Source organism: Equus quagga, chromosome 1 (genome assembly GCF_021613505.1).
Source record: "Equus quagga isolate Etosha38 chromosome 1, UCLA_HA_Equagga_1.0, whole genome shotgun sequence".
Lineage (NCBI taxonomy): Eukaryota > Metazoa > Chordata > Mammalia > Perissodactyla > Equidae > Equus > Equus quagga.
The window spans coordinates 18,984,203-19,053,077 of record NC_060267.1 but is presented as its reverse complement, the minus strand read 5'-3'; the positions used below and the strand labels follow the sequence as shown (position 1 = coordinate 19,053,077).

The 68,875-nt window shown below is 49.9% G+C and overlaps 5 protein-coding genes and 1 long non-coding RNA gene across 6 annotated transcripts; 3 read left to right on the top strand and 3 right to left on the bottom strand.

The window, feature by feature from the left end:
• Positions 1–6,450: 6,450 nt before the first annotated feature.
• Positions 6,451–16,490, top strand: CCDC65 (coiled-coil domain containing 65). Its single transcript, XM_046637757.1, has 8 exons — positions 6,451–6,752; positions 7,316–7,483; positions 12,976–13,145; positions 13,684–13,822; positions 14,846–15,043; positions 15,249–15,467; positions 15,849–16,001; positions 16,104–16,490. The coding sequence occupies exons 1-8, from the start codon at positions 6,621–6,623 to the stop codon at positions 16,419–16,421; spliced, it is 1,497 nt and encodes a 498-aa protein (XP_046493713.1). The 5' UTR covers positions 6,451–6,620; the 3' UTR covers positions 16,422–16,490.
• Positions 16,491–16,890: 400 nt separating this feature from the next.
• Positions 16,891–20,134, bottom strand: FKBP11 (FKBP prolyl isomerase 11). Its single transcript, XM_046674823.1, has 6 exons — positions 19,879–20,134; positions 19,646–19,711; positions 19,168–19,255; positions 18,839–18,872; positions 18,394–18,464; positions 16,891–17,128 (listed from the first exon to the last, which is right to left on the bottom strand). The coding sequence occupies exons 1-6, from the start codon at positions 20,005–20,007 to the stop codon at positions 16,911–16,913; spliced, it is 606 nt and encodes a 201-aa protein (XP_046530779.1). The 5' UTR covers positions 20,008–20,134; the 3' UTR covers positions 16,891–16,910.
• Positions 20,135–27,422: 7,288 nt separating this feature from the next.
• Positions 27,423–45,468, bottom strand: ARF3 (ADP ribosylation factor 3). Its single transcript, XM_046666346.1, has 5 exons — positions 45,278–45,468; positions 32,181–32,421; positions 31,272–31,382; positions 30,927–31,051; positions 27,423–30,365 (listed from the first exon to the last, which is right to left on the bottom strand). The coding sequence occupies exons 2-5, from the start codon at positions 32,326–32,328 to the stop codon at positions 30,204–30,206; spliced, it is 546 nt and encodes a 181-aa protein (XP_046522302.1). The 5' UTR covers positions 32,329–32,421; positions 45,278–45,468; the 3' UTR covers positions 27,423–30,203.
• A 120-nt stretch (positions 45,469–45,588) lies between these two features.
• On the top strand, positions 45,589–49,100 carry LOC124249803 (uncharacterized). Its single transcript, XR_006891467.1, has 3 exons — positions 45,589–45,693; positions 45,882–46,098; positions 47,111–49,100. It is a non-coding gene; the product is annotated as an uncharacterized LOC124249803 (long non-coding RNA).
• Positions 49,101–49,281: 181 nt separating this feature from the next.
• On the bottom strand, positions 49,282–55,264 carry WNT10B (Wnt family member 10B). The gene is made up of 5 exons (XM_046677618.1): positions 54,586–55,264; positions 53,579–53,698; positions 53,185–53,447; positions 51,101–51,474; positions 49,282–50,471 (listed from the first exon to the last, which is right to left on the bottom strand). Exons 2-5 carry the CDS (start codon positions 53,650–53,652, stop codon positions 50,013–50,015), a joined length of 1,170 nt encoding a protein of 389 aa, XP_046533574.1. The 5' UTR covers positions 53,653–53,698; positions 54,586–55,264; the 3' UTR covers positions 49,282–50,012.
• A 6,783-nt stretch (positions 55,265–62,047) lies between these two features.
• WNT1 (Wnt family member 1) lies at positions 62,048–65,163 on the top strand. The gene is made up of 4 exons (XM_046655424.1): positions 62,048–62,151; positions 62,907–63,160; positions 63,890–64,155; positions 64,675–65,163. The coding sequence occupies exons 1-4, from the start codon at positions 62,048–62,050 to the stop codon at positions 65,161–65,163; spliced, it is 1,113 nt and encodes a 370-aa protein (XP_046511380.1).
• Positions 65,164–68,875: the final 3,712 nt, after the last annotated feature.

Sequence of the window (68,875 nt, the reverse complement as noted above, 5' to 3'; positions counted from 1 at the left end):
CAAAGATTCTTTTCTTTTTGCATTAAGGATCCTTTTTATAGCTGTTTTGAAGTCAGTTTGACCATTTTAAAGTGAGATCTCCTTTACCATGCTTAATTAACATTGCCTGAAGGGTGGATATATGGGCCCTCAGGATATTAGGCAAAGGAAACGCTTCCCAGTGAGACACAATATTTATCCTTCCAACACAATTCAAAATACAATCAATCATGAAAGATGTAATAATTTTATACAAAGCCCGCCATTCCCAGACAGTCCCGTTGGAAGAAGATTAGCACAAAGACAAAAACAAAACAAAAACCTTAAACAGCTATTCTTACCCCCTTCCATCACCACCTCAAAACCTCCCACTGAGGCACCTTGGCCTCCGGGTTTGGGTGTCCTCAACTGTGACCTACTGTGATCGGGTGTCCCTGATCCCTCACCCAGTCCATCCCTCACAGACTGGGTACCAGTCAGGAAAGGGGCTCCCTTGAGGGACCAGCAAAACTGTTCCTGGGGAGAGGGTTCCCTCAGTTGATTTCTGGGGAAAGGCCTCTCCGTTCCCTCAGTCTGTTCCTGGGGCAAAGCCTTTCTTCTCCCTCAGTCCTGCGTGCAGGCACACACTCTGTTCTGATGCTAAACTGAAGGTAGACTTTATGTTGCCTCGTGGGAGATTCCCCTTGACTCCAACAAAGCAGCAGAAGACAAAAGTCTAAGAGCGACCTCGGGTGCTGGTTTGGTAAGAGTCAGTGGGGAGAGTCTGGGGGCCAAGCACTCGGCAGGACAGCCCTGGTTTCTCTCCCCTTCACAAGCCTCTGACAAAGTAGGTAAGTCAGCCTGGGACGTGCTTCTGCAGCCCATTGCTTCACCCGTTGGGAGCCCAGAGGCCTGGATCAAAGAGAGGAGCCAGCGACTATTCCATTCCCGCCAGAGTCAACAAATTTTGTTACCAGGCCCTAAGGGATGGGTGATCCGCAAGTGGGCCCTTTCTCTTGGAGTCCCCTGCGCCAATAGAACAAGACGGGGTTCGGAATAGCAGAGCAGAAAAGTTATTCACTGATCAATGGGTACAGGAGGTACAGCTCCTGCTCTAAACCACCTTCACCCCAAGAGAAGGTGAGCAAGGTTCTTATGGCATGTGAAGGAGGAGGAGTCTCTGTGTCCTCACTCCGGGCGGGGGCATTTGGGGCATGCGCAGATCTTCCCTTCTTGCACATGGCACCTTTTGTTCATGTTTCCTTTTGTGCACGGCATTCCATCACCATCTCGGACCTTTCTGGTTTGGACTGGTTCTGCCATTTGTCCACCTGGCATTGTTCTGCCTTGGTTCCTATAAGCAAGCACAACTTAAAAACAAAGCATTAAACATGGAAAATATTTTTAGAGACTTCTCTGGGTGACATGGTAACTTCTACCACATTCCCATTCAACTCACCTATTCGGCCTGCGCAGAAGACGGATCTTGGAGAACGACAGGGGGTTATTGCAAGCTTAACCAGGTGGTGACTTCAATTGCAGCTGCTGTACGAGATGTGTTTCATTTCTTGAGCAAATTAACATGTCCTCTAGTACCTGGTGTGCGGCTACTGATCTGGCAAATGCCTTTTTCTCCATCTCTGTGAATAAGGACCGCCAGAAGCAGTTTGCTTTTAGCCGGCAAGGCAGCAATACACCTTCACTTTCCTACCTCAGGGGTATATCAACTCTCCAGCCCCATATCAAAATTTAGTTCACAGGGATCTTGATCACCTTTTGTTGGAAAAGGCAGTCTCATGCCCACAGTGTTTTCACCCCTGCTCAGCCACATAAGAATGCACTTTGGGCCTGGAACACTTTCTTATTAAGAGATCAAGAGCCCGCAGAGCCTGTGCTGGGCTTATCACCTTGTGTGGGAATATCTTTCCCTGTTTCATGCTTAGTGTATACTCCTTTGTTCTGCTTAAGTGTGTGTATTAATAGCCCTCAGGCATGCCCTCAGCTATTTCAGATTCCACAGACAAGGGGGAAGGCCTCCTCCTGTGGCACCAGAGAGGTGCATGTAGGCCAACTGCCCTGCATTGGCTTCCAGGAGACACTCACTGGCCATGGGGGCCCAACGTCCACTATAGAAGCTGATCTTGCGCTATCTCTTCTCTATGAGAGTAAAGCATTGTTCTATCCAGTGCTTGACTGTGTTGTGTTTTCCTTGGTGACTCTGATACCAAGATGCAATGGACAGAAATGTTTGGACTTCTTTTCCTTGTGGCTGGCACTGTGATGATCTTTGCTCTCCCCCATGTAGTTGGAGTCCTCCCCTGACATTGGTAACTAGTGTGTGATGTTCTGCTTGACACCTTTTCCTTTCACAAGGTATAATACTTGTATGTTACATTGATGACATCATGCTGATTGGACCTAGTGAGCAAGAAGTAGCAACTAGTCCAGACTTGTTGGTAAAACATTTGTGTATCAGAGGATAGGAAATAAATCTTGCCAAATTTCAGGGACTTTCCAGCTCAGTGAAATTTCAAGGGTCCAGCGGTGGGGGCATGTCGAGAAATCCTTTCTAAAGTGAAGGATAACTTGTTGCATATGATCCCTCCTTCAACCAAAAGAGAGGCACAACACCTTACTGGGCCTCTTCGGATTTTGGAGGCAACATAGTCCTCATGTGGGTCTGTCACTCTGGCCTATTCACCAAGTGACCTGAAAAGCTGCTAGTTTTGAGTGGGGCACAGAATAAGAGAAGGCTCTGCAACACATCGGGCTGCTGTGCAAGCTGCTCTGCCACTTGGGCCACTCGAGCCAGCAGATCCAATGGTGTCTGAAGTGTCAGTGGTAGACAGGGATGCTGTTTGGAGCTCTGGCAGGCCCCTATAGGTGAGTTGCAGCACGGGCCCTTAGGATTTTGGAGCAAAGTCCTACCATCCTCCACAGATAACTACTCCTCTTTTGAGAAACAACTGTTGGCCTGCTACTGGGTCTTTGTAGAGACTGAATGCTTAACCATGGGCCACTAAGTTACTATGTGACCTGAGCTATCCATCATGAAATGAGTGTTATCTGACCTACCAAGCCATAAAGTTGGGCATGCAATTCAGTACTCCATCATCAAATGAAAGTGGTATATATGAGATTGAGCTTGAGTAGGCCTTGAAGGCACAAGTAAGTTACGTGAAGAAGTGGTCCAAATGTCCATGGTCCCCACTACCTTCTCTCTTCCAGCCTACACCTATGGCCTCAGGGGGAGTTTGCCACAATTACTTGGCAGAGGAAGAGAAGACTCAGGCCTGGTTTACAAATGATTCTGCATGACATGCAGGCACCACCCAAAAGAACAGCTGCAGTACTACAGCCCCTTTCTAGGGCATCTCTGAAGGCCATTGGCGAAGGCAAATCCTCCCAGTGGGCAGAACTTCAAGCAGTGCACCTCGTTGTTCACTTTGCTTGGGAGGAGAAATGGCCAGAGGTGAGATTATATATCAACTCATGGGCTGTGGCCAATTGTTTGGCTGAATGGTCATGGACTTGGAAGGAACACAATTGGAAAACTGGTGACAAGAAAATTTGAGAAAGAGGTATGTGGATAGACCTCTCTGAAAGGACAAAAAATGTAAAGATATTTGTGTCCCATGTGAATGCTCACAAAGGGGGACTTCAGCAGAGAAGGAAGACTAATAATCAAGTGGATAGTATGACCCATTCTGTGAATACCAGTCAGTCTCTTTTCCCAGCCACCTCATCATTGCCCAATGGGCTATGAACAGAGTGACCATCGTGGCAGGGATGGAGGTAATTTGTGGACTCAGCAACATGGACTTGCACTCATCAAGGCCAACCTAGCTATGCCAATCACTGAGTGCCCAATCTGCCAGCAGCAGAGACCAACACTGGGCCCCCTACATAGTACCATTCCCCGGGATGATTACGTTGGACCACTTCTGTCATGGAAGGGACAGTATTTTGTACTTATGGAATAGACATTCACTCTGGATACACATTTGCCTTCTCTGCACACAATGCTTCTGCCCCAACCACCATTGGTGGATTTACAGAATACCTTATCCACCATCATATTTCCACAGAGCATTGCTCCTGATCTTGGAAGTCACTTCACAGCAAAGGAAGAGCAGCAATGGGCTCATGCTCATGTAATTCACTGGTCTTACCATGTTCTCCACCATCCTGAAGTGACTGGTCTGATAGAATGGTAGAATGGCCTTTTGAAGACTCAGTTACGGTACCAGCAATACAGGCAATACCTTAAAAAGCTAGGGCAAAGTTCTCCAGAAGGCTGTATATGCTCTGAATCCAATATATGATGCTGTTTCTCGCCTAGCCAGGATTCATGTGTCCAGGAATCAAGGGGTGGAAATGGGAGTGGTATCACTCACTATTAGCCCTAGTGATCCACTAGCAAAATTTTTGCCTCCTGTTCTCACAGCTTTATGCTATCCTGGCCTAGAAGTCTTAGCTCCAAAGGGAGGAACGCTTCCACCAACAACACAACAATGATTCCATTGAACTGGAAGTTAAGACTGTCACCCAGTCACTTTGCACTCCTCATGCTTCTGAATCAATAGGCAAAGAAGGGAGTTATTGTGCTGGTTGGGGTGATTGTTCCTGACTACCAAGGGGAAATCAGACTACTGCTTCATGATGAGGCAAGGAAAAGAATGTCTGGGGCACAGGAGATCCCCCAGGGTGTCTCTTAGTATTACCATGCCCTGTGATCAGGTTAAAGGAAAACTGCAACAACCCAATCCAGGCAGGACTACTAACGGCCCAGACCCTTGAGGAATGAGAGTTTGGGTCACCCCACCAGGTAAAAAACCATGACCAGCTGAGGTGCTTGCTAAAGGCAGAGAGAATAAAGAATGGATGGCGGAAGAAGGTAGTTATAAATTGCAAGCTACAACCACATGACCAGTTACAGAAACATAATTTCTATAATTACAGAACTGTAATTTTCATGACAGTTCCTCCTTGTTTTGTTATGAACATGTTTGTGTGTCTGTGTGTACATATAAAAATAAAATATCATTGTTTTCTTCCCTCTCTTTTTCTCTTATAATGTAATGTAAGATGTATTGACCTTATATCAGAGAATTTAAGTATTATGACCTTGTTATTATCTTTATTTGGAGATTAAGTATGGGTTAAGAAGATATGTATTGACAAGGGGTGGATTTGTGATGGTTAATTTTATGTGTCAACTTGACTGAGCCAAAGGGTGTCCAGATATTTGGTTAAACATTATTCTGAGTATGTCTGTGAGGATGTTTCTGGTTGAGATTAACATTTGAATCTGTAGATGAATAAAGCATATTGCTCTCCCCAATGTGGGTGGGCCTCATCCAATCAATTGAGGGCCTAAATAGAGTAAAAAGGCTGAGTAAGAGGGAATTCCTTCTGCCTTAATGTTTGAGCTGGGACATTGGTCTTCATTTGTCTTTTCTGGGCTTTGGACTCAGACTGAAACATCAGATGGATATATATATCTCCATATATATGTTTCCCATTGGTTCTGGTGAAGTCTGACTAATACAAGCATTTTATCTCACATTTAAAACAATTTTATCAGGGCACATTTTACATATCATATAATTCACCCATTTCAAGTGTAAAATTCAATGATTTTTTAAACCAAACTCATAGAGTTGGCCAACATAAGTCAGTTTTAGAACATTTTCGTCAACCCAGTATGATCTCTCACGCACATTTAATATTAATCTCCCCTTCACCTCTCTCAAGCAATCGGTGGTCTACTTTCTGTCTTTGTAGCTTTGCTTTTTCAGGATATTTCACATAAATGGAATATATGGTCTTACAATATGTGGTCTCTTGTGTCCGGCTTCTTTTACTGAGCATGTTTTTGACGTTCATCCACGTTGTAGCATACATTCATAGCTCATTCTTTTTTATTGATTAATAGTATTCCATTGTATAGAAGAAGCATATTTTGTCTACCGATTCATCATGTTAATGGACATTTACATTGTTTCGGGTTGGGCTATTTTGAGTAATGCTGCTAAGAACATTCCTGTGAAAGTCTTTGTGTGGATACGTTTCAGTTCTCTTAGATTGATATCTGAGAGTGAAATTGCTGGATCACATGGTAAATTTATGTTTAACATTTTAAGAAACTGCCAAACTGTTTTCCAAAGTGGCTGCACTATTTTATATTCCCACCAGCAATGTATGAGAGTTCCTGTTTCTCCATCGTCTCCCCAAAATACGTTATTATCCGTATTGTAAAATACGGACATTCTATGAAAAACAAACAAAAAGTGGTTTTAAAAGGTTCAGTGAGGAGGCTAGGGATTTTAAGAGGTGCAACGACCCTCTCTCAAAAACTGACTGCCGTCCTCCAGCCGGCAGAGGGCGCTCCAAGCCGAGGACTCCCCTCCTAGCCTCACACAGCGCCATCTTAGCGAGATCTCCGTTGCTAGGAGACGGAGATGCGTCTTTAGGCTTGAAAGCTCTACCTCATTGCTATCTCAGGCTCTCTCTTGCCCGAGGACTGAGATCTAAGCTTCCAGTACCGTCCAGGGGCAGTTCCAGAAGGGCTCTTTCTGGGGGCGTTTTCCCCTTACCCCCTCTAGCGCTGGCCTTGGCAGGCCAAGGATCCTTGCTCAGGTCTAGTCCCCAGTCCAGCTATGCCTAAGAAAGGGAAAAAGGCCAAGGCCCCCCTGTCCGATGAGGAGCAGCTGCTTCTGTTTCAGCAGAAGTTGCTGGCAGAGGAGGAGATGGCCAAGAAGAAAGAGAGGCTCCTGAGCCAGTTCTTGAAGGTGATGGCTTTCTGCATACCTCCCTGCCCAACCTCACCCACTCCCTGCGCTGGTCCTATCGCCTTGACTCTGTCACTGTGGCAGCCTCATTTTCATGCTGGCCTTCCCTCCACCGGAAATCTCGAGACCCAGTTATACGTAGATTTGGGGAAATATTGTTTGGGGGGAGGGGCGGTTCTCTGTGAAGTATGGAGCCGGCCAGTGGTATAGAGTTTGGCAGTCACAACTGAGCCCCAGGACTGGGACAGAAGGTGCTATCAGCTGTGTGAGCTCTCTGAAATTCTGATGTTCTCCCTGGGGATGGACCCTGCTGTGATGCATCCACCCTGAAAGAAATTCACCCTTGCCCTCCCTAAAATGCTACTGGGTTGTTCCTATCTTACTTGAGACCCTCCCAAAACAAGAACAGGAGCTCCCTGAGTGTTAGTCATCAGGAGCTTTGGACCCTCAGAAAAGACAAAGAGTAAGGTGTCAGTTGACAAACTAAGTGTGATCTGGTTTGTTGCACTGTATCAGGGGTCTTGGCCCTGACCTTCTGGGGTTGTATTTATTCCTTCACACAGGACAAGCTGGCCAAGGAGGAACACAACAGTGCTCTGAACCTTAATAAGATTAACACGCAGTGGAGAACCGTTCTTCGAGAAGTCAAGACCAGAGAGCTTCATAAGGACATTGAGATCCTCAGCCAAACATTTGAACGAGTGGTGGACTGCAAGGACAGTGTCATCAAGGTACACATTCTTCCCAATGAAACACTTGAATATGGCTACCTTGACCTCTTCTCTTAATAGAATGGGCCTAGTGAATTAATTAATCAGTCTTAAAGCCCCCCAAGACACAGGCTGTGATGAAGCCAGGCAATTGGTAATAACAGTTTTTACTGAAAAAAAAAATTGAAATTTTGGGCTGTCATCCCTCTCCTTCACTTAGAGGAGCCATTCTCCTTGGTCATCACTGCCTCAAACCAGTACTATACCACATTAGAGTTGTAAGGCACAGTATATATCACCCAGTGATTTGAACTTAGTCCCACACCTTCATTCCAGTGTGAGAAGACTCACTTCCAGAGACGGGACCCCGCTTGCCCAAGGTCACCAGCTAGTCAGCGAGAGAGCTGGGACTAGAGCATGAGTTTCTTGATTCCCACTCCAGTGCTTTATTTAACCAAAGTTTGGCTTCTTTGATTCAGCTTCAGTGGCCCTGGATGAGGCTGAGAAGATCTCCACGGGGAAGAGCAGTTCTAGATCTCTAAGCAATTCAAGCAGCCATCCTTTTGTTCTGGGGAGGCTCTTGAGTTGAGTCCATACCATCTTTTTTTCTTCTTTTACCCTTTTTTTTTTTTTTTGAGGAAGATTAGCCCTGAACTAACGTCTGCTGCCAATCCTCCTCTTTTTGCTGAGGAAGACTGGCCCTGAGCTAACATCTGTGCCCATCTTCCTCCACTTTATATGTAGGACGCCTGCCACAGCATGGCTTGCCAAGTGGTGCCATGTCTGCACCCAGGATCCAAACCAGCGAACCCCGGGCTGCTGAAGCGGAACGAGCGAACTTAACTGCTGCGCCACCAGGCCGGCCCCTCACCCTATTTTTAATCTGTGTACTGACTTCTCCTTAGTATTTCTATCTTTCTTTTTTTTTTTTTGGTGAGGAAGTTTAGCCCTGAGCTAACATCTGTTGCCAATCCTTCCTCTTTTTGCTTGAGGAAGATTGTCCCTCAGTGAACATCTGTGTCCATCTTCCTCTGTTTGGTATGTGGGATGGCACCACAGCACGACTTGATGAGTGGTGTGTAGGTCCACACCTGGGATCCGAACCTGTGAACCCCAGACCAGCAAAGTGGAGTGCATAAACTTAACCACTATGCCACAAGGCCAGCCCCTAGTCTTTTCTATCTTAAAACAAAACAAAACCCCCCACAATAACAGCAAAATATACAATGTCAGCCTGGTAGTCCCCTCCTAGAAAACACATACCTCTCCTTCACAGCCTAACCCCTGAGGAAAAAAATTCAGTAGACCTTGGGCAGTTTCAAGTGATAGATATTAAGAGTTTCCAGATTTGCAAAAACCGTTCATTATACATTAGAAGTCCTCACCCAGCCAGTTTTACCTTATGGCTTTTTAAGTGACTGTTTAAGACTCTTATTGAGAGTTATCAAATACTTGCTGAGAAGAGAACCAGCAGTGTTCATTTTAGGATGCTGAGCAGTGGCCACGCTCACCCTTGAGCCAATTAGCTTCATCCTACACAACAGCTTTGCAGCTAATTATTACACTCCCTGCCTTAGGCCAATCACACACTACTAATATTAAGCACCTTCGGGGTCATTCCTGAATAACTGAAACTATACCTGTTAAATGTGCAAGTGTTAGTGGTCCTCACATGCTTTCTCCACTTCTTCACTTCCCATTATTCCCATTCATCCTGCATCCCACAACATCAGATTTCCACCTTTCTCTAGGAAACTGCTCTTGTAAAGACCACCAGTCCCAAATCATGGATACTTTTCATCATTTAGTCTTCATCTAACCTGACTTCTATATGGCACTGACACTCTTGGTCATGCCCTACTTCTTGAAACTCCCCTTTGGCTTCCCTGAGACCATTCTTTCATGGCTTTTCTCCTGCCTCTGGGATATATACATCCGGTCCCCTTTGTGAGTTTATCTTCCTCTCTCTATCCTCTGAACTTTAGCATTTCCCAGCTTTCTGAGTCTGGCCACTTTTCCCTCTAACTAGGTACCTAGGGCCTAGACAATCTTACTTATTACCCTGGCTTTAAATAACACATATATTGATGACTCCCAGGTCTGTAACACCAGCCCAGATTTTTCTCGAGTTCCAAATCCTTATATTCAACATTCAGCCTTCCTAGATATCTGTTCCTGGCTGTTGCACTGTCCTGACAACTGAACTCATGAGCTCCCCCTTGCTGAGCCAGCCCCATTCCCCATCCTCCACAATCTGGTCTTTTTTATACTCTCTATTTGAGTGGCTATTGCCATTCACCAAATCACCCAACCCAGAAATCTGGGAATCATCCTAGGTTTTGCTTCCATCCCTGACTTCTGTTACTAAGTCTTGTATAAGTCTTCTGCTTCAGTATTTTTCAAAGCCGTACCTTGCTCTTTCCCCCACTATCCGGCTATAGTTGAGACCCAGGCATTATGTCTCATATGGACTATTGCAATAGTCTCCTATCTTCCAGCCTTCATGCTCAACTGCCTTCAGATGACTGTCTACACAAATGCCAGATTATCTTTCTAAAATAAAAATCTGATCCTGTTACTCCACTGCTTAAGTCTCTTTAATGGCTCCCCTCTTCTACAGGAAAAAACCCAAACTCTGTGGAAAGAACATCAAAGCCCTTCATCATCTGGCCTTTCCCTGTACCTTTCACACAGCCATGCTTGTTTCTTACCTGTGCCTTTGCACATGCTGTTCCCTCTATCTGTTATTCTCTTTTCCCCTTCTTCCCAGTTTTCTTGGCAAACTCTCACTCCTCCTTCAAGAGTGATACAAATAACATCTCTTCTGTGAAGCCTTCCTCAGTGCTCTTAGTCAGATGTAGGCACTCAGTGCTTTATATCCCACTGTCACTGGTAAGTCATCAAACTCATAGCAGTTTCCATGTTATAATGTAATTTTCTGTTTATATACTCTTCTTTTCCTACTGCAAGACTGCAAGCTCCTTTGGGGGCAGTGAGCATGTCTTTTCATCTCTGAATCCTCAGCATCTACTACAGTGCTGGTACATAGCAGGTTTAGTAAACGTTTGTGAGTAAGTGAATAGTCTTCCGTTATCAGCACCTATTTCCTAAGATCTTTTTTTTTTTTTTTGAGGAATATCAGCCCTGAGCTAACATCTGCTGCCAACCCTCCTCTTTTTGCTGAGGAAGACTGGCCCTGAGCTAACATCCGTGCCCATCTTCCTCTACTTTATATGTGGGATGCCTACCACAGCATGGCTTGCCGTGTCCACACCCGGGATCCGCACCCACAAACCCTGGGCTGCCAAAGCGGAATGTGCGCACTTAACCACTGCGCCACCCGGCCAGCCCCACTAAGATCCTTTTTGATACTAAGCATATACAGTGAAAGCTAGCTCTGCACAGAGACTGTAGTAGTTTACAGTGAGTGGACTCAAGGTGCTTGGACCATGGGGGCATTCAGTAAATGTTTTTTTGTTTTATTCATTTTAATTTTAACTTGTTTTACTTTTTTTTTTTTAAAGATTGGCACCTGAGCTAACAACTGTTGCAATGTTTTTTTTTTTAATTCTTCTCCCCAAAGCCCCTCTGTACATAGTTGTGTATTTTTTTTAGTTGTGGGTCCTTCTAGTTGTGGCATGTGGGACGCCACCTCAGCGTGGCTTGATGAGCGGTGCCATGTATGCGCCCAGGATCAGAACCAGCGAAACCCCAGGCCACCGAAGCGGAGCACGTGAACTTAACCACTCAGCCACAGAGCTGGCCCGTTTTACTTTTTTGAATAGGTAATACATTCACATTATTCAAAATTCAAAAGATAAAGAAAGTTATATACAGAAAAGTTCCCTCCCACGAGTGCCTTCCAGCCACCCAGTGCCCTGCCCAATAATTTGTTTCATAAGTAAACCCTTTTTTTACACATATGATAGTATTACATAGTGTTCTGCCCCTTGCCTTTTTCAGTTAACAATATATCCTGGAGATTATTCCACATTAGCCCATACAGAGCTTTTCTTTTCCTTTTTTTTTTTTTTACAATTGCATAGTATTCTGTATTGTAGTTTAACATTTTACTTTGTCCTCTGTATTTCCTGTATCTTGATAGCTAGATCTGGAAGCTTGGACGTGCTGTGTTCTTCCATCAAGAGGCACATAATGTCTAGTTATTGCTCTTTTTGTGATGTTAGCAGCTGTTGATTATCCATTAATTTATTAGGGGTTGCAGAAATGCTGATTTTCTAATAGTATCATTCTTTTTTCACTTATTAGCTTGAATACTTTTATAAAGAGATACTTATCATCATTTACCATTCAATTACCAAAAGGTACAGTTTATATAAGAAAGGCAGGATAAAAGCTTCATTCTTTCTCTTCTCTTTACATACCAGTTAAAAAAAAAAAGAATTGGTTGTCTGGCATCCTCCCATTGTAACTGATTTTTTTAAAGTATCCTTATGAACTCCTAATCAACATATTTGATATTTTTCAGTTCATTGCAGTTCTTATTCTTATTGATGCTGCACTGTCCCTTTTTTGCCAGAAGTGTTCCAGTTATCTACTGCTATATAACACACTACCCCTAAATTAGTGACTTAAAACAAGAATTTCTTTTATTTCTCATGGTTCTTTAGGTTGACTTAGCTCCCTTAACTGGGGGGGGGGGGGTGTCTCTCTTGGGATCTCCTACAATTTCAGTCAGATGTCAGTGGGGGCTGCAGTCACCTGAAGGCTTAACTAGGTTGGATCTAAGACGGCTGGCATTTGATTCTGACTGTCAGCTGGGAGCTCAGCTGGGCTGTTGACTGGAATGCTTTCACCTGGTCCCTCCATATGCACTGGGCTTCTCACAATATGTTGGCTGGGTTCCTGGAGGGAGTGTCCCAAAAACAAGCATTCCAAGGGGCAGAAAGCAGAAGCTGCCAGGCCAGTTAAGGGCTATGCCTGGAACTGGCACAGTGTCACTTCCACCATATTCTAATATCTAAGTAGTCACAGGCTATGCCCAAATTCAAGGAGATGGAAAAAGAGACTACCGCCTCATGGAGGAGTAGCAATGTCACACTGCAGAAGACTGTAGGATGGGAGAAATTGTGCCCATCTTTGGAAAATAGAATCTGCCACAGAGAGCCACTTTTTGTTAGTTCCTGAGTCCTTTCAACATGACTCTATTTGCTGTCTTTTTGAGAAGATACTGTAGGTTCAACTTGTTTATTTTTTGCCTCAGACTTTGAAGCAGCCATTTCTCCAAGAGTCCCTAGTTCCTTTTAGTGGTAGCTCCATCACTGTAAATGTCCATTGCCTCTGCGACACTGACTGGCTACGTGGGGCTCCCTGATGTCAGTCTTACTTTGCATTCAAGAGTGGGAGAACCAGCACTCTTAGAACCAAAGAATTGGCATTAGGAACTAGGGGAAAATGCCATTCATGTGATCCAGCTAGCCACCTGAATACATATTTATTTTCTCACACAGAAGCCATTCAGCCAAAATGTTCACTCTCTGTTTCCTACCCAGTCTTTAGCTAAGGACCTGTCAGAAGCTGAGGAACAGTACGCCCATGCCCTGCGCAGCCACATGCACAACATTGACCAGCTGTTGGCCCTGCAGAGAAGCCGGCTTAACCTCCTAGAGGAAAGTTACAATCTGGAGCTGGAGGCCCTAACGAAGGAGTTTGAGACAGAAAGGTATGAGGGCCTAAGAGAGATGGGGATTGAGCCACAGAGAGTATGCAGAGCCTTTGTCAAGGAGCTGCCTGCCTATGAGCTGGTGGCCAGCACCCTGGAGCATCTCGCCTTGATTATGACATGACCCCTGGCACAGAAGATCCTGAGATCCTTCTAAACTAACTCAGATTTAAGCTTGTGGCCTTAGCTTCCCTTTGCCCATGCCAGGTCCCTATCTGTAACGCCCTCACCACCCACTTTCAACTATCAAAATCCTACCATCTGGCAGAGGACAGGGCTGAGAGGAGACTTCTCACTATAACTGTTTGTACTTTTTGATTTTTGTATCATATGAATATATTACATATTCAAAAACCATAATAAAATAATCTTATTCATTCTTTCTGTCCCTAAAAAAGAATAGAGCCCACCCTCCCTCTGTTCTCCTTCAGTACCTAATAGATTATACCATTCATAAAGTCTTCTTACTGCTTTGACTGTCATTATTGGTCTATATGCTTGATCCTTCAGAGCAGGGACAGTGTCTTATCTCCTATAGGAAGACAATTATTGACCAACATGAAAAAGAGATTCACTACCTACAAGATGTCTTCATGGCCATGGAGCAGAACTACATAGATTCCGAGTATGAAAGCAAGCTGGAATTCCAGAGCATGTGGGATGATCTCAAAAACAAGGTAGAGGGAGAGCACATGGGCAGGAGCTGGGAGAGAAGTGAGAGCAGAATGCTCAAGCCTAGTGGAGCTGGAAGAGACCCTTTTAACAAACATCATCAGTAAAATGCCACTGTTGCTCTAGGTACCCCTGCTTTTTTGTACTTTTGTGAAAATTGATCAGGAGGACCACTCTGAAATGTTAAGGAAATGCATTTTAGAGGTAAAAAGCACCAAGGAGATCACCTGGCTTCACCCCTGTGATTTTCAGATGAAGAAACTAAGGCCCAAAGACATAAAATGGCCTGCCAAAGTCATGCTGCTGATTTGTGGTAGAGCCAGGAGAAGTCAGGCCTCCTGCCCCTTGGCCCAAAGTGCTTTCCTCCAGCCTGCGGACCTGGGTTCGGGTATGGGGTTCTTTGTTTTGCCCCACAGTGTTTTGTAAAAATTTTTAATAAGCTTCCTACATTTAAAAATTGGGAGGGGCCGGCCCCGTGGCAGAGTGGTTAAGTTCAAGCGCTCCACTGCGACGGCCCAGGGTTTCGCCGGTGCGGATCCTGGGCACAGACATGGCACCGCTTGTCAGGCCACATTGAGGCAGCATCCCACATGCCACAACTAGAAGGACCCACGGCTAAAATATACAACTATATACCAGGGGCTTTGGGGAGAAAAAGGAATAATAAAATCTTTAAAAAAAAAATTGGGAGATTTCACATAAAAATCCAAATTTTCAGCTTCCATTGAAAATTTTAAAGATCTGGTAATACTGGGCCACATTTCCAAATGGGGACATTCATGTGGAGCCGAACAGCTGTGCCATCCCCTTGCCCCCCATGGAGCATTTCCTCTATGGTTCACCACAGGCTCCATCTAGCCCACATCACTTATTTATGTCATCTGCCTGGTCTTTGTCGGCATTTTCATTGGCAACCTCTGCACTACACTATGCTACACACAGTTCAAGAGGGCAAGGTTGCTGGTGGGATGTGACAAGGCACTAATAGGGTAATTCCAAGCACTGGCTATTTTGGGGCCACTTCCTAGAATATAGAAGAGAAGCACTTTCTAAGACTGCAACTGGAGAATATAGTAGAAGATCTGTGGAGGAGGTTCCAGGATGCACTCAAGAATTATACTGATGCCACAGAGGATCGAAAGATTGCCTTCGAGACCCTGAAGGTGAAGGACGAGAAGAGCTCCAAAGAGATTGAAGCACAGATGAAAAAAATACAAAGACTACAGGTTAGTTCCAGCCAACCAGAAATACTTGCTGCTTTAACTGCTCCATTATCCCCTGTTCATCTTCCCCCAGTTTCCACTGGGCCTCATCCACTGGTTGGGAAAGGATGATATGCTTTGATTTGAGTCCCCAGACAGTCCTCTTACCTGTCTCACTGAAGACCCTCAGCTAGTCAAGTGTTTCCTCTAATCTACTCTGTTCCTCCAGGAGTCCATAATTATTTTAAAAGGCAAGATCATGGCGCACAGCCGAGAGAGTGAAGAACAGAACCAGGACATTCGTAATGACAAGGAGTTAGTCCTTGTACAACTGCGAAAACTTAAGGCGCAAAGGACTCAGGCCCGGGGAATATCACAGGAGAAGCTGGTCAAACTCACCCTGGAAAGTAATGCCACCCTCAAGGCCCTGAGAAAGACTGTCGATAAGGTAACAAGGGGAGAAGGTGATCAGAACCAAGGAACCTGGCTCCCTGCGAGGGGGAAGGGGTTTGAGAGAGGTAGAGAGCTTCCTCCTGCTTCCTGCCTCAGTGGACACCTGGAGTACCTTTTTTATTCCATGTTGTTCCCTTCTCTCTTTAAATTAAATGAATTTTAAATTAAATGAATTAATAATGAATGAATTTGGTAGGAAGACAAAATGCTTGGAATGGTGCTTGGCACACAGTAAGCACTCTGTGTTAGACATATTTATTACTCTCATCTCCCATTTGGATAAGTAGATTCCCTGGGTTCAAGCAGGGGAACCAACTCCACTATTTCCCCTGCCCTCCTCCTTTCCTAATAAAAGGTCTCTTCCTGCTTCCAACAGGGTGAAAAGATCCTTAAACTTGCTGAAATATGTAGGAAATTTGAAACAGAGGAAGAAAAAGTGCTGCCTTTTTATTCATCAGTATTGACTCCTCAGGAGCAGGAGGAGATAGAGGAAATTAACCCAGAGGAGCTTACTGAGGAGCTTGCAAAGGTAAATTTCCTGGGGTCGCTCAAGGTTGGGGATGATGGGGCACTGGGCTGCATTCACTAACGGGCCCCTCCACACACCTTCTCCTTTTAACTCAACTCCCAGGTGATAGTGGACTACATAGGGATGGAGAATTTCTGGAAAAGGTACAACAAAGTGAAACTGGAGCAACTGAGCCTCCAACACAGACATGCCCAGTTGTTAGAAATCAACAGGAAACTGCGGGAGATGCTCAAGCAGTACTTGGATGGCATCTCAGTGAGTGATGAAGTGCTGAGCCAGCTCAACCCACTCTTCATTGTCAACCATCGAAGCAACTTAACCCAGCCCTTGTCCAAACCTACAACCCAGCCAGGTGACAAACAACCTCCAACCACTTACAACATCGTTGAAGCAGCCCACGTGATCTCTCACATCCTGTGATACAAGGAGAAAATCTCTTTTCAATCCCCAGAGAATTTTTTGAGACCTGAGGACTTTTAAACCATTAAAAATTTCCATGGAGTTGATGAGCTCCTTCTATCTTTGCCATACTGGACAGAGCAGTCTATGCTGAGCACACTAGGAATACAGTGGCCCCAGGGAGTGGAGAGAATGGCCAAGCAACTACCAGGACGTTTACAGCTCAATGAAGCAGTGCTCCTCAGAGTCAGGGCACCATGGGAGCCAAAACCCATACCTTCAGGACCTAGAGATCTTATGGGGAGATTCAAGGCCAGGTTCTTAGAGTATGTTAGGACAGGAAGAGGAAGCCAGGGGAAGAAGTGATCCAAAGCCTCCAACCACCCCATGCCAGGCAGGATCCAACTCAGAAGGCCTTTTTCCCCAGCCCTTTACCTCAATCCCCTTCAAAAACAGCCTCAGAAAGTATCAGGTGAAGAATGCAGAGACGTTTTTTTAAATTACTATTATTTATTTCTTTTTGCTCTTGTTTCGTTTCTCTTCCTTGAGCTTCTTTTTGGAGACTTTAGGTCTGTTGGCCTTTTTGTATAGGTGATACCCAATGAGGCCCAGGAGGGCTGGCACCATGGCCATGCCTACCAGAGGCAAAATGCCCTTCACCAGCTTTTGCCAGTAGTTGGCTCGGATCAGTGCAATCAGCTCCACGTCAAACTGCAGCACTGCATCCGCTGGAGGCAGAGAGGAGGTGAGGGTTAGAATCTCTGTGTGTTTTATCCAGGGCTCAGAGTCTGAATGAAAATAGGGAACTAGGAAGCTGGCAAGATTTAAATGTGGGGTTGAGTTCATTTAGACAAAGGCAGAGAAGGATGATGAGCAGAGTCTAGTGATGGTCATGTTTACACCAAATGTACACGTGTGGCTTGTGTTCAGTGACAGGTCTTTCACAGGACAGGAAAACTTTCTGTGGATGTGAAATGTACAGACTCTTCTCCATTTAAAAGTGAGACAACCTCTATACTAACCATATTCCATTTCCAAACAGCCACATGGATAGAATCTTTGCAGGGCTGAAATTAATTGGATTTAAATTACACTTTTGGAAATTCCACCAACCAATGGGCACACTCAATATGACTGTTGGAAAAGATAAGTGTTTCAACATAAGAGCTGGAGAGGAAGAAGGATGTGGCTTAGGAAGTAAGGGTCAGGGAATAAATGGGAGTTGGGGGTCAGGGGGAGAAATGTAAACAGAAGCAGTACTGGAAATGGGGAAGTAATAGAGCTTCAGGTGAAAGAGTTTCTTTTTAGTCCAATGACCCTCTTTCTAGGTCTCCTTCTAAGCTGGAACAAGGATAAGAACTTTTATCCCATTACTCTGAAATACAACACATTTTAGCTAATAGGACATTTGTGGTAACTAAAAGCAAGAGATATATACCTTGGGAAATCTGTCCAGTCTCAGCCCTTCAAGAATAGATATCAGCAGTGGCCTGTGAGGGCTTTTAAAGTTATGGGGTGGGCTTGGCTTTTAAAAGTTGTTTTTTTATTTTGTCTCAAATTCCTTGACTGTGATAATTTTTACTATCTCTTCCCTGGTGAAAGCTGAAAGGAGGGGTGGAGATGTGGTGAGAAGCCAGGCCAACTGCACAAACCGCAGTTTGGAGTTGTAGGAAAAAGGCAAGGAAGAAGTCCAGTGTTCTGGGAGGGGTGGCACAGGCAGCAGACCCATGGAGCGCAAACAGGTGTCTCCTTCCTAAAAATTTGCTGGCTGCTAGAGGGCAAGTCAGGTGCCTTAACAGGCTACATGTCTCTAGTCCCTGTGGGTGATGTGAGGAGGAAAAAAGTGGCCCTGCAGAAGGAGGCCCCAGCCACTCCTGTCCCTTTCAGCAAACTGGGTGTAGACCATCTCAAGCTCCAGACAAAGCGTGCAGCTCCTTGTAGCTCTTAGGGACTAGGTATTTTGATTGCCTGAGAGACAGGCTGGTCAGATTACCTGGAATAGACGGTGGAAATCCCCGTTTTCCATAGGCCAAGTGAGAAGGAATGATTACCCTTCGCTTCTCTCTGTGGGAAGGAATGAGTCACAGCCAGAGGTAGGATCAGGTGGGCCAGCAGCCTCAGTCCATTTGAAGCCCCATCAGCAAAACCCTCTGGATATTCACACCCAAAACATGAACTTTCCTACCTGAATACCAAATAGGTTGACCAGGAAAGGTGACTATTCCCCCACATGCCTCCATTCCTCCAATGAAACCCACAGCCAGAAAGGCACAGATGCTTTGGATGCCCTCAGGAGTCCCAACGACCTGGACCTGCCCAGCGCAAAGCCAGGGCCCTTTATCCCCTGTTCTCCTGCCTCCTCTCGGAGCAGGGATAGCAGAGAAAGCCTCTACCCATACAAAGGGGGGATCCAAGCCCACCCCTGCCCAGATACTCACCCCACACACATGTCTAGAAGGCTCTGCTCCAGACCTTGAGGAAGAAGACACAACTGAACAGGAAGCTACCTACATTCCCCAAATCCCAGGAGAGGAGGATCAAAGGCTCCCACTTGACCCTCAATTGAGCTCCCCACTTCTCAAATCTCTGCCTTCCAGTGGGGTTTGGGGCAAGAGGAGTATCAGAAGTGGGGTTTGAACCTCCAGAGGTGGCTGGTAGAGCCCTGGAGTCATATTCCAGGGGCATTTCCAAGGTAGCTTAAGGGTTGAAGAGGCTAAGAAAGGGCTTAGGTTGGGAAAAAGTGGAATGGGAGACGCAGGTCACATACCTGGGATCACCTGCTTTTGGCCAAGTTCTATAACCAGAGGGTCTCTGGTCAGGGAAGTGTCAATAACGCGTCCATCTACCAAGCTGCCCTGCAGGGAGAAAGCATCAAGAGCGCACACCTGGTACCTCTCCCGCCCAGGGGCCCGCAACACATACCTGGGCCGCTGGGCGGCGGCAATCCTTGCAGCTACAGCCTAGCATTCCCTTCAGAGCAGAAAGGAACAGGAAACCCCAAAGGGCTGGCACTTCTCGGAGATCTCCCCACCCTTCACTTCTCAGAGCCGGGAAGGAATTGGCGGAAAAGCCAGGAGGGGAAATGGGCAGGGAAGGGGAGCGCCCCTCCCCCCGCCACGTGCTCGACGACCCCAGAGCCCCGAGTTACTCCCGAACCACTTGCCACGTGTCCAAGCCAAAGCTGACGTGTTTCAGTAGGGCGCCGCCCCCTCCCAGGCCCCGCCCCGGCCCCCCAGACCCCTCACCGTGTAGTGTATATGAAGCGTGTCTCCAAAGGCAGCAGGCTCCGCACACGGTTCGGGGGGCTCCACCTATGACCGGACTACAGGAGTCACGGACGGAGGCTCCTCCAAAGATCCCGTTCTTGCCCCTAGACCCAGCACCCCCCAACTCAGTTCCCGCACTTCTTCTCCTCCCCGTTCCCAGGTTCGTTCAGACCCCGTATTCCCTGCGGGGCCCGGGAGTATCTCCTCCTCACCAGGGTCTCCACTTGGAGGGTCCGAACGGGACTTTCGGTTTCGAACCCAGCCTCAGCCCAGCACACCGCCCCACTGAGCAACAGCAGCAGCAGCAGATGGAGCGGCAGTAGTGAGGGGCGCAAGGTCATGACTGGACTCGGGGCAGGGCACGGGGCACCAGGACAGGCTGCTCGGGTGGCGGTGGCTAGGACAGCGGTTCCCTCGGCGCCCAGGCCAGACTGGACGGGACGGGGGCGGGTCGAGACGCGCCAGCTCCTCCTCCTGCAGCCCTTCCTCCACCTTGTCCCCACCTCCTGGAGGGAGGAGGCCACGGGGAGCCCTCCCTCCCCTCTAAGATCGGAAGGTCGCGGATTCTGACCCGTCCGTTAGCCATTCCGTTCCATAGCGAGGGACTGGGTCACATAATAGCACCCATTTACGATTACCTGTTGTGTGCCAGGCATTTGTCTGTAATCCTTAAAACCACTCTGAAAAGTAGGCATAATTGTTTCCATTTTACAGATGAGGAACTGGGTGCTCAGGTTAAGTAACTTGCCCAAGGTCATCTAGCTAGGGGGTGCCTGACACAGGATTTAAACCTAGGACTGCCTGAGTCCAGCCTGTTTGCTCTCAGCTCTTTCGTCTAAGCCCTATCCTGGCAACGTCTGGCTGCCCCCCCCTCCCCCCCCCCCCCCCCAGCATCTGTCACAGGTGGCATCCCTCTCCCACCTCCAGCCCTTCAGCTTGAATTTCTGGAGGTCATATGTCCAAAAGGAGTCAGGGAGCCGTCCCATCACTCTGTCCCTTACAAAGCTAACTGAAAGAGCAAGGGGCTATTTTCCTGTAAGGATGGGGTGAATCCTTGATCTTTTCTTCTGACGCTACCATTTCCTTTCTCTTTTTATCAAGAAACTTGTCCAATGGGTAGCTACACACAACTCTTTCCTGTTTGTGTAAGGCCTTCAGTTTTTAAAAAGGTTTTAAAATAATTTCAGGTGACCCTGCCAGTCCCCTTCTGTGTGACTGGAACCCTCACTGCCCACTCAGGCCTTGGCATCTGGATTCTGCTCCCCCAAAAGTCATCAGCGAGTTCAGTCACCACATTCTTGGGTCATTTCTTGATCCCTTGTCCTCTTGGGCATCTCTCTAGTATTTGATGCCATTGAGCTCTGCCTCCCTTCCCAAGCTCGAGACACAACTGCCTACTGGGTATCTCCACCTGGATGTTTAACTGGCACCTCAAATCAACACACCCAGTACTGTACTCATTCCTCTTTCTCCTTCCATGTCATCTGCAACAATCTAGACTTCCCTCCCAATTTCCTGTTTCTGGTAGTGGCTCTGCTCTCAGCATTCTCTTCGATTCTTCTATCTCCCACATCCAACTAGCCTCCTTTGGGTTCTCCCTCCACAGCCTCTCCAGCTTTTTTTTTTTTTCTTTCCTTTTTCTCCCCAAAGCCCCCCTGTACATAGTTGTGTATTTTTTTTAGTTGTGGGTCCTGTGGGACGCCGCCTCAGCATGGCTTGATGAGCGGTGCCATGTCCACGCCCAGGATCCGAACTGGTGAAACCCTGGGCCGCCGAAGCAGAGCCCATGAACTTAACCACTCCGCCACGGAGCCGGCCCCTTTTATTTTTTTTGGTAAGATTGGCTCTGAGCCAACATTTGTGCCAATCTTCCTCTATTTCGTATGTGGGATGCACCCACAGCGTGGCTTGATGCGCGGTGTTTTGGGCTGCGCCCAGGATTTGAACCCACGAACCCGAGGGCCACCAAAGCAGAGCACGCAAACTTAACAGCTATGCCACCCGCTGGCTCCCCTCTAACTCTTTCCATTCCCATGGCTACCACTCTAATTATGCCCTCATTATCTCTCTCTTTGGGGTCGTTTATAAAGAAAAAGCCCCCTCAGCCAGAAGGAATTTCTGGGGAAGGTGGAATACTCTATCTTGATAGGGATGTGGGTTACATGAGTGTATGCATTTGTCAGAACTTACCAAACAGTATGATAAAATCTGTGCATGGCACTGCATGCAAATTATACCTCAAATTTTTAAAAAAGGAAAAAAATTAAACAAAAAAATAAGTACAAAACTACAATTCCAAGTCTCCCTTAAAGCTGGATAAGGCCATGTGCCTAAGTTCTGGCCAATAAGACATAAACAGAAGTGTTGGAATTATTGTCCTGGACTTCCAGGAACACTCCTTACAGGGAGTTAACTTAGCTAAAAAGTGTGTCATTGAATGCTCCTCCTCCTCCTCCCCCCTCCTCCCTCTTCCTTCTTTCTGCTGCCTGGAATGTAGATGAGATGCATTACACTCCCGCACCTGTATCAGACCATGAGATGACCATGAGGATGGAAGCTACATGCTAGTATGGTGTAGCAAAGAGAGAGAAGCCTAAGTCACTGATAACTGTAGAGCTACCATACCAGTCCTGGACTGCTGACCACCAGATACCTTTAAACTGAGGTAGGAAAGAACTTGTATCTTGTTTTTAAAAAAGATAAAAAAGAGTAATGAGCCCGTCATCCCCAGCCTCTCCCTATTTTAGCCCATTCTGGTCACTGTTGCTATCTGCTCAGCTTCAGTCATGTCGCCTGCCCACTAGAAAGCACGCATGGTTCCACACTGCCCAGTGAATAAAATTCAGACTCCTTGACATGCCAATTGAAAGCTTTCATCATCTGGTCCTAATCTGCCTTTCCAAACTTGGCTTTTATTCCACTAAACTGAAAGCCTTTTAAAGACAGGAACCTCATCTTTCTCATTTCTGTATTCTCATTGCCTGGTGTGGTGTCTGACACACAGATGTTTGATAAATGTTTGTGAACTGAAGCAAACCCCCTGCCTGCTCATGGTCTGGCATCAGATGAACCTCATCATGTGTCTTCATCTCTACGCCTGCACTCATGCTCTTCCTTCACCTGTCAAGCTCCCTCCAAGCCAAGCTCAAATATCACCTCCTCTGTGAGGTCCTGATTCCCTTCACTAGAAGTGACTTCTCTGATTTCTGAACTCCAGGCGTACACTCAGAGACATTCTTATATTTTTCCTTGTCTTGCAGTTATTGGTGTACACCCCACTCCTCCATCTCCTCTAAAGAGCCAGCTCCCAGATGGTAAGGACAAGGTTGTGATCATGTCTGGAGTCCCCTAGGTACTAGCTGCACATTTATCCTCCATATAACACACTCTAGACAAGTATGTTTTATTTTGAATAAATATTATACAATACTGAGAAGCCATTAAAAAGGAAGATCTAAATATACTGATATGGAAAATCTCAAAGACAAATGTACATACCCTTAAAAAAAGCAAAAATAGATGTGATATGAGCCTATTTAGATTTTAACCCCTCCCCAACGTGTGTATTTATATTTAGAAAAGGAACTAGAAGGATGCACACCAAATAGCTGAGGGGGTTACCGTTGGGGATGGGAACAGGTTCCACATGTGGCTCTATATATATGTACTCTTTGGATCTTCTGCAATAAAAATTAGTTTGGTTACAAAAATAAATCTTAAACAAAATATTAAATGAATGAACATGATATACAGCAATACAAGGGGATGTGTGGGAGGTGTTGAATAAGTTGTGCTAACAGAGCTAAAGGAGCCAGACTGGGGAAAAACAATTCCTTGTGACTAGACAGGTCACAGGCAGCTTTGTAGATCTTAAAGGAAAGTAGTATTTTTAAACAAGTGAGAAAGGGGACAAAGGCAGAGGGCCAGATATTTGGGAAAAATGAATGGACCAGTTTGGCTAAAGCAAGGGATTTAGCTGGATGAGGAGAGAGAGGTAGTTGGAGAGGGAAGTAAGAGCTGGTTGTGGAGAGCCTTGAATGGCAGACTAAGGCAGTGGGAACCCATTGCTTGTTTCTGAGCAAAGGGGTAATAGTGCATACTGCACCAATTCACCAGCTTATTGGAATGGTGTTGTGAAGGTGAAAGGCTACTGTCAGGTCCAGATCTGAGGCTTTATTTGGGAATCTGAAGGGGAAGTGGGGGTGGAGTGAGAGAGGGAGGTAGTGGCAATGGAAAAGGCAAAACTAAGACAACAATATCAGCCACAGAGGGCAGCACAAGCCCACTTGGACCCAGGAGGAACCAAGGAAGGGGCTTTCTCCTTGGACCAAGTTAGGAAGAACTTGAAGGACAGAGAAAGGTGAGATGGTTCTGGGAAAGGTAGGGGAGCTGGCCCAACCTTGACTGGAGGCACAACTTAATCAGAGGGCCACTCCTGGAAAGGCCTCCACCCTCAAAGGTGTTGGTGAGTAAGAGAAAAACTACCACAGCGCCCCCTGGCTCCCAAGACTCATGGGGCACCCACGATGCCTAGCTTAGTTAGTGCCTATTATGTGCCAGATAGTAAGCACAACACTGCTTTTTAAGTGTTTTTAATATGTTTATTTTAAACAGATTGTTAATAAACAAAAAGACTATGAGTGAGAATATGCAAATCTGGGTTCAAAATCTAATGCCATATTTTCAAGGGCATGCCTACCCTGGCTGACTGGATGTTTTCTTTTTAGGTATGGTTATGCACTCATGCATCCATATGGACTTCATTCATGCATCCAGAATGAAGCGTTACCTCCCTCTCAAAATCTCACCTATGGCTGTTCTAGACAGGGAGGTATCATCCCATCAATGCAAGATCTGGCATAGGCAAAAACAAAGATTTCTCATCTCCCATCTATTACCTAAAGCCAAGAGAGCACCCCACTTTCCTATATTTGGAACTCATAAAGATGCTGGCATCCAAATCCCTTGGTTCAGAGCCCCAAGCTAAGCCCTCCAACCCTCAAAAGGCCTTGTACTCCATTCTGTCCTAGGATGGCTCTCAACAATGTTTGGGATGGAGGAGTGGAGGTGGGAGGTGAGCGGGAGGGGATGCCAGGTGGACAAGTTCACTCTCAAACCTCCTGCCTGGCCCACACTGACTGTCCAGACCTCCTCAGAGAGAGCTTTCAATGTGCCTGGTTTGGAGGAAGGTGCATGGGTAGAACTAGTCAGCTCTGGGCACACAGAGCCAGAGTTCTCGCTAGAGTGTCATCCTTCCTGCTCCACCAGGTTCAGCTCAAAAGCCAGATTTTCTCATAGAGTCCAGACACTCTCTTCTGTAGCTCATGTTGGCCAAGTACACACACAAGCAGACACTCACTTCCAAGCCTTAATGGTGAACAGTCCTGACCTAGGTTCCTTCCTTCCAGACTTCCAACCACTGCCTTCAGGGGCATAGCGCCCTTACCATACTCAAGGCTCAGATTTCCTCAGACCTCACCCTCTCTTCCCTTTGCTCAGGAACTTGGAGTCATCCTTACTCATCCTAGCAACCAGGGCCAGGGAACCCAATTAGAATGAAAAACCTAGAGAGGCAGGAAGGCATCTGGATCATCTCACTCCCTAGTGACCAGCATGATACTCTATCCCTCCAGTTACCAGGTTAGAAAATAGAGAACTAGACTTTGGCCTTCCCACCTCCACACCCTTCAGAAATGGAAAAGAGGCTGTTCTTACTATTATGACTGCCTGCCCAAAGACACCACTCCCTGCACCAAGCAGTAGCAAAGGAGTATGCCCTTCCACAGTTATTCCCCAATTCTCACTACCCCACATGGTGCACTATGGCTACCCCAAGGATTCCAGAGCATCCCAGAAATAGATTCCCAGGTCTCTCCCTCCATTCTCTGGTTTGATTCCATTCTTAGCACAGCTCTGGAAACACAGAAAATACTAAGTAAATACCTGTCAATTTCCTGCTCTGACCAATCTAGGCCCTTGAACAGAAAGGGATGCAGTGAATCCCCAGAACCTTCAGACCTCATACCTTTAATCTAAGAAACTCATACACACCCAAACTCATTCTCCCTGCCACTACCCCCATACTCAGGAATGACGGGGGCAGTTTTGTCCTCCATCCCACGCAGACCAATCCAAAGGTTTTCTACTGGTTTTCTCCAAGCTCATTTTGGAAGCTCCTTTGCCCAGATTATCCTGAAGTGGACCCTGGGCCCCAGGTCCTCTGTGAAGCCACAACTGAAGAGCTATTCATGTTCTGGGAAGATGGGGTTGCTGTTTGTCCTGAGTTGGATGCTATACATTTATCTTCCAGGTTAAGTCTCCCCCTCATTCCCCTATATCCCCCCAAAAGAAGCTAGAAGGTTTAAGCAACTGCCACAAGAGGGCTCCCTCCACCTCTTTCCTGGCATCCTAAAATAGAGGACTGAGGGACAGAAGGGACGAGGTCATCCTCTTCTCCAAGATATTCAGGGGTCAAAAGACCCCCAGTGGCCTGCCATCCAGCTAAAGTCCTCTCCATTATCATTATCTTATGAGAGGCTGTAGCTCTATAAGGTATCTATTTATTAGCACACAAATAAAACACTTGAGAAAGGCGCTCCAAACTTATCAGTAACCTTGGTCACCATGCAGGACTTTGAGGAGCCTAGAAGGAGGAAAGCAACATCTGATTTTGAGGGGTAAGGGGGTAGTGTTCAAGGCTTATGGGGTTGATAAAGGGATGTCTGGTTGGAGTAGTTTAAGAGTTTCATAAGGGCAGAAGTCCTGGTCCTTGAGGGTCATGGCTTATTTTAATAACAGGAAAGGGGCTGAAAAGAAAAACTGGCAGAGGAGGCAGCAGCAAGGTAACTGAATATAAATGATATACTTCACACTGGTACTTGGGACTCTCAAACTTATTACATGCCTAAATCCTGTCCCTTTCCCACAACATCAGTGTGGAAAGACCTCTGACTTCAAAGCTTAAGAAAGTGGTAAGAGTGAGGAAGGTCTGCCTGGCTCAGGCAGACCTCACCCACCAAAGGAAGGGTAGATCCGTTGCTTTCTTTGCCTGGAACCAGACAGCAGTAGCAGGAAAGGAACAGAATAGTGGTGGGAGTAGGACAGGAGGACTGAGGCTTGTCTTTTCCCTCAAGACATTTGTGGAATCTCTGGATGAGGCTTAGCATCCTGACAATGGGCAAACACACACCTGAAGTAGAGGTGACGCAGGGCCACCAGTTGTGAGGAGGATTAAGTTCATTACACTACCTGGACCTTTACCCTTCATGCTTACTCACTGCCAAAGTCCCAAACTAGATGGGTGAAGGGGACTCCAATCTATGGATGAGGAGACGCTGTTCCAACTAGAAACACCTGATGCACAGGGCTGGGGAGATCTGAGTGGAGGCAGTGTGGGGCACTCCAAGCTCAGGGTCCTCTAGCCACTGAAGTCCCTAATGTCTACCAACAGGTGATAAATACGGCTAAATTCAGGGTTAAACCCTTTAGAACTAGAGGAGCAAAGACATGATGCCCTCACGCTCTGGTGCCCAATTCATTTTGGCTCCCCTCTGGGGTATGACGGGAAGTAGTAAGCAGTGTGGAGATGAGCCTAAGTTCCTCAACGACCTCACTACCCACGAGTCACATGTACTCTTTACCCCTCTGCTGAGAGAAGGAGCAGTCTAGAGAGAGGGACCAGAGACAGAACTACCCTCACCGTTAAACCACTGTCCCATGGCTGCTGCACATCAAGGATGAAGGTCTGCTCCAAAGCTGCATAAAACAAGTTTAATTTCCAACCAGGGTCACAGTCATCGCGTATCCCACATATTGAGCAAGGAGAGAGAAGGTGAGTTACTAAACATATACAGTCTACATTCCAGAAGAGGAAAAAAGAAGAGAAAAACCAGTTCAGAACTGCAGTTACCACTATAACACCACAAACGTGGGGGGCGTGGGGAGAGGAGGAATCCCCAGGGAGAAGAAAGGCTGGAACAAAGGAAAGCATAAAATTAAACCTACCCGAGGAGACTAGGGGAGGGAGTAGGCAGAAATGGAACCAAACACCCAATCCCCAAAAAAGCTTTTAGGTGAATGGGAATGTAGAAGGGGCCACCCCTGCCAAGGACCTAGCAGCCAGGGATACTACCAAGACCACTTACTGCCCCCTGCTGGACAGATCCTTGAGCAGCACCAAGGCCACCTCCAAGGCTACTTCCTAACACCCTCAGCCCCATTGGTCCCTGGAGCCCCCAAAACGAGGTGGGGGTTGGCCTAAAATAAGGAAAACCTATTTGGGACCGGCATTAACTAGGGAGAGTTAGAGAAGGAATGAAGCTGAAGAGGCAAAGTCCTCCCCAACCACAAGGATACAGAGTCGGGAATCCTAAGTAGGAAAGAAACAAAGGAGAGACAAACGGGCAACAGCAGTGAATGAGTTGAGAAGGCAAAGGAAAAAGTTCAGGGAGGGAGAGGCAACAGGAGCAGGAGCAAAAAAATCTGAGGAAATAGAGACAGAGGCAAGGAAAAAGTGTGGAGGGAAGCATTTGTGGGGTCAGGGGAGTGAATACATGTTAAAATGAAATAGAAGCTCCAGCACCTCCCTCCCCCTGCCAACAAACACAAACACACAAACACACACCCACACACATGGAAAGGCCTAGAGAGCAAAAGACCTGCACACACCCACTGCATCTTGGGTAAGTAACACATCACTAAGGAACTGGCACTAAGGGAGACACCCCTGGAACCTCTCTTTCACAGTTCAGTCTGGGGTGGGGTGGGGGGTACTGATCTGCCTGTTGTAGACAGGGTTAGCAGGAAGCCTGGCCCCATAGGATGGGGCTTGGGACAGCCCTTCTGGGAAGGGGTCCCTCAGTTATGCTTTGGGGGCTCTGGGCCCTGACCTTAGCAGAAAGGTTATGGGCGGCCATCTTGGAGCTCAGGGCACAGCCAGCACACACAGGAGCCCATAGAAAAGGCACGGCTTCACAGAAACCGCAGAAGTCAGGACCCAGGCCAAGATCTCAGGGACAAGAGCCCCCTGTAGACAGAGAGATGTAGTAGCAGCAGCTTCTGAACAACTTCTTATCAATGGGGGGAGGACCCTGAAGACCACTGCATCCCACCAGCACCAACAACCACTACAGAATTCTATTTCCCACACTGTAAGCATAGATCCATTTAGGGGAAGTAGGTGAAGAGGGCAAGGGAAAGCTATTGGGATGGAGGAGGGAAAGACAGCAGGATGGTCTGAGGGTCTGGAAACAGAATAGGAAATTTTCATTCTTCAGCACATCCTGGACTAGAAAGAGAGAACTAGAGAAAAGGGGGACTGATGCTGAGGTCTGCTATGTCACACCCACTCCCTTGCTCCCCATTAAACCACCCAGCCAGCCCTGGTCAGGCCAGGAGGACTACTAGGGTGAGGAAACTTCTGACAAAGGACAGATGAACCACCCAGCCCCCAAGACCAGAAGACAAGGGGGAGGGGGCATGGGAAGGCAGGAATAGGACTGATCTGAACCTCACCTTCTAATAACAAGAGGATGAAGATGGAAAACCTGAGGCCCTCCCCTCAGTGCCCTGGGTCCCAAACACACCCTTGGTCTTGCTATCCCCACCCCACCACCCCCTCAAGCTCCTGAGGAACAGATCTAAGGATGAGGGGGAGGATCAATTGAACACTCTGGGCTGATTAAGACTGAGTGGGTTCCTCTCTCCTCCCCACTAACAAGGCAGGGCAGAATGGCATCTCCTTGGGAACACTCCTCTAGAGATAAATGCCACCCTCCTGCCCTAAGTAGAATGGAAAGAGGGATACAGGGAAAATGGTGGAAAATCCATCACCTGTCCTATCATCCAGGAAAACCTACCTGCAGAGAGGAGAAGAACCAGTGCAAGACTGGGGCAGCCTTCCCTCTACCTTCAACCCTTTATCTCACCACCATGAGAGGGGCAGATGATAGGCTAGAGTGGGCAGTGTCCTGGCTGCAAGCCCTGAGCTGCACTCCACCCCCTCCACCCTTCTCCCTGGCCCCCACATATATATCTCTCTATAGATGTATATACACACGCACACATGCACGCACACACAGAGAGGCCCGTGCAATTTCCATGTAGAACAGGGAGAAGGTGGGGAAGGAAAGGAAGACAGGGAGGAGAGGGGCCTGTGGGGAGAGGGAAGGGACTTAGATGCCAAGAGCACAGCAACCAGAGCCAAACAAAGCAAACGGAGAGAATACCCCACCCCACCTCCCAAACTCCAGAGGATTGTAGGGGGGCAGGGGGAGGGCTACCCCATGAAACCATAACAACTTTGTTTTTGTTTTAAATCTGGTAAATTGGAATGATTCATCATCAAGACAGCAACTGGGGACTGGTATGGACAGGGGAGAGGAGGCGAGGCAGGGGAGGCAAGGCTCTTGTTGGGCATGCGGACATGATACCCGGGCCCTGGCCACAATGGCAATGGGAAGAAAGGGCTGGGGCTGGGGCAGGGAGATAGTAGATGTGTCAGGGGTGGGTAGGGCGGTCAGACAGGGCTGCCTGGCTCTCACTTCTTGTTTTTGAGCTGATTGGCCAGCCAGTCCAGGCCTTCGTACAGCCCGTCCCCGCTGGTGGCACAGGTGGCTTGAATGTACCAGTTGCGGTGACGCAGGGAATGCAGGCCCAACTTGTCTGTAATCTCGGCAGCGTTCATAGCATTAGGCAAATCCTGGAACACAAGGGAGAGACAAAAAAAGGAGCCTCAGGATCTTTCAAAGACTTCTAGCGCACCCATCTACCAAAAAGATGTGCACCAGCACCCTCTCCTCCTCCTTCACTGGAGGAACCCAGAATAAGATCCTAAGGAACTGCTTTGGATCTAGTCATCCTAGAACCTCCTATCCAAGGCTCTAAAGGTCATTCCACTGGCGAGCTGGATACCAAACGCATGGCTAGTAGGGAAGTGGAAGGTGATTCAAGCTGGGCAAAGAATCAGGTCTGTCAGACTGTAGAAGTGAGGGCAGTTCCACTAAAGTGGACAACAGGAAAGATGAAAGAGGGTTTGAGGTGATGTATCTACCACAGCAATGCCTGAGGACAGAAATGTTGCTAATTAAAGCTGCGGTGGGGGACAGGAAGAGGAGCATAAACAAGCCAACTAATCATATTTCCCACACTTCCAAAATTGAGAGCACAGTCATGGGGCTTCCCATACAATAAGCACCAAGGCCCCATGGTTTCCACGGCCAGGTCACCCTCTCTTAAATCCAGGGGTAGGGAGAAGTCTCACCTGTTTGTTTGCAAAGACAAGGAGCACAGCATCCCGGAGCTCATCCTCTGCCAACATCCTCATCAGCTCCTCCCGGGCCTCATTTACTCGCTCCCGATCATTGCTGTCGACCACAAATATCAACCCTAGGAAGGCAGAGCACGGGCTACACAGAGATGACAGATGAACTCCCCTCCCCCAGCACCAAAGACAATACCCTCCTCATACCCTCCCTTTCCTCCTTTTCTCCCACCTCTAGGAGCTGCAGCAGTGCAAGGGTTGGCTGCCCATAATCAAGAATGACAGCCACACTCTGCTCACACCCAACCAACCCAGGCCAGTCCCCGGGCAATTTATATGCCATACCTTGGGTGTTCTGGAAGTAGTGTCTCCAGAGAGGCCGAATCTTGTCCTGGCCACCCACATCCCAAACTGTGAAGCTGATGTTCTTGTACTCCACTGTCTCCACGTTGAACCCTTTGGAAAAAACAATGGCCACTTGGCCTCAAACACTAGGTCTGCAAAGGATGCCCCACTGGGTTTGTTTCTGTTTCCCTCAGCTGTGGCCAAGATTCTATCCAGGGAAAGCAAACTAAGGCTTCCTCAGACCTGGTGTTCCTGACTTAGTAGCCTAAATGCCAAAAAGAAAATCTAAGAGAAGGGGAAGAGGATGAGGAGAACATCAGAGGTTCACAATCATGTGGGTAACGTGAGCCAATCTTCCCCACTCATTCTCTCTGTCTTTGACTCTCCCTCCTGCAAAGAAATGACTCAGCCCCACTCTTGTACCTTGGCCACTTGAGTCTGCGAGGCAGAGTGAAGAAAAAGAAGTGAGCTATAGTCCTGGAGCCCCAAATGCAGAATCAGCTGACAATGATGATCTCGAGCCCTATCTACAAGGCAAAGATTCTCTCTCCCACAGGCAGGTCTTAACCAGGATCAGGGCCACCAAGGATCTAAACTGAAGCAATTCCAGGCCTCTGGCAGGAACATCAAAGCCCTTCACCTGCTTTCCAAACAACACAAAGAACAAACCAGCTCAGTGCCTGAGGGCAACTGTTGAGTGCCAGGCTGCGGAAGTTCCCGCATCAGAGAGGGCCAGGGTAGGTGGGCAAACGGCAGCCCCAGCACCTGCTAGTAATCTAAATAACCATCCTTTCTTGAACCCCACAAATTGCAGGGACTTGTCTGGTGGCCAGGTGGGGGATCTAGGAATAGGCCCCCTGCCCAGCTCAGCTGTCAGCATGGAAGCCTGCATCCAAGCTGTGCCCTTACCAATGGTGGGGATGGTCGTGACGATCTCCCCCAGTTTCAGCTTATACAGGATGGTGGTCTTTCCTGCGGCATCCAGGCCCACCATCAGGATGCGCATCTCCTTCTTCCCAATCAGGCTCTTGAGAAGGTTTCCAAAGATATTACCCATGATCACGGTGGCTGCTTTCTGAGGACAGTAGGGCCCAAGTGGGGGCAGTGGCAGTCTGGTTTTGGCCTGGTCCCTGGTATGGAGGACTTGATCCTAGGCAAAGAAATGTAAACTCACTATCATCATCTGCTTGTCAGGATTTCATGTAAACTGGATTTGTCAAAGTCATGGCTAGAATTCATTCATGACAAACTAAAAGCCTGGGGGAACTATGAAGATCAAGGCCCACTCAGATACATTCTGAACCTTTGGGAGCAGAGACAAAGCAGTGAACACTAAGGACCCCTGCTCTGCCAGTAATCTACTCATGTGACTTCAGCCAAGTTATTTCATCTGTCCATATCTGCACCTGTAACTGGAGGGGGCTGAACTAGATGATTTCTAAAGTCCCTTTGGTTCTGACATTCTACACTATACCCCAAGGCACTGCAAGATCATTAATGCCCCTTCCTCCCCCAACCTTACCCTGAGACTTCTGGAAAGGGTGGGAGAGGGAGTGGAATGAGGAGTGGCTCCTTTTGACTCCTGACAAGGTTCAGGCTTGCCAGGTTCCCAAGGTTTATGCTCAAGAGAGTCGGCTTCCTCCCTTTCTATATTTCTGCAATTTCACCTTCCTTCCACACACCAAAATTAATGAGGAAGAAATAAGAAAGCAGCACTCCTGAAAGAGGCTGATGCTTTCCACTTTGTAAAATGCTGGCTGCGAAAGTCGTGTTTTGTGCATACAACAGTGTGCTAAGAGTTGGGAGGTGGGGTGAGGAGACTCTACCCCTCATTCCTCAGCCAGGTAAATCCCAGGCTTGCTGTGGCCCATCCAAGGACAGCTGCTCCACATGGTCACTCACAATAAGGCAGTCACCTCATCCCCTGCCTCTTACCTAAGCCCCCTCAGTCTATTCTCCAGATAGCAGCCAGACTGATTTTAAACCCCAAATCAGGTCATGTTGTTCCTCTGTTCAAAACCCTCTCTTGGCTTCATATCTCCCTTTCAGGAAAACTCAGAGCCATACCATGGCCTACGAGGTCCTGCATGGTCTGCATTCTCCCTGCTTCTCTCATCAGATTTCCTACTACTCTCCCCTCCTTTGCTTACTCCACTTCAATTCCTCAACACTTTCCTGCCTCAAACCTTTTATACTTGCTATTCCCTCTCTGCCTGGAATTCTCCCCTCCCAGATAACCTTCATGGATTACTCCCTCACTTCCTTCAGGTGTCTGTTCAAATGTCACCTTATCAAAGAGACCTTCCATAACCACCGATAACACACACACACACCACCACCCCCGATTCTCTACCCTTTTAATCCCATTTTACTTTTCTTCTTAGCATTTATCACCATCTGACACATTACATATTTGTTTCTTGCTGTATTGTTTTTCTCCTCCTACTATAATGTCAGCTCCTTATCTATTTTATTCACTGCTGTGTTCCCAGTACCTTGAAGAGTGCCTGGCACAGCAGTCGAATAACTGAACTGACTCCCAGGGTCTCTACAGACCTCACTATAGCTCCCTCACACTGCAAGCTTATGTCTGGTACATAGTAGGCACTTAACAAATACCTGCTGAAAAAATGAAAGGAGCACTAAGAGCCACTGGGAAGGTACAAAATGCCTACCTGCCCACCTCACCCATTACCCTCAACAGACAGAACCATAGAGTCATTCGTTCCCTCTCTTCTTCCCTCCCTTCTCTATGGCAGAGGATAGGCACAGAAATGTGTCTTTGAAACAACAATGAAATGGGGGTTCAGAATCATCCGTGCCAGCCAGTTCTCTGTGCCTGCGGGAGACGTGCGTCAGTGGGCAGCTTATTCAGCAATCGCCATATGCCAGCTGCTGGCATCCTCTATAGAGTCTGGGAACCAGAGACACATACACACCCCAAACCCAGCAGGCGAAGGAACAGGTCAAGACAGAGTGCACCCAAACCCAAGAATGTGAAAGGTGGATGGGGAGGAATCCTATTTACAAGCTAAAGCATGGGGGTTTGGTGGGAGTTTAGTGGTTTTTTCAAAAACTATTCCAGATTTGCTTGTTTTTTTCCTACTCTCCTCAGTTTGCAGCAAATTCCAGACTAGTACAAAGAGCCAGATCAACAGCCCCTGGAGACCAAAGTACTAGTTTGTCCAAAAAACAGAAACAATGAGTGCTTAAGGAGTGTTTCATCTTCAAAGGCCTCCCCAGACATCCACTAATGAGCCAGGCGTGGTGCTCCCGGTAGGTTCCTCAGATGAGCCCTGCCCTTGACCCAAAGGGCTCACACCCCAGGGAGAGGACCTGGCGCACCCTTAGGGCTCATCTTCAGCCAAGTCGCCCACTAGCCATCCTCTCTGCCCATCCTGCCACAACCCACCCAGGCAGACAGATTCCGGAGGATCCCTGAGGCAGGAGGGAACACCTGCCTAGCTAGTAAGATCAGATCCCATCAACCTTGGCAATCTGTGGTAGTCAGACTTCTGGTTCTGCCACCATCACCTCCAGAAATTCATACTTTCCCCAAGTCTTCCTAGTCTTTATCATGTCTCCTGATTAGGTGTCCTCTCCTTCAGCTCCAGATACTTTGCTTTAAAACTTAGGTAATGGGCTTTGGTCTAGATTCTGAACTGAATTTATACCACACATTTATCTTGCTTTCCTTCATGACTGGAACTATTGCTGACTAAACGATTACAACCCTGAGTACAGCAGTGGCTGAAAAATATCCCTTGCCCCAGAACATGCATACATTGTCCTTTCGTTTGCTTCTTTGCTAAGCTATCATGCTAAAGTCTTGGTTCAAAAGCTGATCCCAGTGTTACACTCATTTCTATTTCCTGGCATGCTGCATCAAGGCCCCTGAATTATCTCAAACACTCATGTTGCACTTACTACCTTGTGGAGCCTTTTACTTTCTTATAAGTCTGTAACATTTACTGTCTCTCCACTTAACTGTGTATTCTCCATGGGCAAGGACTATGCCTTCTATTTATTTTGGATCTGTCCTCACCCCCAGTGCCAAGCCCACTGTAGGAGTTCAATCAAGCACACTGGCTGATTTAAGCCTCATCTGAGGATGTCCTTATATCATTTCTTCTGTCCTAGCAGTACCTGGTATCTCTGTGTAATGCACAGATGGTTGCTTAGATATCCTGTCAATTCTTGGCCATTTTCCACACATATCTAACCCAAGACTGGTTTGGGAACACCATGAAAAGACTAGACGACTAAAATTGGTGGAATTTTCTCTCGCCATTTAATACGCAATGTTGCTGATGGTAAGTAACGAAATATCCAAGTGGTTACCGTGGGTCCCCTAGGGCAGCCCAGGGCCTTGAAATAAATGGACATTATGATTCCTTTTTAATATAATCAGGATGAGCATTGATTGACTCAGATAAATATCTCAAAGGGCATGTTGGCTTTCTCTGTCCCTATTACCAGAGAGCACGTTGCCCCTACCACCAGGATGGTGGCAACTTTCAGCTTTGTGCCATGAACAGAAATCTTTGGCTATATAGCTAATTCTCACTTTCACCATAATGCATTCCTAGAAAAAGCTCTGGGAGGCAGAAGGGCAAACAAACAAACCAACCCTGGCTTGTTTCCCTACATACTGTATAGCCTACAGTTACTCTCTTTCACCACAGATGTCACTCCTGTGTCGACAGGGCAAAATGCCAGGGTTCCATGGGCTGGTGGAAAACAGGAATCAGCAGTTAAAACTGAAGGTGTGGCTCAAGATGAAAAATGGAATACAGTAATATCTCTATTAACAAAGAGGTTATCTCAACATTCTATTTTACAGTCAGAAACTTTGTTATCAGTGACAAAAATAACAACAGGAACGCTAAAAATGTTCCAGTACAATATGTGTGGGACACTGCAGGAGTTCAATCAAGCGCATTGGCTGATTTAAGCTTCATGTGAAGATGTCCTGAGGACCACTTACTGCCTCCAACCCCACCCTCCCACAAGCACCTCCCAGCAGAGGCTGATATTGCTGTAACTGACTGCTCAGCCGTCCTGGGTTGTATGTGTTGCAGGAACATGCCTGCCTTACTCTCCAGGTGATTCTGAGAGTCACAGCTCAGTCCGCCACACACACTGTCCCCCTCTGACTCCACTGGCTGTGTGTCCTGAGACACTACTGAGGGGACTCCTGATCTGGCACCACCTCTTCCTCTTCACACCGCGTGGGTCCAGGGAAAGGAAGACCAGAGTCTTCCCAAACAGTCTGCTGCCAGACAGGGTGCACTAAAAGCACCTTTGTTCCCAGATAACTTTCAAATTGAGATATCACTAATAGAGACACTATTTTCAGCACAGCCAATGAAGCAGACCAATAAAATTTAAGGAAAAAAAAGCAGGGTCTGCCTGTATTTAGTTTCCTTAGTGCAGTTGGCTTGTGACCCCTGTAAAGTTTCCAAGTTTTTGTCTCAGGAGTACTGTAATCAGCACACAAGAACTCCTAGATTAGTATCTCAATGACTTCTATTGGACTCAAAGATTTCCCAAGCCAAGAAACAGCTTCTAATGTCAGCTTCCATCCATTCATTAAACATTTGAGAACACTGAACGAAGGATACAGAGAGGAGGAGTTTCTGCCTTCATGAAACTCAGTCAACGGGAGAGAAAGACTAGGAAACAGAGGACTACAAAACAGCATGAGGATAAGAGTGCCCTGAGCACACAGTATTATGGGGATAGAAAGCTGGAGCCGTTAATCAAGACTTGGGGGTGAAGGATGATTTCCAGAAATGATTCTCAGGTCGCACCTGATCTAACTCCTGAAGGAAGAATGGGAAGTAACCAGACAATAAAGAGGCAATAGGGAAGAAGGAACAGCATGTGCAAAGGCATAAAGATTTGAGTTAGGGACAGCATGCTTTACTAGCCAAAGCCAGGCGAAACTGGAAGGAAGTTTATTTGGATGCAACATGGTGGGAAAAAGAAGTGATGAGGTTGGAGAGATAAGCAGGGGCTGGATCATGAAGGGTTTCAAAGGCCACACTGAGTAACATGACCTGACGTGTGCCTTAGAAAGACCATTATGGCAGCAGTTTAGGGAATAAATTAAGAGGAGGAAAGACTGGAGGCTGAGAGACCACTTGGGAGGTACAGTAATACAGATGAGAAATCAAAAGTTCTTAACCAGAGGCAGCAGTAGAGAGGACAGATTTGAAACATCAGAATAGTAGAATCCCAAGATTTAATGATTGATTAAATGTAGGAAGGAAGAGTAGAAGACTCAAATATGATCCCCAGGCTCCTGGCCTGGGTGATTCAGTGGTACTTCTTTAGACAGGAAATACAAGAGGAACAGATCTGAGAGTGAAGATATTTGTCTTTAGATTAAATACTGATTTTGAGGTGCTAAGGTATGAAGCTCAAGAGAAAACTCTAGGCTGGGTATTTGGGAATCATCTGTACAGGTAGTAACTGAAGTCCTAAGAGGAACCAAGATGATCCAAGATGGCAGCAGTTGCCAGCTGCCTGCCCAAACAGCCACTCTTTCCTTTCTTTCTTCTACAGAACCCCTAATTTGTTCAGATGGCAGGGTATGAGATACCCTTCCCCAGCCTTAGGGTATGAAAACTGATCAGCCTAAGGGATGTGGGCATTCCATTTCCCTGGCCAGTGACTGAGTCACAAATGGTCATGTACTAATTCTAGCCAATAAGATGTGGGGAATGTCTGCTGGGAGCATATGGGAAAGTTTTCCTCAATCTTTAAAAAAGATATGGGAATATTCTCTTGTCTAGCCTTTGGATATTGGTGTAGAAAGATGAGATGCTGGAGTAATCTTGAGATCATGAAGAGACAGACAGAAGAACTCTAGGATGTCAGAGCAGAAAAATGGAGAAAACTTGGGTCCTTAATAATACTGCCAAACTGGCAGAGTAAAAAAAACCCAAAGTGTTCTATCCCTAGATCTTGGGGTGGGGGGGGTGTGTGTGTGGTAAAACATACATAACATAAAATTTACCATTTTCACCATTTTTAAGTGTACAGCTCAGTGGTATGAAGTACATTCACACTGTTGTGCAACCATCACCACCATCCATTTCTAGAACTCTTTCATCTTTCCAAACTGAAACTCTGTACCTATTAAACAATAACTCCCATTCCCTCTTAGCTCCAGCCCCTGGTAACCACCATTCTACTTTCTTTTTTTATGAATTTGACTATTCTAGGTACCTCATATAAGTAGAATCATACAATATTTGTCCTTTGGTGTCTGGCTTATTTCACCTGGACTTCTCGTTACTGCCTTAATAAATCCTTATTGTTTGAGCCACAAGTGTGTTTTCTATCTTTTGCAACTGATACATCCTAACTGATATATCTAGGGAGAGTGTGTATAGTGGGACAGGAGAAAAGGCCAAAGGCAGAAACCTGGGGCACATCAACATTGAAAGCAGTGGGCAAAAAAGGCCAGGAAAGAGAGTAAGAAGCAACCAGAGACAGGGACTGGCCCAGTGACATAGCGGTTAAGTTCGCATGCTCTACTTCGGTGGCCCAGGGTTTGCCAGTTTGGACCCCAGGCGCGGACCTATGCACGGTTAGTCAAGCCATGCTGTGGCAGACATCCCACATATAAAGTAGAGGAAGATGGGCGCAGATGCTAGCTCAGGGCCAGTCTTCTGGAAGCAACCAGAGGGGTAGAAAGGAAATCAAGAGAATAAGACACTATAGACACCAATGAAGAAAGAACATTAAAAAAGGGAGGAGGGGGCCAGCCGGGTGACTTAGTGGTTAAGTTTGTGTGCTCCGCTTTGGTGGCCCAGGGTTTGCAGGTTCGGATCCTGGGCGTGGACCTATACACTGCTCATCAAGCCATGCTGTTGTGGCATCCCACCTACAAAATAAAATAGAGGAAGGTTTCCACAGTGGTTAGCTCAGGGCCAATCTTCCTCACCAAAAAAATTCAATTCAATTCAATTTTAAAAAACTTTACAAAGGAGGGGCCGGCCCAGTGGTACAGCACTTAAGTTCCCACATTCCGCTTTGGCAGCCTAGGATTCGCCAGTTCAGATCCTGCGTGCAGACCTATGTACCACTTATCAAGCCATGCTGTGGCAGGTATCCCATATATAAAGTGGAGGAAGGTGGGCATGGATGTTAGCTCAGGGCCAATCTTCCTCAGCAAAAAAGAGGATTGGTGGCAGATATTAGCTCAGGGCTAATCTTCCTCAAAAAAAAAAAAAAATTTAAAAAAGGAAGGAGGGGGCCAGCCCCATGGCATAGTGGTTAAGTTTGGCACTCCGCTTCAGCAGCCTGGGTTCATGGGTTTGGATCCCGGGTGCAGACCTATGCCATTCATCAGCCATGAAATGGTGGCATCCCACATATAAAGTGCAGTAAGACTGGCACAGGTGTTAGCACAGGGCTAATCTTTTTCAGCAAGAAAAAAAAAAAAAAAAAAAGGAAGGAGGGTCAAAGGCTTTTGAAAGGCCTGAAAGACACCCATTGAACTTAGCTATTAGACAATCAATGATGGCCTTGTTATAAATTAAAACATACCTAACTAAAATTAGACTCCACTTAACTCAATTAGCAGTGTTTAGGCCCAGACCAGAATCCTTTTGCCAGTTTCCCTTCGAGTCTGAGAAGACAACTCTAGTAGAGGATAATCTGAAGGAGGCCACATTATCAAGCAAAGAAGGATCTTAAACTGTCCTGACCAAAACCCAAAGACCTGGGAAGGGTGTGGCTTTTCCCAAAGACAACCCTCAGCAAATGAGTCAGAACAGAGCATCAGATCTGTTTTAGAATACATAGGCCTAGCCAGATAAAACAGTGACCAGATAAAAACTAGACTCATTTGTTTCTTTGGAACGTTCTGTGGCACTGCCCTCTAACCAAAGATTTCAGCTTCCCCTATTCTTAGAATCTGACCAGCTTACCACTGTTTCCACTCCTGACATTTGATGGCTGCTCCAATGCCCACATCTATAGCCTTGGATATCTAGAACACTATACTTTCCCAATTACAAAATCACTGAAATTCCATCAGTAGTCAGCCTAAAACCCTAACAAACCTTTGCCCAAATCTAGTCCCACTGCACAGGTCAAGATAGAGCTGCCAGTGAACAGATGAAACAGGAAGCCATGATTTGGACAAAGCCAACCATCATAGAGCAGCTAAGGATACAGAAGACAGCAAACTGCCTACCTTAGGGAATAAGAGCCATCTGTGATCCCTCAGTACCTCAAATACACTTCTACCCTAGGACTTACCACAGTGTTTTATTCACTTTTATCTGTTTCTCCTTGCAGAGCTGGAACTTCCCAAATTATGTGCCTTTAATGCATTGCAGGTCAGTTGGAGATACTGATCCCATTAGTACTGGATAGCTAGGCAGGGCTTAGGGTGGCTAGAGCCCTTGGGCCAATCATCTCATGTCACAAGCAGCTACGTCTGTGTCACTGTTACCATTTTCTGTGTATGCCACAATGGGAAAAGGTGTGGGAAGTACTTCACTAGACTATGAGCCCCTCGCCAGCAAGAACCATGCCTTATTCATGCTTCATGTCCCCAGCATCCAGTACCATGACAGCTCTGCAGCTAGTCATCGACACTGCTGTTGTTGAGGAGCACAGTTCTACTGATGGTGGCAAAACATTTATGAGGTTGAGGAGGACAGCGTTCTGGAGGCGATCTCTCATCCTTTTCCTGTATCTGACAAACTGGAGAAGTGGCATCCATGTGCTCAGAGCCCTAGGGTTCCTTGACTGGGATTCAGAAGCTGCTTGGGGGAAGGGGAGAACCATATGAGAGGGTCTAATTATGCTCCCCAACTCTCTACCACCATCAGAGAAGCTTCATTTTCATCCATTTTATGTATTAGACTTCAAGCAGGATTTTACGTAAGGTACGGTTTGATTGTTTTAAAAAGAACAGGGGGTAAAAAACACTGAAACAGAAAGCAAATGTTCTCCTGCATCCTAAATCATCTTGAAGTTTAAACATTCGTGCTTGACCCTCTGGTACATAAGCTCATAAAGGAAGCGTTATGCCAGGTTCTCACCAGTAACGGGAGAGCTAAAAGGTACCATGACATCTGCCACACTCAGTCATCTCACCTTTTTCCAGGACTATGGTGATAATAGTAGATTCCTGAAATCTCGAGCCATTTCCTTTCTGGTCCATACAGTGCAGCAGATCCTTTGCAGAAGTTCATGACAAAGCTCTAGCATGTTCGTGGAATCCCTACCTCAGTTCTTTCCCAGACTACAACACCAAGCCTTCAAAAATGTGTGGAACTCTTTCCACAGAACGCTCTCCATGTCTTTTCATTGTCAAAAAGCTTTATTAGCACCCTACCTATATTTGCAACAGATGTTGGAAAAGGTATAGTAGATAGAATTCACAGATATCACAACTCTGGACTTTAGTACAGTATATTCTGAAACATACTCAGAGGCAGACATTTAAAGGAGATATAACTAAACAAAAAGAGTGGCCCAGGAAATGGAGGATGCTGAAATATTGATTGAGACCAAAATAAGAGGACCCAGGAATCCAGATCCCCAACCTAGGTCAATCAGGGTGCTCCTTTATAGAAGAGGCAACCATTACCTCAGAGTCATGCTGACTTTTTTTAACATGAACACTATTCTTGAGCCCCCACATCCTCACCCTACATCCAAGTTGACGGTTCAGGGCCCCTGCCTTGCACCAGCTTCACCTCCCACTCAGGCAGCAGGAGCCGCCTCTGTGAGGCTGATGCTGAAAAAAGATTTCACTGCTCATAAGCCTACGACCAGCACAGAAAGTCATGGTAACAATCATCCCTCTGCACAGGCGCTTCAGGCGGCAAGTTGTTCTTTTGTAAACCTCCTCTCCTTTAAGGCAGCCCTGAGTACTCATATTATTATTATTATTATGATAATGATTATTAATAGCAGGTAACATTTATTTGGGGCTTACTATGTGCTTTGTACAATACTAAGTGCTTTGCATGTATTATCTCATTTAATTCTCATGCCAACACTACGAAGTAGGTACTTTTTTTTTTTGAGGAAGATTAGCCCTTAGCTAACATCTGCTGCCAGTCCTCCTCTTTTTGCCAAGGAAGACTGGCTCTGAGCTAACATTCGTACCCATCCTCCTCTACTTTATATGTGGGACGTTTGCCACAGCATGGCTTGACAAACGGTACATAGGTCCACGCCCGGGATCCGAACCACCAAACCCCAGGCTGCCGAAGCAGAACGTGCAAACTTAACCACTGCGCCACCAGGCTGACCCCTAGGTACTATTATCATCACACTTTTTACAGATGAGGAAAATGAAGCTAAGAGAGGACAAGTAATGTCACCAAAATCATACAACTAGTAATTAGCAAAGGCAGAATTTGAACCCAATTTTGTCTGATTCCAAGGTCCACACTCTTAATTACTAAACCATTTTGCCTCTAAATTCACCTGCAACAAAAATGAAGAGAGCCAAACACAGTGACACGCTTTGAGTCCTGGGCCTCTGGGCATCCATTTCTAAGGGTATATGGGCAGCAGATTCCACAACGTCCCTCAGTTATTTACTCAGCTTTAACAAACCTGGTCTTACAGAAGTTCCTCCTTCTAACCAACAAGTCCCGCCCACTGTCCTCTGAGTCCATTTCCTCTTATTAGGACTCCAGTGGAAAAGAGAGTGGCAGAGATGAACAAACACAAAATGACCCTTCCTGCACTTAAGACTCCACTTCCACTCTTTCCAGCCTGCTCTCTGCTGTCCTTTATACTTGCATTTAGTTTAATAAGAGCAGCCGCCATTCATTGGCACCACTTCTGTGCCAGGCACCATATACAAACACTGGCTCCCTCCTCCATAACCTCCAGGATCCCAATTTGCAGACAACACTTTGAAGGACTTAGGTCTAATAGAGAGACTTCTTTGCCCACAGTGGGGAAGCAGGAGATAGGGGATGTCAGATAAATGATGACTCTGTTCTAGTAATTCTCTCTGGGTCTTGGTTTCCATCATCCAGGCCTTGTTTTGTGCCTCTCAGGAAAGTGGAGAGACCAAGACTTCTGAATTACAAAGGCCCTTAGCCTTTGTACCCTCACTTAGCTATCTCCAGGCACTGTCCCTGACAGTCAACCTTTCTCTTTCTCTTAAGCTTTAGTCAGAAAGCTTGTTGAGTTCTATCCATTCACACCGTGTATTCATCACAAGCGCCTACTGTGTGCATGGGCATTATGGGAGACAAGAGATGAGATCCAATTCCTACACTCAAAAAGCTTCATCTCTTTGGAAAAGCAAGACATGTGCATAAAAATTTTGACTATGCGAGGTAATAATTCTATGCTGGGAGGCAGGACGCAAGTGAATAGAGTCATGTGCCACCTAACATTTTGATCAATGATGGACATTTATGACAATGATCCCATAAGATTAGTAACATATAGCCTAGCTGGGTAGTAGGCTATATCATCTGGGTTTGTGTGAGTACACTCTATGATGTTTGCACAATGACAAAATTGCCTAACCAAGCATTTCTCAGAACATTAAGCCACGCATGACTGTATGTGATACATGGGGGCCCTTCCCAGCCAAATCCAAGGTCAGTGATTCATTCTATGAAAAAAAATGAACTCAATGGATCAGCTTCTTTCTTAAGCTTTTACAGACATGTTATTTAAACTCGGTCTAATGTGCAATGACCAATTCACTGCCTCACTGCAGTCATAGCAAGTGGAGACACTTACCCCAACAACAAACTCAAGACAAAATGGCAGCAAAGATTGTCACCACCTGACTAGGGACAGGGAAGGAAATAAGTAAAGACTGGATTCTGTCTTCTTGTATTGACTCAAGCAATCAGACTCCTGCAGCAGATCTTCCACCAATAAAACTTTCATGCCCTAGACCAGGGGCGACCCAATCCAACAGCAGCAGAGACAGGCTTTAAGTTACACTTCTCCCTCACCCAGATGACCTCACTATTTCTTCTCACTCCCAACCACATACCACACTCCTCCAGGCCTGGCCAAAGGGAGGCCGGCAGTAATACAACCCAGAAGGAAGGGAACTCCCCAAAGAGAGGAGCTACCACTTTGCTAATCAAATGACCCGTTTTAACAAGGAACTCCACCTCCCCCTCCTTCCCTCAAACAGTGGTGTAAGCAATGGCTCCATTTTCTGTTCCGGGAATCCTGGTACTTCCTAAAGAAAGAAAGCGGATTGGAAGACACAAACTCAGAGCCAGCGGCAAGATGCTCCCTCCTCCTGTGAGACCGCCCCCGCCTAGCCTGGGGGAGGAAGGCACCACCTCTCTTCTTCAAGCAAGATCAGATCTCCTCCCCCGCCTCCTGCCTCCCCTCCTGCCGCTCCCCACCTGCTGCCCTCTTCCCAACGTGCGGCTCCTAAGACCCGAAAGCACAACCTCCACCAGAATAGTGCCCCTGGGGTGCCCCACTAGCCTCCCCTGTCCTCTAATCCCTAAACCCCCTACGCACCCCTACCCCACGAGGGGGGAGGGGGTGTCACCACAGCAAGGCTTCTCTCTGGTCTCCTATTACTAACGTGGAAACAGAGAGGGGGTAGGAAAAAGCGGCATTTTCTAGCCCTTTAACTGGAAAAGGATACAAAACAGCCATCACCGCCCCCGCATCACCTCTCCCTGGACTGCTTTCTTCCCCTTCAACCCCGACCCCTCAAAAACCCACCTCCCGCAGGCGAGGGGAACCTAACTGCAGTCCAGGTCGCCCCCTTGCGCGAGGCGGAGGACAAATCCGTGTGTGCCCCTCACCCCCACCCCCACCCCAGCTCCGCGTCCTTCAAATGCGGGAGCAGGGGTGAGGCTGGCCCCGCGCCCCCTCTCGGAGCTCTTGGGTGGGAAGGACCACACCGCCCCATGCCGGGCAGTGCCGGGCGTTGTAGGGGGGGGGGCTCTATCTCTTCAGCCCCCACCCTGAGCCTCTCCTCTACTGGGACCCGCCTTCCTTCCCCAGCCCCTCACCTGTTCCTGCTCCCGACTCCGCCGCTGCGGCCGCCGCCTCCGTTACTGCAGGTTCCGCTCGGCTCTAGCTCCGCTCCCTCCGGCTCTCCCAGCCGATTTCAGCGCGGCTGCTCCCCCGGCCCCGCTCCCCGGCTCCCTCCTTCCTTCCCTCCACCTAGCACCGGAAGCCGCGACAGCGACAGGAGCTGTGCGGCTCACCCCCACCCGCAGACCGGGATACTTCCCACCTCCCCGATCGCGCGAGAGCTGCGCTCAGCGAGCAGCGGTTCTCGCGAGATCCATCACCATGGCAGCGGCTGCAGCAGAAGCCGCGCGGTGTTGGAGCTGAAGTCCGGGCGGGGGCCGATGTGGGGGCTGGAGGCTTCGGGCGGCGGAGGCGGGAGCCGGGGAATGAGCATGAGACAGTGGGGACTGAGGTGAGAATCCCAAGCTCCAGGGCCATGCCTGGAATTTAAGGAGTGGGGCTGCATGCTGGCCACACTGGAGACTGGGGTTGGGCTGAGAGGCCCGGGGACTCTGAGCAAAGCCGGGAGCCGGGTATAGTGAACAGTCCTTTCTGTGGCCCGCCTTACTCCTCCAGACCTCATCTTTGTTTCTTAACCAGGGCTGGCTGCATCCCCCTGAGAGCCATCGCTACACCAGTGTTGCTGCTCACTACTCCTAACCTAAAACTAGGTTACTCAGGAGTCTGAACCGAGAGATCCTTTCCCGTAAGGAAGAGGAGAGAGGTGAATTTGAGAGACTGAAGGAAACAACTGGACTGTAGGCCTGTTAGGAAGTTGGAACGTGAAAAACAAATGGTTGGAACCTAATATTCAGAGGTGTGGTTTGAGAAAGTGTTCCTAGATGATTATGAATATTAGTATCCCAAGGAAAGTGAGAGACTTTGCACCCACGTTTCTCTATTCCTACCCTCCCCCACTTCCCTCACACTCATTTCTGCACCTGATCTAGACATGCAAAGCTGCCTTGGAACAGTCATGGCTGTGATAGAAGGGCACTAGTAATGCTAAGAACAGAAGAAGGTTCTTTTTTATTTTATTTTTTTAAAGATTTTATTTTTCCTTTTTCTCCCCAAAGCCCCCCGGTTCATAGTTGTATATTTTTAGTTGTGGATCCTTCTAGTTCTGGCATGTGGGACGCCACCTCAACATGGCTTGATGAATGGTGCCATGTCCGCACCCAGGATGCAAACTGGCGAAACCCTGGGCCCCTGAAGCAGAGCCCACAAACTTAACCACTTGGCCACAGGGCCTGCCCCCAGAAGAAGGTTCTTTAAGTGCCCTGTCTCCTCATTTACAGTAGTATAAGGGAACATATGGCTCTTCCCTAAGATGTAAGCCAAAATTGTTGCTTTTCTGGATTTTTTGCCTTGTTTCTTGTCTCCTTCCGAGAAGAACTATGCTGGTAGATGGCCACACTATGTCTACCCCTTGTCCCTATCAATCCCTGGTGTATGTATTCACCAGTCTCTTCTTCTTATCCCAGTCTGTTTTCTCTCTTATTTTAACCTGGAGAATAACATGACCCTAGAATGTGAAACCAAGAGGACCCTAATTTAAGATGGTGAAGGATAAGATGGATAATAAGGAACATGTTTATAACAAACTGAGTTGTATCTGTCCTTGGCCATTGCCATTAAGGGCCTTTGCCCTGCTAAACTCAGTATTTTAAATGGCAGAAGACTTCTTCACTGTTATTACAGACTCCTAGAGTGGGCCCTGTGATACCTCACATGATTACTTTACTCTTTCCATTTCTTTCCTAGGAATTTTCTAGGAATACCCCACCAGTTTATGCCTCCATGCTAACCCCCAAAATTATGCTTTACAGCCCCCTTCCCTAAAGGGGAATGCCCCGTCCACACCAGCATGCCTCGTGGGACTCTAACAGGAGGCGGAAACTGTCAGTGTTCCTGCCCAAGACTTCATATCCCCTCGAGGTTGGATCCCAGTTGTGACAGAAGGACAGATATGGTGACAGCCTAATATGGTTAGCAGCAAGTACCATGGCATTTGAGTCAGCATTGACGAATGGGACTGCAGAATCTCCCAGCCCTTCTGTCCTTGACCCCTCTGGAGTCTGGAGAGGAAAGTATCGATTGCAGCATCACTGGGTGCTTCCCATGGAGCCAGCAGGAGCACAGATAAGAAGGGTCCTGCCCACTGGCAAGTAGCCAGCCACTGCCACTCCCCAGCTTCCCAGCCACTTGAAAGGCTAAGGGAGAAGTGCTCATCCAGAGTTGAAGGAGGCCAAAAGGACTTACAGTTCATCAGCCTTTCCCCCTTCCTCTGGCAGCCACTGGAGCTAAGCGAAAGCTGAAATTGTAGCTACCCGCTCTGTGGGTTGCACACTCCCACTCCTGTCACTGACCCCAGGCCTGGGCCTGAGCCCAGCGCGTGTGCCGAGAGCAGGGGTGGGGAGGGGGGTGTTGGCCTTGCTGACAAAATCCATTTGGAATTTCTGAAGGTTGTGGTTTGGGGCTTAAGTTTGCCACAGAGTGTGTCTGATGAAAGAAGAGAGAAAGCTAGAAAGAGAGAGGGAGCCAAAGAGAGTACAGAGGAAGGAAACAGGAAAAAGCTGAAATATTCTTGCTGTGACTCCATTGCAGATTCTCCTCCCTCTTCCTGAGTGTGAGAAATTCCCATTCTGGATATTCCTTATCATAATTCTGTCTCATATCCTATGTCCATTCTAGCTGTATGCCCTCTCTCCTCCATTCCCCATACATACACTAGGCTCAGTCAGTGCCTGAAGGTATCTCCCTGGCTCCATCCAATTTCCAAACACAGAATTCTCAACGCTTAAGTGGAAATTCAGTACATAAAACTTTGCCATAAAATAATACCCTAACTCAACACACTCCTCAAAATGCCCTTGCTACCATGGTGCTACCTTCATTTCACCTGATTTTGGGGGTAATTTGGGTTGCAGATATATCTATTGCCTAGAGGAGTGGAGAGAACTCTTCTACATTCCCTGGGCAAGGAGATGACCTGCTAGAATCAGCATCTTGCAACCCCATAAGTATTCAGTTATTTGTAAAGTTCTAAATGTGGGATGCATATCCCTTTTCCAAATTGAAAGATAACGGTTTGTTTTCAAAGATTTTGAGCTAGGAATAGAAAGATTGGAATAAAAGAAATTCTACTTTCTCTAGTTATGGGTATCTCCTAAAAGATAACAGAATTACTTTACTAAGATTAAATGCAGAAGAGCTCTGAATAAGAAAGGACAACATATATATGCAAATAATTTAGTGGTATAGCATGCTGGTTTTGCTGCTTTCCAGAGCAAAAAACTCCAATTTTGAGCATAGAATTCCCTTTTATATGTTTCCCATTAGTCTAGTGTCTACCTCCCAAGTTTTCTGGTTTGAAGCCAGAGAGAAAAGTACCAGTTCTTTTGGGTCCAACTTCGATGTTGAGATAATTTTAGGACTTGAAAACCCCAGAACATAGGTGACCTCATGATGTAGGGCAGGAGTCAACAAACTACAGCCAGAGGACCAAATCTGATCCTGCAGTCTGTTTTTGTGAATTAAGTTGTATTGGACACAGCCACGCCCATTCATTTATGTATGTTCTATGACTACTTTTGATGTACAAGAGCAGAGTTGAGTAATTATGGCAGAGTTGAGTAGTTGCGACAAAGCCCTCAAACCTAATATATTCACTATCAAGCCATTTACAGGAAAATAAAAAAATGCTGACCCTTGTTCTAGGGCAGTGACCCAGGCAAAATCTGGAGTTGAGGCACATAGAGAGTAAATGGGGCCTGTGTCTGGATCTCTAGCCCTTCTCACCTAGAAGTCTCCCCTGGTTTTTCGCATTAAAAGTTGCCAACTAAGTCACTGAGGACCATTTCAAATCCTTTGGGGAACCAGGCGGGATATACATAAATAAAGTCATTGAGTGTAGGAGGGTAGGAGAATTCACCTGGAAAAGAAGCCATAGACTGGGATCCCAAGTGTGGGCAGAAATATCACCATCTGCATCCACTGGTCCAGTAGCTTAATTTATTTAGTTACAAACAGGAACCAAGAACAAGTCTCAGTACAATAAATTATCCATTCACACCCCTCCTGCCGAGGAAAGAAAAAGAGGCTCAGAGAGTCTTAGGGAAAACTCTTCCTTTGGAGGGTCCCCTTTAACATCTGAATTAGTGGCGACAGCTTCCCTAAGGGCCTGGACAGATGACTCTTTGGGGACTCAGGGGAGAGCACCCCCCCCCCCAGCACTGTGCCTTCCCCAAGAAAAACCTCTCTACCACTGTCTCCCATTACCCCACAAGGTGGTGCCCAGGCTGCAGCAGAGGGAGTTTGGAAATAGCCATGGAGTGAGTGGCCTCTTTCTAGATACAGGTCTTATGGCTCCACACAATGTCTGGAGCTATGCCTCTAAGGAGAGGAGTGGTCAAACTCTAGGGACTCCTCAGCCAAAAGGAGTATGAATCAGAGTTAAAGGGACCCCAGGGTTGGGGAGAGGGGGACAACACAGTGCATTTCATCTTAGCCTATTCAGGTGTTTAAGGAGCAGAAGAGGGAAGGCAGCTTCCCTCCAAGGTCCTCCTACTGTGGGGGTGAAGGCGGCACATCACAGACTCCACCTGACCCCCACCACCCCTAAAGCTGTTTCCAGGTAGATACTTTGAGCTTCCGGGGGCCAAGATTGACCCTGGACAGAAATCAGAGCAAAAGGCTGAAAAGGTGCCCCTCCCCTTCCCCAGCTGACCCTCACTTACACACGTTGACCCACTCTGTGACTTTGCACTCATCACACAGCACGTAGCAGCACCAGTGGAAGCGGCAATGACAGCGCTCAACTCGTGTCTGCCGGAGCACATTGTGCCCTCGGCCACAGCACAGGCTGCCACAGCCATCCAGCAGGCGGCTGGTCTTGTTGCAGGCCCGGCCCCGTGTGCCTGGGGAGCCCACAGTGGGGTCTCGCTCACAGAAGTCAGGAGACTTCTCAAAGTAGACCAGCTCTCCTGAGAGGCGACGGGGACGCAGGCGAGGTTGGAAGGCTCCAGAGTTGCGGTTGTGGGTATCGATGAAGATGGCCCGGCCCAGCCGCTCTCTCAACGCTGCCCCCACTGCCCGGAACTCTGGGGCGGCCCTCCAACATGTCTTGAACTGGCAGCTGCCTGACGTGCCATGGCACTTGCATTTCCGCTTCAGGTTTTCAGTTACCACCTAGAGCATCAGAGTGAGGAAGAGGTGAAGGGGAGGGCAGCAAATGGACAGAGCACAGAGGCACAGGAGTGGGGAGGGAACAGAGAGTACAGGGAGGGACAAAGAGAGGCAAGAATAACTACAAATATCAGAAGAGAGAGGGAGCTTCAAGACTGGCTAATAGCCCAGCTTCCTCATTTTATGGTGGGAGAACTGAAGACAGAGCAGAGTGATTTGCCCATCTTCAATCACTAGCTGGTAACAGAGACCCAACTCCAGTTGTCCTCACTCTCACTCCAGTGCTCTTTCCAGGGTGAGCACTGCTAAAATGGGGAGTCTGACCTGGAGCACCCCTCAATTCTGTAGAGAAGGCAGCTATAATAATAGCAACCATGTAAAGAGCACCTGCCAAGGATGAAGCATTATGCTGGTGCTCTATTTGCTAGCTCACTCTTAATGACACTGTAAGGTAGGTATCATTAGACTCTCTGCAGATGTAAAAAACTTGTGATTAAGTGACTTGCTTAAGGCCATCCAGATGGTGAGTGACAATCACCCACCACATCTCATCCTCTTACTCTGCTGTGCCTCTCAAACTCTAGCCAGGCCTTGAAAGGTAGGGAGACCCAGGACAAGTTGCACACACGTACCTGGCGCCCCACCCTGTTGTTGTGGATTCTCATTCGTGCCTGGATATCCCGGGGAGCTTCCCTGGAATCCAAGAAATCCCGAGAGAACTTCTCTCCAAAGTCCATGTCATGGTTACAGCCACCCCATTCCCATGTGTCCTGGGGGCCAGGGCTGGGGCCTGAGCCAGGGCCTGGGCTGGGCAGGGAGTGGGGGAAACTCTTGCCCCGGGAAAGTGCCTGCAGCTGAAGCAGCTTGGCCCTCAGCCGGTCCTGCTCACCACTGCCCTTCCAGTCGCAGCCACAGCTCACCAGCTTGCCCAGGCTGCAGGCCGTGGCTACTGCATGCATGACCCCAGCAGCCAGCATGGAGAAGGAAAAAGCACTCTCACGGAAACCTGGGGATGAAAAGGGTGTGATGGTAGGGGTAAGGCTGACAGGCAGCTGAAAGTAGGGAGGCAGAAGGAAATAAACAGCCACCCTCCAACTGCAGAAATTCCTCACTGAATCCATTGACCAGCTGAGTAATTTGGGAGCAAGTCACTGGAGAAGGAAGGGAACTGAAAGCACAGAGCCTCAGTTTCCTCATCTATAAAAGAAGATGGCTTGAGATGATCTCTGAGGCCCCTTCCCGCTCTGTAAGTCTGGGATTTCGGGTGCAGATGAAAGAGCTAGCCTCGAGGGAAAGTCCCCTGGGGTTGGGAGATGACTAAGAGGGAGTCCCCAAGGTCTTTGAAGATGTATTCACTGAGTTCTACATCTGAAGCCCTTAGAAATTCCCCAGCCCTGCAGGGAGCTTGGGTGGGGTGGAAGCAGAGGACTTTGGGGTTCTTTTTTTTTTAACCAACCTACCCTCCACCGCTCCAACACCTCCAAAGCACTGGAGCTGTGCAGCTGTCCTTCCCCTTTCCAGTTTCTAGTTTTATATTTGCCCTTTAAGACTGCCCCTTATGTTTATCCTAACCTGCTATTACTCTATAAAACACTGGGAGGGGAAGGGAGGTGGGGGTGATTTTCCCCAAGGCCCTCTTAAAATGTTGGCTTCTTTGTTAGGTTTTGGGGGTCACAGAGGCTCAGGATGACAAGCCTTTCCCAGACTTAGATAGACATGCTTCTCATTTGGGTATCAAAGCCTTCCCCTACACCAGCCCCTGTGGAGAAGGAGGGTGTCCCTCACTTCCTTTTAGGCAGGGGCTCTCTGGATCCCTGAGAGGATGAGAGACAGCACCTCCTTAGGGGCCAGGCCTCTCCCACCCCAGGATGCAGGGCTCCTGGCCCAGCCTCCTGATCCCCCCAACCCCAACCCTCCAGGGGTAAAGCTGTTTGCACACGTCTTGGGAATTCCCCCGCAGATGGCAGCTGCCTATTAACCCCATAGTCCCCGAAGTACTGCTCCCACACTTGAGCTGAGTCCTGGATGGGGTGCATGTTTACTCCTCCAGGAAGTAAACTTGGGCATGGCCTGGCAAGAGGCAGCAATGCCTCCTAGACCTGGCCTGCAGTGACCCGTTCTCCACCCCTCCAGCCAGTCTTCACCTGCTCAGGTGAGAGCCACCTGGGGCCCTCACAGTGCAGAGGAGGGGGCTGCTCCCCGGCTTCAAAGCCAGCAGGGTCTTTGTTCCCAGCTTCGGCTCCTGGGAACCCCAGCAATTAGGGGAGTAGGTTTAACCCTTAAACGGTTGGGGGAGTCACCCCACCCCCGCTATGGCTCTGGGGACACCAGCCTGGGCTTGTCCCACAGAGAGGGAAGGGGAAAATTGGGAGGAGGAAATGGGGGGGGGGGCGCGTTTGAAGCTTTCAGGGCTGGGGGCATCTCTTGCTCACAGGTGCAATCCAGATTGAGCTGGGCAGAGACAGCAAAAGGGGGCCCTAGGGTAGGGGAGCAGGGACCCAGCTGCCTTGCCGGCAGCGCACAGGTGGAAGTCAGAAGCGCAGGGGCCCAGACGGGTGGCCAGACCCAGCTCCGCGCGGCTCCCGGGGAAAATTCCCCGAGAGGCCCCTCCCCAAGTCGTGAACCCCCCCCCCCCCCCCCCCCCCCCCTCCGCTCTCCTCGGCCTGCCTCCCACCCCCCAGCCTGGCGGCGGCTCAGACCCGCCCGCCCGGCTCACCGCGCTTGAGGATGGCGCTGTGGTGCGGCAGGCGGCCGCCGCCCTCGAGCGCCGAGCAGTTCCAGCGCTGGTCGCGCAGCTGGTGCTGACACTCGTGGACCGCGATGTGCAGGCCCTGAAGCGCGGACGCCGTCACGTCGGGGCTGCGCAGGCACAAGCCCAGCTGCCGCTTGCTCAGGCCGGACAGCGTCAAGCACACGGTGTTGGCGGTCAGCGGCGGCTCACCGGGCAGCTTCAGGCCCAGAATCTCATTGCTTAGGGCCCTGGGAACACAGAAGGCATTTTGGGTTCTGTGGTCCAGGCCTCAAGCCCCCTTCGACTCCTCCCGCCCCAGGTCGGTGCTTCTAGCCCAGGGCTTCCCCTCGTGGGCTAGGTGACAAGGGGAACTGCTCACCGACTGCACAACGCCAGGAACAGGAGACCCACGAGGCCCGAGGGCGGAGGCCGCGGCCGGGGCTCCTCCAGCATGTCGAAGCCCGGGCCCGAAGGCTCCGGTGGGCAGATCAATCAGGGCCTGCAGGACAGGGCGACTTAAGGAGGGCGCAGGAATAGGGTGACTCACCGGGGCAATCAAAGGATGCCCAACTTTGGCCTCCTAACTTACCAGTGCCACCCCACTGACCCTTCTCATTCCTCCGGGAACAAAACAATAAGAATCACTCCTTGATTTCCAGAGTCCCTGGGTCTTGGAGGAAGAGTCCAGGCCTCAAAGCTGGGACTTATGCAAGCGTCTCTGGAGCGAGAGCCAGCCAGACACAATGCCCAGCACACAGACACACTCACATGCAAACTCATACAGGCTCACGAACCACCCCCTCCACCACCTGGCCCACAACTCCTTCTGCTCAACACAGCTACATGCCTTCACAGGGTTAGAGGAGTGGATTGGAAGGGGGTTCCCCACCACCTACAGCCGGCAGGTGGGGGCGGGGGAAGAGCCGCCTCCAGGTGCCGTCGAGGGTAGGCAGCCTCCGCGAGAAGGAGTCAGCTCCCCATCCCGCTCTACCCTCTTCCTCCGCGGTAGGGAGAGAGGGGTGGCTCCAGGTGCAGCAAAGATGGAGAGGGGACCTGGTTCCCGCCTGAAAGGGACCGCGGCAAGCTGAGTCCTCTTCCTCCTCTGCCACCTTCCTAACTATATATTCCCGTCCTCCGTTGCCCGTCTGGTCCCCACGGGTCCCAGCCCTCAGTTGCCCCCATCCCTTTGCTCTCCCGTTCATTGCCCTCCAAAGCTGAGAGCACTCCTTTATTTGCTGTGTCTTTTTCTCGGGCGGTATCCCTAGCTCTCTCTGCGTCTCCATGCCCCTGTGGGCGGATGCGTGTCTGTCTGTCTGACTACCCGTGTGCCTGTCTGGTCCCCGCGTGCGCTGTCCCTGCCCTCCCTGCTTTCCTGGTTCCGATTACCTCCAGCTGCTCCGCTGCGGGGTCCGCCACCGGCGGGGTTGGGTCGCCTGGGCTTGGCTCGGGCTGCTCAAACCGTGGGGAGACTGCGTCGGGTTCTGCCCCCTCGGCAGAGCCGCATTCTTCCAGGGCAGGGCCACTCCTCTTCGCCGCTTCCCCAGCGCCGCCGCGGCCGCCGGGAGGAAGGGAGGGAGGAAGGGAGGGAGCGATCCAGAAGCAAGCGAGCGGGCGAGCAAAGAACTGGGGGCTCTGACTCTACTCGCGCCGAGCTCACGGGCGGCTGTGCCGCGGCAGACAGAGCTGCGGCCCCTCCCCGAGCCCGGGGCATCCCCACCCCACTCCTCGCACCCCCCGCCTTGACCCCGGGAGTGCAGCCGCGCCCCCTCCTCCCAGCGCACACACACCCTCTCCCCCGACGCCCGGGTTCAGGCTTGGCCCCACTGAAGGAGGAGGTGGCCAGAGTTCCTCTCACCTGCTCTGGGGTCGCCAAGGCTGCAAGGAGGGTGCAGTGACCCAGACTAGAGAGCCAAGACCCTGGTCCCAAGTTGTCATCTCTCTTTGTCTCAGTTTCCCCACCAAGAGCTGGATGGCTGGAGGGTGCCTTTGACAAGATCAAGACAGAGCTGAGAGCCGACTTCCCTCTTGGACAGTCCCGTGTAGAGCCCTCAGCGAGAGCGCACAGCAAAACATTCAGAGCCGGCAGGCAAGCTCCCTTCTGGGTGGCTTGGCTTCCGCCCACCTCCCAGCCCTGCGCCTGCCCCTTGGGAGGGGTCAACTTTGGCCTCTGAGTTCGGCCCTAGCAGAGGCTCCAGTAGCCCCAAAGATCTTCAGCCTGCCCCTATTGGTTCCCCTGGCTTACAGGCATCCTTGCCCGCAGAGGTCTCCTGCCCTTCCCAGGATCCTGGGTCTGCACTTCGGGTGGCCCATATTCCTGCTCCAGGCTCCACAGACTTGCTTCATATGGAATGAAGAGGGCCTCGGGATCCCACACTGAGCCCAGCCCAAGGACAGCCAGGGAAAGAGCCTGATCTTGGGGTGCACAGACCGAAGCAAACCACCTTAGGGAGCTCCAGCGGCAGTGAAGGGGTTAGGCGCCACTGCGCTCCTGCCTGACTCACCCTCCCGGCTCTAACCACTGTGGGCTATTTTTGCCAGAGAGGGGCCCCAGGCTTCCCAGCCGCCCCCCGCCCCTGCCAGACCGCAGCCCAAGGCACGGCTGGCCCTGAGTGCCCAAGGCTGGCACGTTGACTCAGAGACAGGCCCCCCAGGGAAGCAGAGCCACGGGCTGAAACCCACAGCCACAGTCATCCCTTCCTTGGTGGTGGCCATGCAGCTCTGCTGGGCAGCCAGCCTCTGGTCTATGTTGCTGCAGGTCCTGCCCCGTGCTGCAGGGAGCACTGCTGTCTAGGGGGCAGAGTGGTCTGAGAGAGATCAGCAGCTTTCATCTGTTGGGCTATTCATTGAACACCTTTATGTGCCAGGCCTTGAGCTGGGAGGTGAAAATGCCATGGTTCCAGACACGGGACAGCTGTGACCACAGAGGGTTGCTTTTCTCTGCTTTCCCACCTCTGGGGGAGGGGGATGTGGAGGAGAAAGAACCCTAGAGCTGTTGCCCCTCTTTCTTGTTTCGGGGTCAAGAACCAAACCATGTGTGGCTTTTGAGGCCACCAGAATCTGCGAGCCCCATCTCAGTAGCTTTTGTCCTTACACCTGGGTTCAGTGATCTTTGCCAGTGTCCTTGTCCTTCTCCCTGCATGTCACCCTGGGACTCCACCCAGCTCCTTGGAGGAGGGGGATGAGGCTTCCTATGCCTTTCTTCTCCCATGGGCACCTCTTGGACGTTGTATTTCTCCATGTGTCTCCAGGTCCCCTAAGGTTTGGGATTGTTTCTTCTGATTCTACCCTTGTCAGGCTGCAGCATAGTCAGGTGCCAAGGAAGGGCCAGGGTCAGAACTACTACCATAGATTCCAACTTCTTAGTGACTCCAGGGCTCCCCAAGCTGGCCTGTCCCAAATCCAAGAACCCATACTCTTGTTCCCTCTCCCTGCAGAAGCCCAGCTCTGAGACAGGCCACAGGCAGGCAGACTGGGTGGCCTGAGTTGGCCCCCAGTGCCCTCGGCCCGACCGGCTGGCCTGAGCACTGACCCGCAGGCGGCTGGAGGGTGGTGGGGCAGGCGGGGCCTGGAGAGGGCTGTGGGTACACACCCATTGCCTAATACCCCAAGCACGCGGCCAGCTCCATGGAAGGGGAGGGGCGGGAACCAGAGAGACCTTGACAAGGGTTGGGGCCATGACAGGAGGGGAAAGTGAGGGGCTGTCATTACCTCTGGGAGGGAGTCGGGGCAAGCTGGTCCCCCTTCCCCTGGATGAGATGAGTGGAGAGCTGTCTTCCCATCATGGGGATGGAGGGTGTAGTGAGAGCAATCTAGGAAGCACACTGGGGCCCTGGAGGGCGGGGGTCAAAGAAAAGACTGGGGCCCCTGGAGATTGGGGGATCAAGCAACAGAGGCGGTGGCTAAAGCTGAGTGCAGCTTCGGGAACCTCCTCCTCCTTCTCCCCCCCCCCCCCCCCCCCCCGCCCCGTGTTTGCCTTGGCCCGGGGTCCCGTGTGACTCATCTATTGCTGAGCCGCTGATAGGGGCGGCCAGGCCTGGGGAACCCAAATTATAGGCCCGGGAGGGATGGATGCGCCCGCGCGGGCGGTGAGCTCAGCTGTGCTGCCCACCCTCTGCCTCGCACGCCGTCTGCTGCAGCACCGTGGGCCACCACCCGGAGGCACCAAAGGGCCCATAGCCTGACTGCGCTGGACTCTCAGGAAACCCCCACATTCAGCAATTGGCCCCAACAAGCCTGTGGGATTACCCTAGACAGAACTTTGCCCCCTTCTCTACCGAAGGCTGATGCCTTGCCAGCCCAAGAAGGCAGTGCTACCTGCTGGTGCTTCAAAGGAAGGTAGGCTCCTCTGTCCACAAACTCTCAACCTTGGCCCCTGCTTCCTCCCCAGACCCCAATATCAAGGTAAAATCCCTTTCCCCTCCGACATCTCTCTCCCTTATTCCTATTCCAGGGGGGCGGTTTGCTACTGATTTTCTGCTTCAAGCCTTTAAAGTTATCCATGGTCAAAAGCGATATAGAGAAAAATAAAGCAGGGCAAAGGAGATAGGGTGGAATCCTATCTTATATAAGGGGAGGGAAAAGGAAGTGAGGGAACAAACCCATGCAGACATCTGAGGAAGGGCATTCCAGAAGACAGAAAAGCAGGTGCAAAGATCCTGAGACAGGAGCTTGCTTGATTAGCAAGAAGACCAGTGTGGCTGGAGGGAGGAACCCACAGGGGAGAGAGTGGTAGGCAATGAGTCAGAAGTCAAAGAAGGAGCAGGGTAGGATTATATAGAGCCTTGTAGGCCACGTAAAGATTTTGCCTTTTCCTTTGAGTGAGATGGGGAATCATTGGAAAATTCTGAGTGGAGAAGGAAATGACCTGACTTCTGTTTAGAAAGAATGGCTCTAGCTGCTGTGTGGAAAATAGACTATGGGGGTGGGGGGGGCAGGTAAGGCTAGAAGCAGGGAGATCTGTCAGGAGGCAAAAATATAGATGTGATGATGGTGGCTCCAACCAGTGTCCTAGTGTAAGAATGGATCAGATTCTACATATATGTTGAAGAGAGGAAGACAGGACTTGTTGATTGATTTGATGTAGAGTATAAGAAACAGATGAGTCAAGCATGGGTCTAAGATTCTTTTCCTGAGCAACTGAAAGGATGGAGTTGCCACTTACTGAGACGGTAATGACTGAAGAAAGAGCGGGTCAGAGCAAGGGAAGGATCAGGAGTTCAGTCTTGGATATGTATATTTCAAGATACTTATTCAAGTGTTAGATGTGTAAGTCCAGATTCCAGAGCCAGAGACAGAATTTGGGAGCCTGAGACTGGATAGTTCACCAAAGGAGTGAGTATAGACTGAGAAGAAGCTCCAGACTGAAGGGGGGTGCAGTCCAGTGTTTAGGAATTGGGTATACAAGGTGGAACCACATAAGGAGACTGAGAAGGCAAGCAGCCAGGAAGGCAGAAATAGTGTTTCAGAAAACCAACTGAGAAAGTATTTCAAGGAGAAAGTGTTCAACTGTGTCCGCTGTTCCTGAAAGGTTGATTAGATGAGACCTGAAATTTGACTATAGAGCAACACGGAGGTCGTGAGTGATTTCGATAAGGCGGTGTAGTGGGTTCAAAGGTGTGATCAGAGTGGAAAGAGAGAATAAAAAAAAGAAACTGGTGCTAGTGATTAAAGCAACCTTTTTGAGTTTTGCAGTAAAAGAGCAGAGAAATAGGGCAATCTTGAGTGGTAATGTGGAATCAAACGAAGATTTTGGGTTTTTTTGATGGGCGATATGACAGCATACTTATGTGCTGATGGGTATGATCCAGCAGAGAGGTAAATTGATGACGCAGAAAAGAAAGAGAGGACAATTGACACAGTGATAATTTGATCTAAATAGAAATTTGGGCCAGGTCATACATAGTGTGACCCAGACCTAGAGCCCTCTGGCTCTTCCCCACCACTCCTAGTGAGTGGAATGGTAGAACAAAGGATACTGGCTCCTTCTTTCCTCTCTTCCCACCTCTGCTTGTCACCACTGGCCATGGACAAGGTTTCCCTGTCTTCCAGTCCACCTCCTACCTCCACCAGGTTTTACCAATCCACCAGGCCAGGAGACTCGACCCAGGACCCAGTGGGGAGAAACTCCTAAGGGACAAAGGACAAGTTGCCCATAGTACACTACATCTTGACTTGAGCCATCTGTGCTGGGTGCCCTCTGCAGAGACTATTTGCTTTTGGACCCATGGAGGATGCTGGGCCAGTATACCTCATCCCTCAGGGTCAAATCCTTGGAGGGGCCAGGTACGCTGCCCTGGGCAAAGGGTCTGGGAAGGACATTCCCCTCCAAAATAACCTCCATCAGGCTTCATTTGGGTTAATACGCATCTCATTTAAAATGCAAGTGCCCCAGAGGATTAATTAAAGTTAGACATTTACTCCTTAGAGTGATTTCCCTGCCTTGGAGGGAAGCCCTGGTCATTTCTGGGACTTGGAACTCTTTAGGATCAGGCCTGTACATTACTCAGTGAGAAGGCATCCTAAAGGTAGGGGAGATGAAAAAGAGAGGACCCAAAAGGGTGTCAGGAAGATCCTAAAGATCATTTTTATTTACCTGTCAGCTTTGAGAAGGGGCCCCAGTCTGATGTCGCTACACACTCACAAGCAGCTGGTCAGGTGGAAAGTGCATGGGCTTTGAATCAAAACAGTCTGGGTGGTTTCTGGGGTTTTTTTAAAGGTTTTAGTTTTCCTTTTTCTCCCAAAGCGCTCCCCCCCCCACCCCGGCCCCCGCTGTGTATCTTTAGTTGTGGGTCCTTCCAGTTGTGGCACATGTGAGATGCCGCCTCAGCATGGCCTGATGAGTGGTGCCATGTCCGTGCCCAGGATTCGAACCGGTGAAACCCTGGGCCACCGAAGCAGAGCATGCAAACTTACCCATTCGGCGTCGGAGCCGGCCCCAGAACAGTCTGCGTTTTAACCTGGCTCTACCATTTATTCACTTATGAGCTGTGTGGACCTTGGACAACCGCATCGTCTAATTTTTCCTCTGTAAAATGGGGAGGGAGGAAAGATGTAAAGGAGGAGATGCTCCGTCCTTAGACACGGGCCATCTGTGTGTGGTGGTGGGGCATGATAACCAGGCTGTCAGTGCCCCCTATGCCCCATCTGGGGAACAGCAGCCACTTCTTCAATAGGAGGCCAAGGTGGCCTTGAAGCTGAGTTAGAGTCTCTGGGAGGGAAGAGAAAAGTGTACAACAAAGGAGATAGTTGCAGGCACTCTGGGCATCCCAGCGTGTGGCAAGTGGAGAGAACCAGAGTTTGGGGGGAAGACAGAAACTTGGCAGAAAAATCCAAAAAGAAGCAGATACATGGAGGCACAAGTTCCCTGTTTTGGGTTCAGTTTAGCCAGCAGCCCTTCTCTTCCAAGCCCTCCTCCACCATACACACGCTTGACATCTACTCCACTGCCCTTCCTTTCTGAGCCTAGTCCTCAGAGACTCAGTCACTCCAGGCCTCATCCATCTTGATACCAACTTGGTTGCCATCTCAGCCCCCTCCCCCAGTGACATGCACAGGTTGACACATGCCACGGGGTGACACACCATAGGATGACATAAGGTACATCGGGTGAGACTGACACATATATGCATATTTAATCTCCCCACACACACACTCATCCACTCATCCACCCATCCACCCACCTCCACACACAATCCCAGACACTCTCTGTCAGTCAACCTTCTGGGTCTCTCCTGACAGTGACTGCCACCTCCTTCCTGACACATAGGAGATGATGCTCTGCTCCAGGTGGTGGCTGTGACAAGATGACTCAGTGATCTCTTCTGATCTGAGCTAAATTCTAAGATTCTTTGGAAAGGTTCCTAACATCCCTACTCAAAACATGAAGTTTCTGCACACGAGTACATACACGAGTGTTACCCTCAGGACACACGCACACTCTCACATGCACTACATTTGCACTGTCCCACTTACACACACACAGAGCCACTTGTGAGCTCCTTCTAGCCCACAGCAGGAAGAGCTGCTTCCTCAGGTTTCTCCCCCTGACTGGGCTGTGTTTGGTCAGCTCACCCCCAATCCACCCCCCCGGATTTCTCTGACCACAGCCCCACCCCCACCTCCAGTCTTCCCCTTTTCTTTCCCTATTCAGCCGTCGGGAGTTCCTAAACGAGAAGGCGTCTCCCCGGAGTCGCCTCCTAGAACCACAGCTTTCCTTCCTCCACTCAGGATGAGTGAGAGAGGGGACGACGGTGGGGCCCGGGGTGACGTCGAGGGGACAGCCCCACGGCGAGCGACGAAGCAGTTGGGTTTCAGAGGACTCTCCCAGTAGCACATTGTTGCCGCGCCCCCTGGCGGACGCTGGTCCCCGTCGGGCTCCAGACGCGAAGAGGAGTGAGGCAGGCGCGCGTGGGAGGGCGTCCCAAGGGGAGGGGTCCGCGGCCAGTGCAGGCCCGGAGGCGGGAGCCACCGGGCAGGGGGCGGGGGTGAGCCCCGACGGCCAGCCCGTCAGCTCTCGGCTCAGACGGGCGGGAGCCACGGCCCCGCTCGCTGCCCATTGTCTGCGCCCCTGACCGGTGCGCCCTGGTGCCACAGTGTGGCCCGGCGGGGCAGCCTCCTATCGTCACTTCAGCCAGCGCCACAACTATAAGAGGCGGTGCCGCCCGCCGTGGCTGCCTCAGCCCACCAGCTGGGACCGCGAGCCATGCTGCCCGCCGCCCGCCCCCAGGGCTGTTAGAGCCAGACTGCGAGCTCTCGCCACTGCCGCCACCGCCGCGTCGCGTCCCACCGTCGCGGGCAGCAGCCAAAGCCGCCCCAACTGCAGCACAGAGCGGGCAAGGCCGGGCAGGCCATGGGGCACTGGGCACTGCTGCCCGGCTGGGTTTCTGCTACGCTGTTGCTGGCGCTGGCCGCTCTGCCTGCAGCCCTGGCCGCCAACAGCAGTGGCCGATGGTGGTAAGTGAGCTAGTGTGGGGTCGCCACTTGTCTCGGGGCGCAAAGCCAGGGGCCAGCCCCATCCAGCTCCCACGCTCTGGGATGTGTCTACAGGCAGGCTCCCTCCAGCGCTCTGACTTTCCTCCTAGACACCGAGGGGCGCTCTGGAGCGCAGCTGCTCCAGAGAATCCAGCTCTGCTGAAGTGGGGTGAATGGTCCGGCTGAGCAGCCCAGGATACTCCAGGCAGGGAGCCCACTCCCATCTAGCACTGCTCTTCTTCCTTGAGCCCCAAACTCAGCCTCACGGTGGTAGCCACACCAAAGGTTTACCTGCCTGGGGAAGCGAAGGGCCGGGAATGCCCTCCGAAAGGAAGCAAGAAGAGGATGGGATTCCTAAGCATTTCATATCTTGGGTGGGCATGGACTGCAGGCTAGGATTTCTTCACCCAGGCTGCCTGGAAGCAGGCTCTGAGAGCCAAGGTGGACATCTAGTCTCCGGGTTCCCCATGCCTCCCATGTCCAGTCCCAGGACCCAGGGCCCCAAGCAGCCCTAGGACTCCTGGGCACACAAAAGTCTGGACACCCAGTCCTTTCAAATTACTAGTGAGCCCGGGAGCGCCAAGTCATTACCTTATTATTGATCTCCTGCCGCTCTCTCGCTCTCTCGCGGGGCAAATAGCCCCAGCCCCAGGAAAAGGACAGGGTGGGCACGACCTTTTTGGTTAGGGTGCAGGTCCCCTTCCTAGAGCCTGAGCTCCTATCATGCGTCTCTCCAGGGGCATCGTGAACGTAGCCTCTTCCACGAACCTGCTGACCGACTCCAAGAGTCTGCAACTGGTGCTCGAGCCCAGTCTGCAGCTGTTGAGCCGCAAACAGCGGCGGCTGATCCGCCAGAACCCGGGGATCCTGCACAGCGTGAGCGGGGGGCTGCAGAGCGCTGTCAGAGAGTGCAAGTGGCAATTCCGGAACCGCCGCTGGAACTGCCCCACGGCTTCGGGGCCCCACCTCTTCGGCAAGATCGTCAACCGAGGTGGGTACCCAGGAAGGCGACGCTTCCGGGACCAGGGAAACGCGGGGTCACTTCTAGGGCATGGACAGGCGAGTGCAGGGAAGATGTCCCGGGCGGGCGCCTGCAGGGTCACATATCAACCCACCGAGTTTCATGCCTAGCGTCAGCTCTCAGCCAAATTTGTTCTACCAAGCGCTTTGAAGCCGTGCACCTCGGGCAAGAAGCTTAACTTTTCTGAGCCACTGCCTCAGAGAAAGCGAGTTCTGAGTCGTGGACGCTCACTGGCCACCGTTTTCCCCAGGCCCTCTCAAAGGTGCCTGAGAAGCCGCTGGCGTGTGTGTGTGTGTGTGTGTGTGTGGTGGTGGTGGCGGGGGTGTCTTGCCTCCAGCCCAGCAAGGCTTGCATCGCTGAGACGGGCCGAAAGTTTGAGCTGCGGAGAGGTGCCGGCGGTGCGGAGTTCTTATGCTCCCCTCTTTTCGGTTTTTCTCTCTGCAGCTGCCCCACGTCTACTGAGGACCCAAAATGCGCCCTGCGTCTCAGTAATGCATGATTACAAGCGTGGACGTGGTTCCGTGCCCACGCACGTGCTTTCTCTAGGAGATCAGCTTCCCACCACAGCCGGCTGCCTGGCTCTCAGAACTCTAAGGGTGGAGTCGGGGCGTGGGACTCAAGGGTCCCAAGCCCTCCACTGACTGTGCTGGGCGCACCCCGTGTGCCCCCTGGCTGATCCCCCGCTCTCTTCCCCCACAGGTTGTCGGGAAACAGCATTTATCTTCGCCATCACCTCGGCCGGGGTTACCCATTCGGTGGCGCGCTCCTGCTCGGAGGGCTCCATCGAGTCCTGCACGTGCGACTATCGGCGGCGCGGCCCCGGGGGCCCCGATTGGCACTGGGGGGGCTGTAGCGACAACATCGACTTCGGCCGCCTCTTCGGCCGGGAGTTTGTGGACTCCGGGGAGAAGGGGCGGGACCTGCGGTTCCTCATGAACCTTCACAACAACGAGGCGGGCCGCACGGTGAGCGGGCTTGAGGGACTCCGCACCCGAATTGGAGTGGCAGGGATCTCCGAGTCCCGGCGCAGGGGCTAACCTCGGCATTGGGAAGTAACGGTCCGTGATAAGGCCAGGGGTTAGGGTAAGGACCAGGAAAGGGCGTCCTGAGGGAGCGAGAGGCTTGGAAGGAAGCCAGAGAATGGAAGAGAGAGTAGACGGGGGCAAAGGGATGCCTGGGCTCAGGGAAGGTAGAACCGAACAGGTCAGAAGTCATGCGACCCACAGAATGCATTGCCTACTGCCCCTCCACTGTACAGATTCAAAAAATAATGCTGAGAGCCCGAGACAGACTCTCTGGCGCGGAGCAGAGTTGGGCCGCCTGGTGTCCAAATCTCTGCGGGACATTTCGCGCCTCTTTCCCTGGGCTCGGCTACTCCTGGGCCTTTGCTGAGGTCCCAGCGGCGTCAGGGAGGGGGCAGCATCTGGGATGAGGGCTCTGACTCTGAAAGTGTCCTGGGATACCCTTTCTTCCCCTTCCGCTAGACCGTGTTCTCCGAGATGCGCCAGGAGTGCAAGTGCCACGGGATGTCCGGTTCGTGCACGGTGCGCACGTGCTGGATGCGGCTGCCCACGCTGCGCGCCGTGGGCGACGTGCTGCGCGACCGCTTCGACGGCGCCTCGCGTGTCCTTTACGGCAACCGTGGGAGCAACCGCGCCTCGCGGGCGGAGCTGCTGCGCCTGGAGCCGGAAGACCCCGCGCACAAGCCGCCCTCCCCCCACGACCTCGTCTACTTCGAGAAGTCGCCCAACTTCTGCACATACAGCGGACGCCTGGGTACAGCGGGCACGGCGGGGCGTGCCTGCAACAGTTCGTCGCCCGCGCTGGACGGCTGCGAGCTGCTCTGCTGCGGCCGGGGCCACCGCACGCGCACACAGCGCGTCACCGAGCGCTGCAACTGCACCTTCCACTGGTGCTGCCACGTCAGCTGCCGCAACTGCACGCACACGCGGGTACTGCACGAGTGTCTGTGACGCGCAGCGCGGACTCGCCCCCAGGAGCATTCTTCTCAAGCCCACCTCCCAAGCGGATTCGTTGGCACCTAAGACCCCGATACGCACCCACCCAGTTCCTCCAGCCACACTCCCCGTGATTCCTACGTATCCGATCATTTTTCCCACCTCCTCCTACCTGGGGACTCCTGAAACCACTTACCTGGGGCGGCAAGGATGTTCTTGCCATCCTCATGGACCTGCCCCGACCTACCTCCCTCCCTCTCCGCGGGAGACCCCATTGCACTGCCCCCTGCTTGGCCAGGAGGTGAGAGAAGGATTCGTCCCCTCCCCCATAGGGGTCAGCGCCTGAAGGTGTTCCTCTGCCTCCTCCAGCACGCCAGCGACCTCCGTGCCTCTCTCCCTCCCCTTTATCCTCTCTTTTCTCCAGGTCCTCACATGCCCCTTCCCATTCTCCTGCCAAGGGTGCAGACCCTGAACACATACCTGGGCATCAGGACCTTTCTCCCCACCCCCACCCACATATCTGAAGCGGGAGGTTCCGGGGCGAAAGGGCAGCTGTGGTGATGTGGAAAATGAGGGGGAAATGAGGTTGGGGGACCCAGCAGAAATACCCCCATTCTCCCAGCCTCTGTCATGGAGCCATTGAACAGCTGTGAGTCTGCCTCCCTCGGCCTCCTCCTACCCCTTCCTGTCCTTCCTCCTCAGCAGTGTGTAAATAATTTGCACTGAAACGTGGATACAAAGCCACGGGTTTGGTTGTTGTAAATAAAACTATTTATTGTGCTGGGTTCCAGCCTGGTTTGCAGAGACCACTTCCACCCCAACCCAATCCCTCTCCATTCTTCTCTCCTTTTGACTCCTAGCCTTTTCTGATCCCCTTCTCCCCAGTTTCTCAAAGATGCCTTTTGCCTACCGGAATCAGTATTTCCTTCCCCTGTGGCTATTAATGGCTCCTCGCCCCCACCAATGTAGTATCTTCCTCTGCAGAATAAAATCTCTATTTTTATCAATGACTTGGTGGCTTTTCCTTGAATCCAGAACACACCATTGCTTACCTCTCTTAAACAAATAGGGCATATTGTTGGGGAACTGGTTTCCTGGCCTTGCAAGAGGACCCTGAGATTCTGAACCTGAGATGACCCTAATGAAGCCACTGGGTATCCGGGTCTCCAGAAGAACCTGGTCAGGAGCCAAAAGACTCTGCAAGGTTCTTCTTCCTATTTGAACATCAGCTGGCTGTGTGATCTTGGGCAAGTACACAGCTGCCTCAGTTTCTTCCCTTGCTGAATGGGGATTAAACAAACTCTGAGCCCGCCTTTCCTATTGACAAGAGTTGTGAAGATAGCTACAGTTGAATGATAGCCGTGACTGTGTTCTCAAAAGAAACCAAAGGAGAAAGAGAAACGCAGAAAGGGTGCTGCTGGTCCCAGCGTAGAGCTGTTGGTCCCTGAAGCGTATCCGCTCCCTCTGTGGTCAGGGCATTGGGCAGTGGGGAAAGCACTCCCTGCTGCCCAGACAAGGAAAAGCTTATTAGGACCCAAGTCATCCTGGACCTAGAAGCTCAGAGATGACGGTGGGGGAGAAGAAAGGAGCAGGAGGGCTACAATTCAAACACAGCCAGGCTTAAACCAGTGGAACCAAAAGGAAACCAAGTGCAGTCCATAACCAAAGCATTAAGCTAGCCATTCTCACAAAGAACCCAAGTGGGAATTCTGTTACTATCACCACTGATACGTCTGTGTGGGCATTCCCCAGAGCCTCAGGAGTACTCTTCCCACCCACAGCCCTAAACCTGTCTCTAACTCTAATCCTCTCCCCTCCCTGGGTCTAGATCTAACCTTAGCCTTAACCCGAACTTCAGACAAACACTAACCCCTTGCTAAGCTCTAATGCCTATCCCTAATCCTAACACTTCCCCCCAGGGGACACCTGAAGGACAGGGGGAGCTATGAAGCACCCCACCCCCCAAGGGCAACAACTGATCCTAGCCGACTGGAGAATTTCGCCTCTCCCCAGGACTCTTTTGCTGTTGTGGCTGCCTCCCACATCTCCCTGGATGTGTGAACTCTGACCCCTGATGGCCTTTGGGATATGTGTGGGGGTAGGGGAGTGGAGCCAGGAGCTGCTCAACCCTGCAAGGATATCCCTTTCCCTTTCTCTCCATCTGCCAAGCTAGCTGCTCTGATGGGCAGCCGAGGGGAAGGAATAGAAACCTTATCGATCTGGGGTAGGAGGCACCTGACAGGCCTTGGGTTTCCAATAAAGAACCTCCTGCAGAGAATGCCCATCTATAATCCAATCAACTATTAGATCCCCCAGCTCCCAAAGCAAGAAGTTAATGGGCTGCCAGAGGCAAGAGAGGGGACTTGGGCCCTTGCTGGACAATGCCCAGAGTTGGGGAGAAGCAGCAGAGTGGAGAGTCGAAGGCTTGACAGCTATCCCCAACCACTGTGACCTGTAAGTCCTAACTCCAAGAACTGGAATCTACATCTGCTTTCAAGCCTGGAAGCTGGGGCCTCTGGGCTGAGCTGACACATAGGAGCTGGAGGAAAAGCAAAGGAAAGCAAGGAATCCCATTCTGGCCCTAACTAGACACAAATCTCTTGCTTTCTCAGCCTCAGTTGCCTTGTCTGTTAGTCAGGGATGGCTGTAGGTACTTAATCTCCTTCAGGAAGGTAATGAGGTTCAGAGAAGATTATGTCCATGAAAGCTCAGGTCATTTGAACACTTGCTGACACCTCTTCTGTGCCAGGCATGTGTAAATGCTGGGGATACAGTGAAGTGCGAGCCATCCTGCCTGCGTGGAGGGGTTTACAATCTGGCCAGGGAATCACACACATCAATAGATATTGTCAGGATAATGGGGGGAGTGTAATGCACTTGGTGAAGTCTAACACCCTCTGCACATGCATGAGGTTTAAGGACAGACTCCCATCCCCAAGTCCTCCACATGGAGGCCTTTCGCTTCAAGGGGCTGAGCTTCAAAGCAGGGGTATGTACTAATAAAACAGAAAAAGCAAGCAGAAGTGCTGTAGGAACTGCAAAGCACTACATAGGAGCAAATTGTGATTGTCCGTGCCATCTTCTCGCAGGCGAGGACAGATCGATCCTCGGGAGAAAAGCAGCTGTTCCTGGAGAGAGGCCTCACTGAGGTCTCAGGGCCCAGAGCAGGCCAGGGGGTCACCATAGGAGCATGCTATAGTGCTCTCAGGAACAGGCCTGATGCCCCAGCTCGGCTCTGTCCACCCAGGCTATTCTCCCATCCATCTTGGATCTTCAGGTGCCAGGTGCCACATACCCAGGGGGATCTGAGGCTGCCAGGGACCCCGGACACACGGTTGGCCTCAGAGAGTGAGGGAGGCACTAGTCCTGAAATATCCTGGGGGGAGCGGAAAAGCTGAGAGGACTGAGACGCAGACCTGCATAGTCCCCGGGGGGTCAGCAAGCTGGCACCACACACACGCTGCCACATGCACCCTGGAAAAACCCCGTCAGTGGGGCTGCAAATACCCCAGGGTCTAGCAAACCCCCCCCCCCCCCCCCCCCCACCTCAGGCTGGCTCAGTCCTCCTCTCCAGCCCAGAGGGAGAAAAATAACAAAATGAGGAGAAAATAAGCTGTTTGGCTGTGGTGTGAGCAGGAATATCCATACAGAGCTGCCCACCACTCACCCTTACTCACTCTTTCCACACCCAGCCGGGGCGCCCAGCATGAGACAGACCACCCCCCTG

Coding starts and splice junctions, on each gene's coding strand:
- CCDC65 (XM_046637757.1), top strand. CDS start 6,621: ATGCCTAAGAAAGGGAAAAAGGCCAAGGCCCCCCTGTCCGATGAGGAG. Junction 6,753..7,315: donor TCCTGAGCCAGTTCTTGAAG/GTGATGGCTTTC, acceptor TCCTTCACACAG/GACAAGCTGGCCAAGGAGGA. Junction 13,146..13,683: donor AAGGAGTTTGAGACAGAAAG/GTATGAGGGCCT, acceptor TATCTCCTATAG/GAAGACAATTATTGACCAAC.
- WNT1 (XM_046655424.1), top strand. CDS start 62,048: ATGGGGCACTGGGCACTGCTGCCCGGCTGGGTTTCTGCTACGCTGTTG. Junction 63,161..63,889: donor CGGCAAGATCGTCAACCGAG/GTGGGTACCCAG, acceptor CTTCCCCCACAG/GTTGTCGGGAAACAGCATTT. Junction 64,156..64,674: donor ACAACGAGGCGGGCCGCACG/GTGAGCGGGCTT, acceptor CCCTTCCGCTAG/ACCGTGTTCTCCGAGATGCG.
- WNT10B (XM_046677618.1), bottom strand. CDS start 53,652: ATGCTGGAGGAGCCCCGGCCGCGGCCTCCGCCCTCGGGCCTCGTGGGT. Junction 51,475..53,184: donor CAGCGCCATCCTCAAGCGCG/GTGAGCCGGGCG, acceptor TTTCATCCCCAG/GTTTCCGTGAGAGTGCTTTT. Junction 50,472..51,100: donor ACAACAGGGTGGGGCGCCAG/GTACGTGTGTGC, acceptor CTGATGCTCTAG/GTGGTAACTGAAAACCTGAA.
- FKBP11 (XM_046674823.1), bottom strand. CDS start 20,007: ATGACCTTGCGCCCCTCACTACTGCCGCTCCATCTGCTGCTGCTGCTG. Junction 19,712..19,878: donor CCCTCCAAGTGGAGACCCTG/GTGAGGAGGAGA, acceptor GTCCGGTCATAG/GTGGAGCCCCCCGAACCGTG. Junction 18,873..19,167: donor CCAAAAGCAGGTGATCCCAG/GTATGTGACCTG, acceptor TTCTTCCTCAAG/GTCTGGAGCAGAGCCTTCTA.
- ARF3 (XM_046666346.1), bottom strand. CDS start 32,328: ATGGGTAATATCTTTGGAAACCTTCTCAAGAGCCTGATTGGGAAGAAG. Junction 31,052..31,271: donor CTACTTCCAGAACACCCAAG/GTATGGCATATA, acceptor CTGCCTTCCTAG/GGTTGATATTTGTGGTCGAC. Junction 30,366..30,926: donor TTGTCTTTGCAAACAAACAG/GTGAGACTTCTC, acceptor CTTGTGTTCCAG/GATTTGCCTAATGCTATGAA.